Raw genomic sequence first — 50,566 nt, 5'->3', positions numbered from 1 at the left:
AAGTTTCTTGGTCAAATTCTAGGAAAGTGTGGTACATCAGTAAAGATGACTGCATATAGGACGTAGTACAATGTATTCTAGAATACTGCTCGACTGTTTGGGATCCCTACCACATCGAATTAAAGTAAGACATTGAAACATTTCGGTGGCGGGCTGCTAGACTCGTTACTGGTAGGTTCGAACAATGTGCAAGTGTTAGAGATGCTTCGGGAACTCGAATGAGAATCCCTGGAGGGAAGGAGACATTGTTTTCGAGAAACACTATTGAGAACATTTAGAGAATTTTCATTTGGAGCCGACTGCAGAAAAATTCTGTTGCCTCCAACATATACTGTGCATAAGGATCACAAAGATAAGATATGAGAAATTAGGGTTCATGTGGAAGCATGAAGACAGTTTTTACATTGTTCTATTGGAAAAAAAAAACGGAAATATCTAGTAGTGGAACAGGATACCCTCTGCCGTGCGTCGTAAGGGGATTGTGGAGTATCAGTGTAGATGGGATGTAGAAATGCATCAAACAGGAGCAATAATCTGGAGTGGGGCACGGAAGGTTTAGGGATAGCAGGGTGCAGCTGGGGACTCTGCACTGTCTGGTGGAGTGTTCTGGGAGTAGAGGAGGCTGCCACGAGCAGCGTCGGGAGACGGGGGAAGGGGTTGTGGGTGGGGGTGGAAGTATTCCAAAGAAGGCTACGCCCAATAGCTCTCGTGAACAGTATTTTCGTCACGCCTGTCTGCAACTCGATGTTTCTTCCTTACGGTGAGCAGTGATCTACCGTTTTCATAATACTTTCCTTGCGAGACTTTCCATTTTTTTCACATTTAAGTAATAAGAACTATAGCGTTTATACACAAGCATGGAATATTTTACATCCATAATCTATACAGTCAGATGGACAACAAGAAAAGCAGAAAAAACTAACACTTTACTTTATTTCCATGGCAACTAATTCCACAATTGCTTGCAGAGTAAAAGCCACAAGCAGCACGTGTACCATCTCCACCGAACTTTTTACTTTTTCTTACATTCTAAGACTAGTGATGAATGCTAACTTTAGTTGTTCTTAATAAACTACAATTATTACATCTATTAGTATTGGAAAATTATATGCAGTGTAAGACTACATTAATGTCCACAGCTTCCAGTAGAGGGGACCGAACTGCACATATAGCATTCAGATCGACATCATAAAAATTGATTACCACAACTAGGCCTACTATGAATCTATTTTAAAATATGGAATGCCTTTTGAGGGATTGAAGCAGCACAAATACTACTTTATAAATGTTGCAAAAAGCACCAACATCAATTTTGAGAGATCTAACATTGTAATCTTACACAGCAAAAGGGTCATCAAAAATTTGGAACAGTACGATGCTAAAAACGTATTCAATTAATTACTGTTAGCTACATTTTAGGAGCAGAGCTCCGAGGGAAGGAACGGGAGCACAGCGGGAAGTTGTCAACTAGACAAGAGTAGCTTTCGCCTGTCGAGCTTAAGTGTGCGAAGGTGGGGCAGGTCTGCCGTAAGGTCCCCCGTCACCGACTCCCGCAGCTGCCACTCGCCCAGACGGAGTGCCCACAGTGACGGTCCCGCACAGCTCCAGACCCGGCACTGCAGTCGGCCACGGCCGACTCCTCCGGTCGGGAGCCGGGGCCGCACGGCACCCGACGGTCGCGCAGCCCGCGGCTCTCTACGTGCGAGACACTCGGCGGGCCGTGCCGCACGGCTCGACCGACGACTGCCGCCGTAGCATCTCGCAGTGCACGTCCGGTGCCGAGCGCGCCGCGCCGCCGTCCGTGTCCTCCTCCGAGGCTCCCGACCTCTCCGTCTCCGAGACGCTCGCCCTCGAAACTCGAGCCGCCGTCACGGCGGCGCAGCACGGCCGTAGTTCGGTACCGGGAAGCTGCGGGGCGCGCCGCCGGGGTCGGCGGGAAACGGCCCCTGAAGGGACCGGCGGTACTCGAGGTGCCGCTCGGCGACGCGGATCTCGTTCGGGTACTCCGAACTACTCTCCGCGGTGATCCGACTCGCCGCTCACCACCAGACTTTCGGTGTCGAAGGAACGCAAGTATGGCTCCAGCAGGAAGGGAGTGGCGACACACAGGTGGAGCGTAACTTCGGGCCAGGCGACGCGGATCCTGTATTCGCTGTCGTAGAGTAGCCGGAGGGTCCGCAGGCGGGGAATGCCGCTGCCGGCCGCCAGGAACTCTTGCATCGCGTCCACGCTGTTGCTGCTCCACACCTTACGCCTCCACAGCTGCTCCTCCTGTTTCAGTATGCTGTGCCACTTCACGCACACCTGCGTGCTCCGCGCCATGTCGTCCGGCGACAGGTAAGAAAAGATTTCCAGTAAGATCTCGTCCGGCAGGTCGTAAATTCTGGCAGCTCTTTTCGTTACCGGTGCCGTGCCGCCTGAAAAAATAAACGAGCGATCGGTACCTCTACGTCGAACACGGCAGGTTACGCTCTGCACCACTCTGTCCTCTTCGATTCCGTTCGTACTTTTAGAAGTTGGAGGTGAGAGCCCGGATGTCAATTTTCTAAACCACTACTACACAATTCTCGTAACTTTCAGAAAAAAATTAGTTAAAAATGCCAGTGTGCTGAAGTGCATAAAATGTAAACCACTTCAAGTTTTTTTTTCTAAGAGATCTATCAGTGTCTGCGTGCATAGCATTCTAGCCTTAGACTCGTGCAACTGCATATTTGATCATAGCTGCTAAGGTTCAGTGACTGTTTCAGATCTTTGATTCAGATTTCCTCATGCAGTTTACCGAAATGTTTTCCTGTCACATATTTGCTGTTTTCTTGTATGTCATAACTAACGTTTTTACGTTACAAAATGTATCTCTATTTAAAGCAGATAAATATGTAACTTCATCCTGTTATTATTAAAGCTTACGTTATGCCTGAATCAGCTGCATCACAATTTCGTGTGTCTAATTTTGAATGTACAGTAGCCTAGTTGTTTCTGCGGCTACTAGATGGCGCTCGTAGCAACACCGTGTTTACTTGCCCACACTTTCTAACGTGGGCACCTTAGTCTTGTTGCAACCCTTGTTCACAGTACGAGCAGCCCTTAGCGGCTCGCCACCTCACAGGTGTTCATGACATCGCCTTTCCGGCTTAGGTCTTTTTTAATATGTGACTTTAAGTACTGCATCTTTTCAAGTCAGTACAAACTTTAATTTTATTAATGTACTATATACCTAATGTTTTAGTACAGAGTTAGTTAATTCTGAAGACGACCCTCATAGTAGCGTCGAAACCAGGACAATTTTGACTTAATATTTGTGACCGAGGGCTTATTTGTTACGATATGCATATTTGATCCTTTTTATGAGCAACTGTATTTAACCCCTATTTTAACTCTGTATTTCTAATCAGATGCAAATACCAATAACAAATACAGAATGACAAAATTAAATTTAGTGAGAGCAGGGGCAGGGGGGGAACAGCACTAACATTAGATCAAAAAAATTTCTGAACGTGCTCGCATACAATGAACGGGAATAGAAATTTTGAAGCTTAAACTCCTAAAATATGTCTGAATTTATCACACACAAATTTCTGCTTCCTTGAGAAAATATATTAATTAGTAAATGGGTAGAGTTATAGCATTATTTCTGGCACTGATTTATGTAATGTGATGTTATTCAGTGTATTCACATTTCACTTACGAATTGCAGATACTTGTGTCTGTTCACTTTTGACCACATTCTACCTTAGGTGTGCTTTGGGCTGGTGGTGGCGTAGGGGTGCAGAAGCCGATGTGATGTCGGAGCAAGTGCAGGGGTATCTCACCGTCAACTGCAGCCCCAAGGAATATGCCAGTCAGAAGATTCCTCAAACCCTAATCAACAATGCCGAAGAAGAAAACATCGAGCTGGGGTGTATTTTTTAAGCAGTCTCTTGTCTGAAGTCTCTGGCTAGAGTTCTCTAGTTCTCTGATAAGAGTATCACAAGGGCATTGTATGTTATGTGACAGTGTCTGTAAACAAAGATATTTGTTAATGAAAACTCCAGTCGATCTATTTAAATAGAATGGGTACATAACAGTGTCACATACTGTAGTTCTACAAGGTCACGGGAGCACTAGATGAGTGTCACAGTTTACTGGAATATCTCTAACAAATTCGTAAGACACCCCCTGCTATGACGAGCAAAACCAGTAATAAAGGAAAGTTATGACTTGTGGCTGCACGACAATTTCATTTATAAAATAAAACACCTCATTATCTTTAGTATTTATTCATACACACAGAGTATTAAAGGTAGTATTATTACAGACAGTTTTTTCATTTAATATCTAGCAAGTACCTCACTTGCATTTCAGTGCCACTTAAAGGAGAAAAAGTGTTTTTGTTTGAATTCAGTTTGTTGAAGTGCTTTTGGATATGCATTATTTTTTGTTTTTTCGTCTGGTGGATACAGGTTGTCCGAGCCATGAACTGACTCCGTCCAGCCAGCCGAGTGAGAAGCACTGATTTGCCACATGTACTCTACACATTTCTAGCAACTGGTGCTTTCTCGACAACCACTGGAAATGCGACTCCCTCCAGAATCGTCTGAATTCTGATAGCTTATCTGTTGGAATTGTTTGATTGTAACTGCACTCCGAGTCATTAAAGACTCTGGAGAAATCACCAGCACTGATAGATGAAAACTTAGGCAGAGAATTGTAGCTCGGACCACGTCCTATGGCCCATACGAAAAATACAACCAACGGCAAACATACTTTGTGTATTTCATGTAAAAATTAAACCAACTGGCAACTTCATTATCGAATATACTTATAATAAAACTGAAAAAGTGGTGTGTCTGTATACTGAAAATATTTCCCAAAACCTTTGCATTTGAGGTGTGGGGTTTAACAGAATACAATAAGACTATTTTTAAACATGCTAAACCCAAAAACTATGATACAAATTTTCACAGGTAACTTGAGCATAGGTTGGGGCAAAATTTTGGCTTTATTTCATCAAAATCCTACCACAGGAAAAAGAAAGGAGCCTGCTCAGTTTAGAAGTTCAGATGCTTACCTCAGTGACACGATCATCACGGCATAGTACACAAAATAACCATTTTTCAGAGGTTTACATCAGAGACAGAATTAAGATCTGCAATCTTATCTCTACAAATACACACTAACATTGAATTTACTTTGTTAGAATATACTAATCTTCTGATTTCACTTTGCATATTAAGAACTTAATGAAATATAGTTGATCTTTGCAACAGGTTTATTTATATTTGACTTCTTGACTAGGAAAATGAATTTATTGAGTTTGCTCCATCATTTGTGTGCCTACTTATTACGCTTTGACTGTTTTGTTTCCAAATAGAACATCCAGCAAACGATTGAATCTTTCTTAGTAACCTAGAATGGCTTGGAGATCGATTATGTGGCATGTCATGTTGCAGCTTGAGAACACCAGGCTTTAACTCATTCTTTGGAAACTCGTCCTGAAAGCGAAGAGTGTTGTAACTGATTGAGAGCATCATGCATTACCTCGCTCCTCTGTATAAGTTATCCAACAATAGATACTTATAGCTAACCGCACGAAGTGAGAGCGGGTACTTTCCGTATTTACTCGAATATAAGCCGCACTTTTTTTCCGGTTTTTCTAATCCAAAAAACCGCCTGCGGATTAGAATCGAGTGAGAAGGAAGCGGAAGTTCTGAAAAATGTTGGTAGGTGCCGCCACACTAACTTCTGCCGTCGAATATATGTAGCGCTACACAGGCATGCTTTGCAGGCACAAAGATAAATACTGGCAGCAAAACCTCTGTGTCAGCAAATAAATTAAAAGAAAAATGTAAACATTATGCCGTGTATTCTTTCGTGTTTGCTGCTATCTCATTTAAATCCTGTCTGCGTAATAAACTACGAAGCTAGAGTGAGACAACAGCAACCACAGAAGATATATCATGTCATGTTTATATTCGTATTATTCTTATGCTGAATAGTGATACAGTCAGAAATGAAGCACGGTAACTGACTAGATTTTTATATCTACGATGACAAATTTCTGTGCAGAATGTAATGTACTAAAGAGACGTCTGCAAAGATTTTCAAATGGAGAAAAATTTTCGCTAAACTCTCGTTCAGAACATCTTCTATCATATGCAATCTATTATTTGGTTCTTGTTGATCATTATCAAAGAAAGCAGCAGTGTAAGTAACAACAAATAGCAGTCACTTGCCATTGTTTCACTTGTAAGACAATTCCTCTCTTTTTTTTATATTGTAAGTGGCGGTAGCGCGCACAAAAGCGAGCTATGCCACGAGCGGCTACAGGTCGTAAACACTCATTATCAGAATGCAAAGGAAGGGTACCCACATAAATACGGATGGAGCACCTGACACATAGCAATGGCTACTTGGTAAATCTTAACTGTTAAGCTTACGACTCGAACCAAACTACTGTAGCTGTATCTTCATCCTTTTGACCTAAATTGTGTCTCATGTTACAATGGACATCTTTGTTCCGATTTGGAGGTGCGGTCTAAAACTTTTCTCTACCCTTGAATTTCGAGTCTCAAATTCCAGGTGCGGCTTAGAATCGAGAAAATTTTTTTCCCTGATTTCGACTCTCATTTTTCAGGTGCGGCTTAGATTCAAGTAAATACGGTAGTTACCGAACAGTGCCACTTCTGCAGAAACCAATTCATCTACCATACAATAGTAACCAGTGTTTTTTCAACATGAAAGTTGTTCATTTAGTCCACCATCCTTTTGTGGAAAATGCTTTTCCTGTAGAACTAAGAGCTGTGTAGTTCTTTCACTGCTAGGAATAAATTAATCCAATTTAACAACCAAAAACCATCAATCACATCCCTGAAAATGTTGCTGCACATTCAGAATCCTTTCTGCTTAACAGAAAAATAAAATATTGTCTGGGGTCACCATCTTACAAATAAAAATAGCACTACCTGTCTCCTTATTCGCAACTGAATCAGTAAAAGACACCTCCACAATTACAGAGAACACAAACTTCGACATGTTGTTGTCGTCTTCAGTCCTGAGACTGGTTTGATGCAGCTCTCCATGCTACTCTATCCTGTGCAAGTTTCTTCATCTCCCAGTACCTACTGCAGCCTACATCCTTCTGAACCTGCTTAGTGTATTCATCTCTTGGTCTCCCTCTATGATTTTTACCATCCACACTGCCCTCCAAGGCTAAATTTGTGATCCCCTGATGCCTCAGAACATGTCCTACCAACCGATCCCTTCTTGTCAAGTTGTGACACAAACTCCTATTCTCCCCAATTCTATTCAATACCTCCTCATTAGTTATTTGATCTACTCATCTAATCTTCAGCATTCTTCTGTAGCACCACATTTCGAAAGCTTCTATTCTCGTCTTGTCCAAACTATTTATTGTCCATGTTTCACATCCATACATGGCTACACTTCATACAAATACTTTCAGAAACGACTTCCTGACACTTAAATCTATACAAATTTCTCTTCTTCAGAAACGCTTTCCTTGACATTGCCAGTCTACATGTTATACCCTCTCTACTTCGACCATCATCAGTTATTTTGCTCCCCAAATAGCAAAACTCTGTTACTACTTTAAGTGTCTCAGTTCCTAATCTAATTCCCTCAGCATCACCCAACTTAATTCGACTAAATTCCATTATCCTCGTTTTGCCTTTGTTGATGTTCATCTTATGCCCTCCTTTCAAGACACTGTCCATTCCATTCAACTGCTCTTCCAAGTCCTTTGCTGTCTCTGACAGAATTACAATGTCATCGGCAAACCTCAAAGTTTTTATTTTTTTCTCCGTGGATTTTAATACCTACTCCGAATTTTTCTCTTGTTTCCTTTACTGCTTGCTCAATATACAGATTGAAGAACATTGGGGATAGGCTACAACCCAGTCTCACTCCCTTCCCAACCACTGCTTCCCTTTCATGTCCCTCGACTCTTATAACTGCCATCTGGTTTCTGTACAAATTGTAAACAGCCTTTTGCTCCCTGTATTTTACCCCTGCCACCTTTAGAATTTGAAAGAGAGTGTTCCAGTCAACATTGTCAAAAGCTTTCTCTAAGTCTACAAATGCTAGGAACGTAGGTTTGCCTTTCCTTAATCTTTCTTCTAGCCACAGAAAACATTTGCTCGTGTAGCATTGTAACAGAGGAGAATTAAAACATCCTTTCATATTCTCGTAGCAACCTAGCTGTCACTTACATCATCATTTGAGTAGCTGACAATTCTCACTATTACACAGCATATCTTCTCTGTTACACATTGTACATACAGAGGTCTGTGTTGTGATCTACGGTGGCAAGACAATGAAGCTTGCACACTACTGTACTTCTCATCTAAGCAATTACAGGTGACAGGAGTTAATAGTAACGCAATAGACACTGATGGAAAAAAAAATCTCAACACCAAGGAGTTGTGCAACATAAATGGAAGATCACAGGTGTGTTTCAGCATCTGAAAGACAATGCCAGTTCAAAAGTTCGCACCTGTCACATAAGGCAGTATCCTATGTAGCGGTCAGAAGTGTCTGACAGTGAGTGACTTCCGGATATGCGACATTCAGGCAACAAGCAGCAGCATCAGGCAATCCACTCTGGTCTCCTGCGTGCGGGCGACAACCTCCCATAACAAGACGGCCACTAGAGCTGATCAGCTGTTTCTATAAAAAGGCACCACAGAATGTTGTAGCACAAGAGTAAGGCAACTAAATTAGCTTCACTTAGGAAAATAAGGTGATAAAGGAGAACTGTTCATGAAATTTATGAAGGAAGAAATGTTCATGGAGAATTTCGTATTTATATCACCAACTACAAATATCACCAGACAAATTCTTCGAATATAGCAGAGAGATGTTTGACTATCTCAAAATAAAGACAAATGCTTCACACATGACAGATAACTTTAAACAGCTGATAAGTGCGGAAGAATGACTCACAACGTAAGTACAAAATTATGAGTGATGTTCCACAGGTGGTGTCTATTGCATAACAGTAGTGTATGAATATCAAGAGCTCAGATGGAAACCCAGTTCTAAGCAAAGAAGGGAAAACAAAGGTGGAAGGAGTATATAGAGGGTCTATACAAGGGCGATGTACTTGAGGGCAATGTTATAGAAATGGAAAAGGATGTAGATGAAGATGAAATGGGAGATATCATACTGTGTGAAGAGTTTGACAGAGCACTGAAAGACCTAAGCTGAAACAAGGCCCCGGGAGTAGACAACATTCCATTAGAACTACTGACAGCCTTGGGAGAGCCAGTCCTGACAAAACTCTACCATCTGGTAAGCAAGATGTACGAGACAGGCGAAATATGTGAAAATTACCAAACTATCAGTTTAATAATTCACAGCTGCAAAATACTAACGCAAATTCTTTACAGACGAATGGAAAAACTGGTAGAAGCAGACCTCGGGGAAGATCAGTTTGAATTCCGTAGAAATATTGGAACATGTGAGGCAATACTGACCCTACGACTTATTTTAGAAGCTAGATTAAGCAAAGGCAAACCTACGTTTCTAGCATTTCTAGACTTAGAGAAAGCTTTTGACAATGTTGACTGGAATGCTCTCTTTCAAATTCTGAAGGTGGAGGTGTAAAATACAGGGACTGAAAGGCTATTTACAGTTTGTACAGAAACCAGACGGCAGATATAAGAGTCGAGGGACATGAAAGGGAAGCAGTGGTTGGGAAGGGAGTGAGACAGGGTTGTAGCCTCTCCCCAATATTGTTCAATCTGTATATTGAGCAAAAAGTAAAGGAAACAAAAGAAAAATTCAGAGTAGGTATTAAAATCCATGGAGAAGAAATAAAAACTTTGAGGTGCGCCGATGACATTGTAATTCTGTCAGAGACAGCAAAGGACTTGGAAGAGCAGTTGAACGGAATGGACAGTGTCTTGAGAGGAGGATATAAGATGAACATCAACAGAAGCAAAACGAGGATAATGGAATGTAGTCGAATTAAATCGAATGATGCTGAGGGAATTAGATTAGGAAATGAGACACTTAAAGTAGTAAAGGAGTTTCTGAAGAAGAGAAGTTTGTTAACATCGAGTATAGATTTAAGTGTCAGGAAGCCGTTTCTGAAAGTATTTGTATGGAGTGTAGCCATGTATGGAAGTGAAACATTGGCAATAAATAGTTTGGACAAGAAGGGAATAGAAGCTTTCGAAATGTGGTGCTATGGAAGAATGCTGAAGATTAGATGGATAGAGCACATAACTAATGAGGAGGTATTGAATAGAATTGGGGAGAAGAGGAGTTTGTGGCACAACTTGACAAGAAGAAGGGACCGGTTGGTAGGACATGTTCTGAGGCATCAAGGGATCATCAATTTAGTATTGGAGGGCAGAGTGGAGGGTAAAAATTGTAGAGGGAGACCAAGAGATGAATACACTAAGCAGATTCAGAAGGATGTAGGCTGCAGTAGGTACTGGGAGATGAAGAAGCTTGCACAGGATAGAGTAGCATGGAGAGCTGCATCAAACCAGTCTCAGGACTGAAGACCACAACAACAACGACAACAACAGTGTCTTAAGCCAGCAATTGGGATCATAATGTGGTCCTGCATTAGGCCCCAACACACTCACTGCAAGAAGAAAGTTTGCAGTGAAAGTGAAAAAGGGCAACAGAAAAGAAAAAACTCCAGCTGCATCCACAAACAGCATTAACCGTCCCTGTATTGACCGATCGAGTGCAACAGTCACGGACCGCCATCCCACAAACTGATATCCGGTAACTGTACACCACAATTAATGCATGTCTGCATTCAACAGTCTTGTATAACACAAGTGTTCACAGAGAGTATTTTGGAAGTCACAAAGAGGATGTCATTTGTGTTCGACCAAGTTTACGAGTGCAGTACGAAAAACTGGAGTAATCAGATATATGTTCCTGGGTACAGGTATCCTGTTTTTTTTCAGTGAGTGTTCAGTATTGGGGAGTGTGGATTCACTGGCAAAAATAAAGACCTTGGAGAATAGCATGCAGCCAGTAACTAGCTGGGTAGTACTATTTCAGAGGACAATATGGTCTCGGCTAGTGTTAATTCATTCCAATAAATTTCACTGCCTTCCCTATATATTTGAGAGCAGGGTCTTTGTGTGACTCTTTCCCTATTGACTCTTTGGAGTGAATTCCTTTTTGGTCGTTGTGGGGGTTAATGGTGGGAGTTTGCTAGTATCCAGTTGGAGGTGATGTGTTGAACTGTAACAGTGTACGTATTCCACTACATTGATGGGACCTGAGTATCTTTCTTGAAAGTAGTCAGACAGCTACAGGGCTTTTAATTATTGACTTTTGAGTTGCCGGAATTTTAATCCCGTATTGTTGGGCAAATCTTTATTTTTACACGTGTAGCAATGCAGAGAATTAATTGGGTGTTACTACGAATGTTTCTGACTAAGTCCACATAGTAGCACTACACATATTTTGCTCTCACAAAGCACATCGCATGTGGATTTCAGCCTCCACAACTAATGTGTTTTTTGTGCAGCAGCGTGCAAACTCCGAAGAATGAATGAAAGGAATGTTTCAAACCTTAGGAGAAACAATAGAGTGATGGTAAATTACATTAAAAAGAAAACCTTCAGAACCAGTGCATAAAAGTCTCAAGGACAATCCCTGCAAAATTGTAAAAACATATTATCAAAGAGTAAAATAAAATCAATAAGACAGAACTGGATCCTCTTTATTCTGCAAATTATGTAATGATACTGCAAAAATAGTTGATTTAATATATTTTTTTAATTATTCCAAACCAAGAGAATTAGTGCAACCTGCATTCCGTAGGAATGTTACTGTTCCAAGCACGGCCATAGTACACAAATAAAATTTCTGGAGATCCAAGCACAGCACGGCATTTTACTGCATGTATACATGCAGTTTTGTTTGTGTTTGTGATGGAGAGGCACGGGGGGGGGGGCATTTTTTTTTCCATGTCTCCGTTTATCCATCAGAAGCTGCTATATTGTAGGCCAGTTTTTAAAAGTTTTCACAGAAAAAAATCAAAAAAATTTTATGCATATCATCATTTCTCAAAATATTTGCTTTTCAAAGTTACACACTTCTGTATGCGTCCACATTAGCACAGGAAATGTTTTGTTCACTCTGATGCTGATACCTCAAAAATGTGCTTTCAGAAGGGTGCAACAGTGTTCTTTTGATGACGAAAATCTCCATCCGTGCATTCCTCATTTGGTTGGAGGGCAACACAAAGCCGTTAGGTGATAGTAATTCGATATTTCCCTCTGCCATATATTCAGCCGTTTGACATGCTGTGGGACAGCTGGCACTCTCATTATCAAGAATGATGCAACCGTGTCAGTTGTTTCACCTGATTTCATTGCTGACCTGTGGCAAACAAACTGTTGTGTACCTTTTGGCACTGTTCTTCAATCACAATTGGTGCTCAATCTCTGACTCACATTTTGTCTCCCATTTAGCAGTTCCGTATCGAGTTTGCATTTTCTCCGCCACACGTTTGGAGCATTTTCTTACTCCAAGTTTTTGAGTATCTTGCAATATGGAACAAATCTTTTTCTCACCTAATTGTCCACGCAAAAGGTATTTCAGTCTCTGATACGCTTAAGGATGCTTACCACTCGGCAATTCTCGTAAATTTTTTTATCGACAGCATCCACCCTTTTGTAGCAACTACCAATTTTCACTGACATTCAAAATATTATTATTGGCGGAAGCACGACTGTGAAGAAAACTCTACAAACCAACTGCAAACAGTCATTTTTGAAGGTGATCTACTACAATTGCAGTACAGGAGACATTGTTCCCATCTTCAAGAAAAGCAAAAAAAGACTTTGTAAAAACTACAGAGCAATAACCCTTATGAGTCACACAGCCAAGATTTTTGAAAGAATTTTACTGAATCGAATAAGTGAAAAGATAGAAAAGGAGTGGAGTGAAGAACAGCACGGGTTTAGGAAAGGAAGAAGCACAATCGACCTGATATTTTCTATCTGTCAACTGATGGAAAAAAGTTGGGAGTGTAACAAAAGGGTGATAATGGTTTTTATAGACATACAAAAGGCATATGACTCAGTTAACAGGGAAAGACTCGGGGAAGAAATGAAGAAGATAGATATATAAGATGGTTACATTAATGTAATAAAGACAATGTATGGAGGACATAATTCTAGAATTAGGACACTACTGGGGAACTCTGAATGCTTTGAAATAAGACAAGGACTTAAGCAATGAAGTATTCTATCACCTGCATTTTTTAATGTTGTGATGGAGGGAATGAACAGGGCAGTTAAAGACATAGTAAAAGAAAAAGACAAAAAGATGATTTTTGCAGGTGATATGGTAATATGGGGTGATAAAGAGGTAGATGTACAGTTACAGCTTGATGCGTGGAAGGAAATAATGAAAAGGTATGGATTAAAAATAAATAAAGATAAGAGTGAAATAATGGTATTTGGAAGAGAGAAAGGGGGTCAACGGAAATATTACCCTGAATGGAGAACCCCTCAAAGTGGTAGAAAGTTTCACTTATCTAGGGAGTGAAATATCCAGGGATGGAAGAATAACTAACAAAATTAATAGGAGGTTACAGAAGGGAGGCAATTTCCAGCAAACAATAAAACACCTGATTTGGAATACGGAAGTTTCAGAAAAAGCAAAACTCCTTATGTATAAGAATTATTACTTCCCTATTGTCACCTATGGTGGGGAAACATGGACAATGACAGAAACGGACTGGAGCAGACAGCAGGCAGGGGAAATGAAATTTCTCAGAGCAGTTAAGGGAAAAACAAAAATGGACAGAGTAAGGAATGCAGAGATTAGAAAGGACCTTAAACAAGAAAGTATGAGAGAAGAAATTGAAAAAAAGAGATTAAGATGGTATGGGCATGTTAAAAGGATGCATGGGCAGACTCTCCCCAAAATTATGGAAGAACTAAAGATGGATGGGAAAAGACCTAGAGGGCGCCCAAGAACATGGTGGAAAACGGGAGTGAGAATATCTGTGGAAAGGAGAGGTGTGACCTGGCAGCAAGTGGAGGAAGAAAAGTGGTGGGAGGACCGAGCCAGATGGAGAGGACTCATCAGCACCTAGACCCGGCAGTAGCTGGAGCGGGATTCGGATATAGACGGATAGATAGATCTACTACTGGCAGTTGAGAAAAGCATTTTGAGGTCTGTTGTTCTGCTTGCCACAATCATGTCAACTATCAATCCGTAACACTGCAAAGGGACACGAAGTGGAATGGGCACATAAGCTCGGTTGTGGTTCTGGTGTATGGTCGACTTGGATTTATGGAGATAATTCTAGGAAAGTGTAGCTCGTGTATAAAAGAGACCGTGTAGAGAACAATTGTGGGACTCATTCTCCAGTACTGCTCAAGTGTTTGGGATCAGCAGCAGTTCATATTAATGCCTTACCATAAAATTCCGAGTTATCTTATTTTGACAGAAACTTACAACTCTTACTCGGGAAACTTAAGAAGAGACCTCTGAAAACATAAAAGCCTGCTTGTATCCATTTCAGCACTGATAGGTGTTTGGCCACTAGAGAGCATGTGGTCCTGCATTTGTAGCCCGGCCGTTGCATTTCAGTTGAGGTGCTCGCCACTAGATGCCGTCTTTATTGTGTGCAGCTGTGGATACTCGAAAACAAAACATATGCTTTCAACCTCTCTCCTGTATTATTGTTTACACAGTGCTTTCAGAAAAGGATTACAATAGTGATCCTGAGTTGACAATGAATTTAACAGCTCAGAAAACGAATAAGAATGTCATGTTACTTCATCGGAGACTGTAACTGACGACAGTTCGTCAGTCGAGTGATAAGTACTCGCCAGCTGTATGAGATAAATACTTCCACTGCACTACAGCTATCTCTTCCGAGATTTATGTTCGTAGGAAACAATTTTGAAATACATGATTGGACTTCATAGCTAAACAGAAACTAAAAAAATGACCAAGTTACCTGATATTTTACTCAAAGTCCAGTGCACGAGTACACTTGGGATTTTATTATTGGTGATGTTCAAAATTTTGTAACTCAATATTCTGAGCTTTAAAACCTGTCTTTAAATGTTTATATGCAATATCATTCATTATAGGAGGTTTTTCGTTAATTAAAAAATATCATTTTCTGGAACATGATTTGAGAAAACAATTGTTAAGTTAACGGGTTAAAAGAAGATGTGGATGCGTACTGCTATATTCTTGGCTGGTAGGTTCAATCCACACACGAGTATTACGGAAACGCAGTGCACCGTACAATGGCTAGTGGAAAATGTCTGTAGATACAGATGAAAGAGTGAATGAAAGGGTCAATTAGTGATGACCCTCCAGAAATAAATCATAAGTAATTAATATTTGCGATTAAACTTACCTGATGCCATGTTTCCAGAAAGTATTAAGAGACACAGTTAAATTCCGCAAGAATTCTGACTTGACGTGCTCACATTTCGCACTTTTCTGTCGACTTTTTATTCCAAATTGCTAGTGCCATATGTATCGAGACATTCATCCTCGTAGTGCCTTCACTGAAAAATTTATGTTTTCAAATTAATTTCACAAATAGATTTGGGTCAAATAACTTTCATTAATAACTTGAAAATAAAGGATTTTTGGACATATGTTTATACAAAAAATTTTGTCTTGGTGTAAGGAACCACTCCCCAAACTCTGTAAAAGTATATCCTAATCTTGCCAGGTAAAATAAATTCATAAAGAAAATACACTATCAATGGAGTATCTAATATTTCAGCAAAGTGTTTTAGTGTTGGGAGCAGCATAAAATTCCTGGTTGTTCATATTCAAACCATATACTGTAATGTGGCAGACCAAGAAACACCACATTGATGCGATCGACATCAGGAACGATGGCTTTCCACAGGCAGTGAAACAACAAATGTTTTTTAAATTACTATTAACTTTACCATTCTTAACTGTAATAAAACACAAGTCTACTAGTGTCATTATACTTTAAAAGCACACACGTGGGTAGCATAATATCATTATTTTATAGCTGGGATGTTTGAGAACACAACACGAGAACAGCTTAGAAATTTGTATGAGGTATTTATCAAATGTTTAACTGTAAGGAATTGTTCAGCTTTGATCCTTATTATGCAAAACAGTCATACAAGCAATAATTTAATTTAAATGTAAATTAATCACATTTAGATTTAGTCTCACAGTTCATCACTGTAGCATATCAGTGTCTGTATGATTATGTATATAAGGAAAATGTTCCCCCCACCCCAAAAAAAATTATTAAAGTGATTAACTTATTAAAAAACTTCATCCGGGGCACAGAACATTTTGGGTGTGAAACATGGAGCCTAGGGAAGAAGTAAATGAAATCGAGATAAAAAGAATACGCAGGCCTACCAATTGTGAAATCTCCCAAAGAAGTGGCGATAAGACAACACTGTGGAAAACAACAGAGAAAAAAATGACATATGGGTAGCTGTCACATAACGTGTCACAAACAATTACTTGCAAACATTCTAAAAGGAGCCAAAAAAAGACAGAAATGGCAAGCAAGACTCCAATCAGCATTTTTAAAATAGATCATAAATAAAAGAATAGAAACTCTCTGTAGGATTATTAACAACGTAGGGAAATATACACTGTTACTTACTGTAAATATGGCATGATAAGTTTCAGACAGGCAGAAATATAAGACACTTAGAAAAGCTCATGGCCACAGTGTTCATAAGCAAAATAGAAACACACACCACTCATTTACATAAGCAAGCACACGTCATGCACCCACGACTGCCAATTCTGTCAGCTCGGACCTGAATGCAACTATCACGTGGGGTGGAAACAGCAGCCTGGAGGGGGCGGAGAAGGTGAAGTTATAGTTCTGTACGGGTGGGAGGACAGAGGAACAGGTGCAGTGTCAGGAAGTTCTGAAGCAGGAATATGGGGAAAAAAGGAATGAAAGAGGAGAGGAGTGGCAGAAGATGGGTGGGTGTATTCACAGAGGGCAGCACACCGACAGGGTGAGAGACAAGAATGGGGAGGAGATGAGAGATTAGAGGGGATGGAAACTGTTGGACGGAGTGTGTGGAGACAGTACGTTACTGTAGGTTGAGGCCGGGATAATTACGGGAGCGGCGAATGTGCTGCAAGGGTAACTTCCATCTGCGCAGTTCAGGTGAGCTGATGTCTGAAGGGAGAATCCACAAGGCTCGGGTAATGAAGCAGCCACTGAAATTGAGGATGTTATGTGCAGATGCTTGTTGTCCACAGGGTGTCAGCTTTCCTCTCTGCCACAGTTTGGCAGTGTCTGTTCATCACGGTGAACAGCTGGTCGTAGCCGTACCGATATAAAAAGCACAGCTGGCAAATGAGGTGGCTGCTTTCATAGGTGGCACAGCCCCTGATGGGGTACAATAAACCTGTGACAGGATTGGAGTAGGAAGTGACATGTGGAGTGGCAAAGTGATGAACTAGGATGTTGTGGAGGTCAGGTGGGTGACAGAACATCATTTTAGGAGGGTGGGAAGAATTTGGCCCGGTTGTTCCTCAGTGAGGTCACAATGACAGGTATTTGAAGCCCTGGCGAAGGATGTGGTCGATTTGTTCCGGTCCAGGGTGGTACTGGGATATGATACAGGAGTCAATAAGTATGCTGAAATGGAGTTGGCTTGTAACAAGTCTAGATTGAGATCTGCTAACACAATTGAAAGCTGCCAACCAGCCTAGAAACTGGAAGAACGGAAGTAGCAATACCACTTACCTTCATACATATACGAGGGCAGTTCAATAAGTAATGCAACACCTTTTTTTTCTGAAACAGGGGTTGTTTTATTCAGCATTGAAATACACCAGGTTATTCCCCAATCTTTTAGCTACACAACACTATTTTTCAACGTAATCTCCATTCAATGCTACGGCCTTACGCCACCTTGAAATGAGGGCCTGTATGCCTGCACGGTACCATTCCACTGGTCGATGTCGGAGCCAACGTCGTACTGCATCAATAACTTCTTCATCATCTGCGTAGTGCCTCCCACGGATTGCGTCCTTCATTGGGCCAAACATATGGACATCCGACGGTGCGAGATCGGGGCTGTAGGGTGCATGAGGAAGAACAGTCCACTGAAGTTTTGTGAGCTCCTCTCGGGTGCGAAGACTTGTGTGAGGTCTTGCGTTGTCATGAAGAAGGAGAAATTCGTTCAGATTTTTGTGCCTACAAACACGCTGAAGTCATTTCTTCAATTTCTGAAGAGTAGCACAATACACTTCAGAGTTGATCGTTTGACCATGGGGAAGGACATCGAACGAGTGTGTTCGCACGCTCCGCCATTGCAGGAGTCACAGATGTGCACGGCCGGCCCGCACGCGGGAGATCAGACAGTCTTGCTTGACCTTGCGGCGATGATGACACACGCTTTGCCCAACGACTCACCGTGCTTTTGTCCACTGCCAGATCACCGTAGACATTCTGCAAGCGCCTATGAATATCTGAGATGCCCTGGTTTTCCGCCAAAAGAAACTCGATCACTGCCCGTTGTTTGCAACGCACATCCGTTACAGACGCCATTTTAACAGCTCCGTACAGCGCTGCCACCTGTCGGAAGTCAATGAAACTATACGAGACGAAGCGGGAATGTTTGAAAATATTCCACAAGAAATTTCCGGTTTTTTCAACCAAAATTGGCCGAGAAAAAAAATGTGTTGCATTACTTATTGAACTGCCCTCGTATTAAAAGAGGAAGAAGGTATTGTCCCGAATAAATCTCTCAGTACAGCAAAGAGTGAGTTCCAATTTGAAACTTCCTGGAGGATTAAAACAGCCGGCCATTGTGGCCGAGCGGTTCTAGGCGCTTCAGTCGGGAACCGCGCTGCTGCTGCGGTTGCAGGTTCGAATCCTGCCTCAGGTGTGGATTTGTGTGATGTCCTTAGATTAAGTTAGGTTCAAGTAGTTCTAAGTCTATGGGGCTGATGACCTCAGATGTTAAGTCCCATAGTGCTTAGAGCCATTTGAACCATTTTGATTAAAACTGTGTGCCGGACATGGACTCGAACCCAGAGCTTTTGCCTTTTGTGCCACCGACTAAGCTATCTGAGCACGACTCACGATCTGCCCTCACAGCTGTTTTCCTGACAGTACCTTATCTCCTACCTCCAAAATGTGACAGAAGTTCAGCATACCTTGGGCATTAGCACTCCTGGCAGAAGGGATATTGCAGTTAATTAGCTCAGCCACAAGCAAGGAGAGTGGTGGAAACGACATCTGCCCCCTGGTGGGTGTGTCCCTGTCCGAGTGCAGTGCAAGCACAGCTTCTCTACGGGAAAAGTTTCCTGGCATTTGCAGCCATACTGTTCATCACAAATTGAAAAAGTGCACATACTTTGGCACGCACATTTAGTACAGTGAGTTTCAAAAGATTGTAATATGTTTTTAATTTTGAGGTTACAAATAGAAAATACACAAATTACCAAGCAAAGACTTTCTGCTATTTATTAATAATCTACATCTCCATCTATACTCTGCAAACCACAGAGAGGTGCATGGCAGGGGTAAGTACATCACCATTGTGCCAGTTTTAGTGTTTCTTGCTGTTCCATTCACATACAGAGGGCAGGAAGAAAGAATGATTGAATGCCTCTGTGCATGCAGTAATCATTCTAATCTTATCTTCCCGATCACAATGTGAGTGATACGTAGGAAAGTTTGTTAATGGACTTTCTCGGGATAGTTTATGTCTGCCTTCAAGAGCCTTCGAGTTCAGTTCCTACAGTATCTCTGCGACACTCTTCCATGGATTGAACAAACCTGTGACCATTCGTGTTGCCTTTCTCTGCATATGTTCAATATCCCCAGTTAGTCCTATCTGGTATGGATCCTATACACTTGAGCAGTATTCTAGAACTGGTCACACAAGTTATCTTTTAAGCAAACTCCTTTGCAGACTGATTACATTTACCCATATTTTACCAATAAACCAAAGTCTCCCACCTGCTTTGCCCACAACTGAGCCTATGTGATCATTCCATTTCATATCCCTACAAAGTGTTGCACGCAGGTGTTTTGTACGAGTTGGCCAATTCCACTCACTTATACTATAGTTTTTGTTTTGTAAAGTACACAATTTTATATTTTTGATCATAAAAGAAAACTGCCAAATCTTTGCACCACTTTGAAATCTTACCAATATCTGACTGAACATTTATGCAGCTTCTTTCGGACAGTACTTCATTATACACAAGTGCATCGTCTGCAAGCAAATCTGAGGTTACTAATAGTATCATCTGCGAGGTCATTAATATACAATGTGAACGGCAAGGGTCCTAACACACTTGCCTGGGGCACACCAAAAGTTACTTCTACATCTGATGATTACTCTCCATCCAAGATAACATGCTGTGTTCTCTCTACCAAAAGTCCTCAATCCAGTCACAAATGTCACTTGGTACCTCATACGATTGTACTTTTGACAATAAGTGTAGGTTCGGCACTGAATCAAATGCTTTTTGGAAATCAAGCAGCATTTCATCTGCCTGGTTGCTTTGATCTAAGGCTTTCAATATGTCGTGTGAGAAAGTGTGAACTGGCTTTCATGTGGTCAATATTTTCAAAATCCATACTGGTTAGCATGAGGTGGTCATTCAAGATACCTCATTATGTTTGAGCTCATAATATGTTCTGAGATTCTGTAACAAATCGATGTCAAGGACATTTGACAGTAGTTTTGTGTGTCACTTCTACCACCCTTCTTGTAGACAGGTTCGATCTGAGCTTTTTTCCAGTTTTTTATTCGAGAGATTGACGATAGATTATAGTTAGACGAGGGGCTTACTCAGCCCCAAATTCTGTGTAGAATCAGACAGCGATTCCATTGGGGCCTGCACCTTTGTTCAATTTTAACAATATCAGCTATTTCTCACCATCCCTGACACTAATACTTATTTCATTCATGTTTTCAGTGGTATGAGGATTAAATTCAGGGAAATTCACTTGCGTTTCTTTTGAAAAGGAACATTTGAAAATGTAGTTAAGCGATTCAGCTTTTGTTTTGTTATCCTCAATTTCAGTTTCTGTCTCATTCACTATGGACTGAACACTAACTTTGGTGCCACTAACAGCAGTTACATATGGCCAGAATTGGTTCAGAATATGGGTTCTGTGAAAGATCATTTGACAATATTCTGCTACAGTAATCACTGAAAGCAACATGTAACATCCATTACATTATCAAAAGGAGTCAAACACAAAAAACCTTTATTGCTATCTCAATTGTGTTACCACATCAATCACCATTTCTTCAATACGTCCACAAAGTTTTCTCCCCAAAATAAGAGCTGTTTCAAAAAGAGGAAATTCTAGAGTTGTATTGAAGACTAATATGCTAAATGACAGTTAAGAACTATTCTCCATGCCCAAGGAGGAATGAAATGAAATTTCTCCTTCAGTGCATCGAACTTTGTCAAAAGCCACCCCTGAAAATTATACACTGCAGTTTTAAAGATTACTCACTGATGACCTAGTGTGAAAAGTTACTTGTGCAAATACTCCTTTCTGAATTCATTCTTCAAATTGGACTGTACAGAAGTACATTCCTCAAGTCTTTCAAGCAGAAGCTGCAATTACTCACCCAAAAGCCCATTCTGTACACAGAATTTACACAAGCTGCATGGAGAAATTCTCCCAATTGTCTTTCTGTCACCTTACAAGAATCAAATTAATGCGTGAGATGTGCACATCGGGTGTCACTGAAATGGTGTAAATTTGTTGCACTTGTTACAGTTACAGTGCACAACACTGAAATTTTCAAAGAATACATATAAAATTAATGAAAATGTTTACAACAAACAATGGAAAATCCAACATGGAATAATGACAATATTATGAAATGAATAGATTGCTACTAACCATACAGCAGAGATGATGAATTGCAGACAGTCACAACAAAACGACTGTCAGAAAGTAAGCTTTCGACCAAAAAGGCCATCGTAAAGGTTCCGTAATGTGAGGTACAACAGCCGTAAGTGTTTTATACCGTGGATTTTAACCATCAACTGTTTATTAGGAAAAACCCTGTGATGCCTGTCTGTCTGACATGAGATATGACTGTCAGTATTGTAGGACAAATTATGTCAGGTGTTTGTACAATTTCACTTGATAATGTTGATACCGTTTAACTTGAAAGAAATATGGGATGCTTTCAACTAGTCTGTTAACCAGGATGATGGTTAATAACCGAAACCGATGAAAGCTTTTTTGAAAAAAAGCTTACTTGTTTGACAGTCTACTTCTTGTGCCAGTCTGCGAATCAGCATCTTCGCTATATGGAGAGTAGCAATCCATCCTTTTCGTAACATTTCCGTGAAAGACAATGTTTCTAATAAGAAACCACATGCAGATACAAACACAATCAAGTGACAGAAGTACTCTGTTTCCGACAGCCTTCACATTCCATTCATACTGCTCTGCCCCTTTCCATTTGTCCTAGGGTCCTGATTGACTTTCCTTCCTTATCCTTGACCAGATCTTTTTCCTTCCCTCTCTTTTCCCATCCAAAGTTCTGTGCAGTGAAAATACTAAATGGGCAGTGCATAATTATTTTTCTCACTCTCCTTGATCAGGTATGTGTAAACATGGACAAGTGTACATCAGAAAACTTTGATGCCGGCTATAGTGACCACCTTTCGCAATTACTGACGGTACCTGCAAAAAACATTTCGACCGGTATAGAAAACGTCACCCATAAAAGAATTTACAGTAGGGAAAATATTGAATACTTCCAGTACCTAATCAGCGAACAATCTTGGAGAGAAGTATATGATACCTATAGTACCAACGAAAAGATGGAAAATTTTTTGAACATTGTCAAGTATAACTTTGACATAGCCTTTCTACAAAGGAAAGTCATTTCCAAAAGCACAGATAGATTCAAAAACTGGATTACATCAGGCATTAGAGCACCTTGTAAAAGGAAGCGGGAACTACTTCTGCAGTCAAAAACTCACAGCAATCCAGAATTTATTAATTATTTCAAAATATACACGTTAGTTTTTAAACGGGTCATAAAAAAGGCAAAAATTAAGGAAAATGACAAATATATTATGAAGTCATCCAATAAAACTAAGTCCATGTGGAAAGCTGTGCAGGATCTTACGGGGAAGAAGACAACTCACGAAAATATTGTGATATAGCATGATGGCAAGAATGTCACTGACCCTAGGGCAGTTGCAAACAGTTTCAATTATTATTATGCAACTGTTGCTGGAAAATTAGTGAAGGAAAAATTTGGAAATCCACCTAATACAACATGTAAAGAACTTTCATCTATACAAATAAATAATATATCCATGTTCCTCAGTCCAGTAAGCCCAACAGAGCTCATAAATACCATTAATTCGCAGAAGAGTAAGTATTCAGCTGGTATTGATGATATTCCAGATTATATTATAAAAATAACAGCCCGACAAATACATTCGCCTTTATTGGACATATGCAATTCATCCTTATCATGTGGTGTCTTCCCTCAGCAACTGAAAATGGCAAAAGTAATACCCCTATATAAAAAGGTGGTCATCAATGTATGGGTAACTATAGGCCTGTGTCTCTATTGTCAGGGTTTTCGAAAATTATTGAAACAGTGTTCCTTTCAAAACAAATTACACTCTTCGACAAGAATAATATTATTTCTGGATGTCAACATGGCTTCTGACCACAGCAATCAATTGAAACAGCCACTTTTAATCTGATAAACCATGCCTTAAATGCAGTGGACAACCACAGAAATATCTCAGGTTTATTCTTGGACATAACAAAAGCTTTTGATGTGATTGATCATTCTATACTCCTGAGGAAACTTGAATGGTATGGTGTAAGAGGTGTGCCGAATCATATTTGGAATATCACTCTCAGGTAACTGAAATTAAGTATATGGAAGGAAATGAACTCCAGGTACACCTTTCAGAACCATGTGGACTAAGTCATGGTGTTCCACAGGGCTCCATTTTAGGTCCCTTTCTTTTTTTGGTCTACATTAATGATTTCCCATCACACGTTAGGGATTCTGAACCAGTACTGTTTGCAGATGACACCATTCTATTGACTGAAGGGAATAAAGAAGAAAATCTTACTGCATCTGCAAAAGATATTACAAAAAGTGTGTCTGAATGGTTTACCAGAAACAGGCTAATAGTTAATCCCCAAAAAACGGTACTCATGAATTCCGTACTGATCAAAATAAAAATCCTGCACAACCTGAAATATGTATAGATAACCAAAACATTAGTGCTGTCAATGAAACTAAATTTCTTGGGATTCATATCCAAGAGAATCTTAAATGGAGCACTCATATCACATCCCTAGATTCAAAACTAGCAAAAATGAGCTATGTAGTAAGAATTCTCTGCAAAAAATACTGAAGTAGGGTATCATTTTCTGGGGAAATGTACACCAGGCCATAACAGCTTTCAGGAAACAAAAGGCTATTATAAGAATAATAAAACGAGTGAGCAGCAGAAAACCATGCAAACCTTTCTTTAAAGATCCTACCCCTTCCCTCCATTTATATACTGGAAGTAGTCACGCATGTCAAAAAAAGCATACTGAGAAAAGAAACCCTTTTCCTCAAAACAAAAGTGTCCATGATTACAGTACCAGGTCAGACAGTGACATACATGTTAATCATTGTAACACCACATTATGGCAAAAAGGTGTATATCATGGTGGAACAAAACTTTACAACAGATTACCAAGACATATAAAATCTCTTCCTAAACTACACAGCTTTCGAAAGTCTGTGACAGCCTGCCTTCTGAAAAACTGCTACTATTCAATCTCACAGTATCTTATGCAAGAAAAAATGTAATTTGTATCTTTAATTGTAGGAATAAGTTATAAATGTACAGTATTTCAGAAATTTGTAATTATTAACTATAGATCCAATTTGGCGTAAAAATTTAAATAATGTATGTTTGACGTTTGAAAAACGAATAGCTAAAAAAGGTTTTCTGTCCAATATCCTGTGTACAATATATGTACTGAAAAAGAGATTTATATGGACAAATAAATAAATAAAGTATTGCATGAGGATTCTTAAAGCAAATGTGAATGTGTTTAAATTTTTATTTACATTATTTAGGTTCTGCCATTTCAGGTTTTCCTGAATATGTATGTGCCTAAAAAGTTTTCTCCTTACCAATGGCAGTTTTTCTATTAATGCGAGGAGGATTTTCCATGCAGTGAACTTATTGCAAGCCTGTTAGTTCTCAAACATTATTTAATCGTCCGTTACGACGACTCCGCCATCTAATTTGGTCGGAACGGACACTTCAACAAGGTCACATACCTATACTATCTTCTTATTAAAAACGCGTTGGATTAACTGTAAAGTTACCGCAGGCGTTAGAGAACTTTACAGTTCTCTCTCTCTCTCTCTCTCTCTCTATATATATATATATATATATATATATATATATGGTTGACTTTATTGTATTAATCTCACGTATCCTGTAGTATTGTAAAATGATCCTTGGACAAAATAATTCCTGGCACTGAACGTACTCTATATTTGCAAAAGGTAATTTACACAATTTTTATTTCTGTATACATTTGCTCCGCGCAATAGAGTTTTTTACTGTCTCTCTCTACTTTTGCAATATTATTCTTTAAAGTTAGTTTACAGACAAATTCTGACTAAGAAGTTAAATTTCAACCCGAGCATGTTATAACAATTTGGCATACGATGGTAAACGATAATTTGAAACCAACAGAAAGGAAATTCGTAAATTATAGAAAACTTGTATCTGTGTGGGAGATTCGAACGTATATGCTCCTGGGAAGAAAACCAGTCTCGACCAAACTGCTACATGCAATAAACAGATACTTTCATCTTATTAAGGAAACAAATGTTTCTCAAGAGACAGCCAAAGATTAATTTCCATATCGTATCCCATGAACATATGTACGATTTCTGGATGAATCATTCGTAAAAGGTGAAAGTAATTACAGATTGCATTAGGCTCTATAGGGAATATGGATTTTATTTAATCATAGGATGGAACGGAAACACAGAAACATCACAATGAAGGACTACCTCTGCTGTAAGGTCCACGGAAATCTGGAGTATCAGCATTTAGAACCCAAACAATCTTAAAATGTTTGTATCACAAGCCTCTTACAAATGATACGACAAACATTATTAGCAGAGTATATTTGAAATGTACATTGCTTACCGTACCTTTACTTTATCAACCACAAGACGATTGCAAAACATTTCTGTTTCGAATGCTTCACTTCATAAACATTAGATTACGTCTAATTAACGAGTGATGCCTTCCGATAAACACTTAATGACAGTGCCAATTTACAGAAAATCATGCACTTTAGGGTACATAGAGAAACTTATGTCTACAGACAGCAAATCTTCCTCCCGGTATGTTGCGCTCTGCCTGTCTCGGGTTTGCAGGTCCTAGCGCTTCCCGGCGGCAGACATCGAAAGCTTCAGCTGCCCTTAGACGATCAATAATACAGGACGGTCTCCCTAGACCGCCCAATAATATTGTGGTTCAACGAAAAAAGAAAAGAAATATATGATGGGATACTGAATAATGGGATGCGAACCCTCAGCTTTGCGAAATGACATCAAAGCTGCAACAGATTATGCATTTCAAAGTCGTGGACGAAAGTTGAGAAACAAAAGTGATGTAGTACAGAGAAAACAGATCGTGGACATACACGACCTATATCTATATTTCGAATGCTTTTTTCGCAGTAGAAAGTCCTAGTACCCTAGCTTTCAGTTGGTCAAAGTAGGTCAACTGATGGATGGGACACTAGTGTAGCAAAAAAACATACGTAAAATTGGCATGGAATACTTCAGGTGATGTACTGGGTGATTCACGAAGAAATGCAAATATTTCAATATGTTATTCTACAAGTAAAACTGAGCAGAACAGCTCATATAAACATAGGTCCGCAAATGTTTAGAGACGTAGTTACAGCTAATAAAAGATTTTGCCAGAAATTTAGCAACTTAGCTAATGTGAAGCCATCGTAAAACTATACGAGGTTAAAGCAAAGCACGATTTCCATTTATTTTGTTGTTATTGATCTAGTGAATCTAATAAAACATGTCCCAGACATGTACATGCAGTAGTTTTCCAGATAAGCAAAGAAATAATTTCGTAAAATTTTTAATTTATTAACTATTTGGCCCAATTTGTTTTTTAAATTCCAGCCAATTGCACAAAGTTCTCGGATCTAGTGATACAGGGGATACAACCCGTCGGCTTTGACCAATGACGTCAGAATTGGCCAGAGAGAATTTATTACACAGATTACACAGCTGACGAGAATCTTCAGAAACAAAGGAATACAAGAGACGAAAAATATAGTTGACATACATAAAGGCCAGTAGTATTTTCACGTTAAGGATATCGCGTGGTTGTATCGTATTATTTCTCTGGAAAATGAAAGGGAAAAAATGGATGGAAAATATTGGTAGCATAGAATACATCACGTCACACACACACACACACACACATATATATATATATATATATATATATATATATGAGTTGCATCTCGAACCTCATTCGAACCGTATTACTTAAGTGCAGTCCGCCCCAGTAGCTGAGTGGTCAGCGTGACGGATTGCCGTCCTCCGGGCCCGGGTTCGATTCCCGGCTGGGTCGGAGATTTTCTCCGCTCAGGGACTGGGTGTTGTGTTGTGTTCATCATCATTTCATCCCCATCCGGCGTGCAGGTCGCCCAATGTGGCGCCGAATGTAATAAGACCTGCGCCAAGGCGGCCGGACCTGCCCCGCGAGGGGCCTCCCGGCCAATGACGCCAAACGCTCATTTCCATTTCCACTTAAGTGCAGTACGGGATACAAGTTTCGCGAACGTCGATTTCTTCGTTTTCACTAGCATTGGGGTCCTGTTGTTCAGTTGCACTATGTATCCCGTGCTTCACTAAACCCTGTTCTTACGTAGATATTTGTACTATCGATGGACGAACGAGTTACGTACATAATATTTGTATCCCATACTTCCGCTGACCTCTATATTTGTACACTGCTAACGAAAACGTGGAAATGGTACGTACGTTACACTTGCAACCTGTACCTCAGTTGAACTACGCGAAGAGGCAATAAGACAACACATATACAATTTGTATCCCGTACTTCGCTATGGGGTACAATTTTTTTTGTCTTCGATGCTAATAGTATCCCATTCTGTACCTGAGCTATATAGCCATACACAACATTTGTATCCTGCTCTCCAGTTGACATATATTGGTAAATCTCATCAATATTACATATGTCGTTCTTTTCGAATACGTAGTGTCAGTGTGAAGGTCAGCTGAAGGACGGGATACAAATTTCAGTTGAGTCGGCCGTTTGGCCTTCAATATTGGTAGTACAGATACGAAAAAAATCGTAGTGATACTAGTGTTGGGAAACGAAAGAAGAACGACAGCTGAGAAATTTCTATTACGTACTGGACTACACGAAAACATACGTATTGATGTAACACAACAATGAAATACGTCAAAATAGTCAAATGCAGTAAAAGAAGAAAATGGAAAAGTGAACTTACCAGACGGGAACTTCCTAAAAGAACCAAAGCTCGCCTAGAAAGACATCAACAAAACTCACATACCCACATAGACAACAAACACAACATTACGAAAATACACACACACACACACACACACACACACACACACACACACACACCAACACATTCACTCCCACCCGCCATCCTAATGTGAAATTAGCTAACATATTTCAGACGGTACATTTGTCCAGCATGTCTAATAACTCATTTATACGGGCAATATGTTTGGGGAATACTATGTCTCCATGAATATTCGACTAGGTGACTTCGAAGTGTGAAATCTGGCGTTTCCCCTCCCTACAAAAGATTTCACAGCTGACCAATAACCCTCTATGCTATTTGTGCAAGCCCCTATGCTTGTGGATAATGATCTGAACTCAATATTGTGATTTACTATGAGATGCTGATAACCCCTTCCCCCTAAATCCCTATATGAAGAAAACCCGTCTGAAATTACAATGGAACCCTCTGCAACGCGATCTTCAGTTAAGCTGACCAAAACTCCCTTCCTTCGATTGGGAACTACTTCGAACACTACATCATCACGCTCCTGACCGGAAACTACAGCCCCCCAAACCTATAATCCCACCGGAGGTTCCTCCCTGTTGTACTTCCTTTTGCCAAAATGTGCTTCGTCAATTTCGACCATAACACCAGCCCCCCTCCCAACGTCCCCTATACGAGGTGCATTCAAGTTCTAAGGCCTCCGATTTTTTTTCTAATTAACTACTCACCTGAAATCGATGAAACTGGCGTTACTTCTCGACGTAATCGCCCTGCAGACGTACACATTTTTCACAACGCTGACGCCACGATTCCATGGCAGCGGCGAAGGCTTCTTTAGGAGTCTGTTTTGACCACTGGAAAATCGCTGAGGCAATAGCAGCACGGCTAGTGAATGTGCGGCCACAGAGAGTGTCTTTCATTGTTGGAAAAATCCAAAAGTCACTAGGAGCCAGGTCAGGTGAGTAGGGAGCATGAGGAATCACTTCAAAGTTCTTATCACGAAGAAACTGTTGCGTAACGTTAGCTCGATGTGCGGGTGCGTTGACTCGGTGAAACAGCACACGCGCAGCCCTTCCCGGACGTTTTTGTTGCAGTGCAGGAAGGAATTTGTTCTTCAAAACATTTTCGTAGGATGCACCTGTTACCGTAGTGCCCTTTGGAACGCAATGGGTAAGGATTACGCTGTCCCAGAACACGGACACCATCATTTTTTCAGCACTGGCAGTTACCCGAAATTTTTTTGGTGGCGGTGAATGTGTGTGTTTCCATTAAGCTGACTGGCGCTTTGTTTCTGGATTGAAAAATGGCATCCACGTCTCATCCATTGTCACAACCGATGAAAAGGAAGCCCCATTCGTGCTGTCATTGCGCGTCAACATTGCTCGGCAACATGCCACACAGGCAGCCGTGTGGTCGTCCGTCAGCATTCGTGGCACCCACCTGGATGACACTTTTCGCATTTTCAGGTCGTCATGCAGGATTGTGTGCACAGAACCCACAGAAATGCCAACTCTGGAGGCGATCTGTTCAACAGTCATTCGGCAATCCCCCAAAACAATTCTCTCCACTTTCTCGATCATGTCGTCAGACCGGCTTGTGCGAGCCCGAGGTTGTTTCGGTTTGCTGTCACACGATGTTCTGCCTTCATTAAACGGTCGCACCCACGAACGCACTTTCGACACATCCATAACTCCATCACCACATGTCTCCTTGAACTGTCGATGAATTTCAATTGGTTTCACACCATGCAAAGTCAGAAAACGAATGATTGCACGCTGTTTGAGTAAGGAAAACGTCACCATTTTAAGTATTTAAAACAGTTCTCATTCTCGCTGCTGGCGGTAAAATTCCATCTGCCGTACGGTGCTGCCATCTCTGGGACGTATTGACAATGAACGCGTCCTCATTTTAAAACAATGTGCATGTTTCTATCTCTTTCCAGTCCAGAGAAAAAAAATCGGAGGCCTTAGAACTTGAATGCACCTCGTATTTCATGTACTCCTCACACACTTCCCTACAAAAAGAATAGCAATCCACAACTGTACGCTTACTCACAGCCAGACGGGATATCTCAAGCACCAACAGTAAGTGATTTTTAAATGTCTCTCAAGGCGAGCTTAGATTTTTCGAACCACGTCCCTCTTCTAATGGATCACCACAACCTATCTCTGCTGCAGCACCATAAGAATAAGTCGTGAGTACGGCGACGAGATACACTTGTGAGGCTCATATCTTCGCCGCACTCACGACATCGAACATAGTTAGCAATGAGACCACACATTTGCAAAAAACAAATCGTGTCTTCGCCCACAGCCTGTCGTAAATCATCAAGGTTCATCGGAACAGATAAATCCATACCTACAAACGAAAATGAGGTACTAACAGTTGTTCTAAAATAAGAAACTAATAGTCCAGATTACCTCAATATCATTAAGAATGTTATTAAGTACCGAATGAATTAGAAACAACCAATTAATTTAATAACTGCTCACGAAGAATATTTTCAGCAATATGTAGCGATCTCTTTTAAAATCACATTCAATTATTTTAATGTACAATGATAGTGCTTATCCGGAACACAGAACTGTTTTATTATCTATGACGTAATTGGTCAAAGCCAACGGGTTGTATCCCCTGCTTCACTAGACGAACGTTTTCAATAGAAGTTGTAGTGAATTTAATTTTAGAAAAATTATGGTAATAACGTTAACTGAAACTGCACTATTGTGTCAGATAATCTGCTTTTATTAATACCATAACTCACGTGAATACATGTTAAACTGAAAAAACAAAGTTTAATGTTAAGGAAGTTGTACAGTGTACATACAATTTCACAATATATTCACAATAAATGTTCAAAAATGTCTAAACCGAGTTCAATGCATTTAGCTGCACGTGTATGAACAGATTTAATGACATAAACTTTCTATGTTCTTAATAGAAAGTATCCCCCCCCCCCCCCATGAACCATGGACCTTGCCGTTGGTGGGGAGGCTTGCGTGCCTCAGCAATACAGATAGCCATACCGTAGGTGCAATCACAATGGAGGGGTATCTGTTGAGAGGCCAGACAAATGTGTGGTTACTGAAGAAGGGCAGCAGCCTTTTCAGTAGTTGCAAGGGCAACAGTCTGGATGACTGACTGATCTGGCCTTGTAACAATGACCAAAACGGCCTTGCTGTGCTGGTACTGCGAACGGTTGAAAGCAAGGGGAAACTACGTAAGTAATTTTTCCCGAGGGCATGCAGCTTTACTGTATGATTAAATGATGATGGCGTCCTCTTGGGTAAAATATTCCGGAGGTAAAATAGTCCCTCATTCGGATCTCTGGGCGTGGACTACTCAAGAGGATGTCGTTATCAGGAGAAAGAAAACTGGCGTTCTACAGATCGGAGCGTGGAATGTCTGATCCCTTAATCGGGCAGGTAGGTTAGAAAATTTTAAAAGGGAAATGGATAGGTTAAAGTTAGATATAGTGGGAATTAGTGAAGTTCAGTGGCAGGAGGAACAAGACTTCTGGTCAGGTGACTACAGGGTTATAAACACAAAATCAAATAGGGGTAATGCAGGAGTAGGTTTAATAATGAATAGGAAAATAGGAATGCGGGTAGGCTACTACAAACAGCATAGTGAACGCATTATTGTGGCCAAGATAGATATGAAGCCCACGCCTACTATAGTAGTACAAGTTTATATGCCAACTACCTCTGCAGATGACGAAGAAATTGAAGAAATGTATGATGAAATAAAAGAAATTATTCAGATAGTGAAGGGAGACGAAAATTTAATAGTCCTGGGTGACTGGAATTAGAATGTAGGAAAAGGGAGAGAAGGAGACGTAGTAGGTGAATATGGATTGGGGCTAAGAAATGAAAGAGGAAGCCGCCTGGTAGAATTTTGCACAGAGCAAAACTTAATCATAGCTAACACTTGGTTTAAGAATCATGAAAGAAGGTTGTATACATGGAAGAACCCTGGAGATACTAAAAGGTATCAGATAGATCATATAATGGTAAGACAGAGATTTAGGAACCAGGTTTTAAATTGTAAGACATTTCCAAGGGCAGATGTGGACTCTGACCACAATCTGTTGGTTATGACCTGTAGATTAAAACTGAAGAAACTGCAAAAAGGTGGGAATTTAAGGAGATGGGACCTGGATAAACTGAAAGAACCAGAGGTTGTACACAGTTTCAGGGAGAGCATAAAGGAACAATTGACAGGAATGGGGGAAAGAAATACAGTAGAAGAAGAATGGGTAGCTTTGAGGGATGAAGTAGTGAAGGCAGCAGAGGATCAAGTAGGTAAAAAGACGAGGGCTAGTAGAAATCCTTGGGTAACAGAAGAAATATTGAATTTAATTGATGAAAGGAGAAAATATAAAAATGCAGTAAATGAATCAGGCAAACAGGAATACAAACGTCTCAAAAATGAGATCGACAGGAAGTGCAAAATGGCTAAGCAGGGATGGCTGGAGGACAAATGTAAGGATGTAGAGGCTTATCTCACTAGGTGTAAGATAGATACTGCCTACAGGAAAATTAAAGAGACCTCTGGAGATAAGAGAACCACTTGTATGAACATCAAGAGCTCAGATGGAAACCCAGTTCTAAGCAAAGAAGGGAAAGCAGAAAGGTGGAAGGAGTATATAGAGGGTTTATACAAGGGCGATGTATTTGAGGACAATATTATGAAAATGGAAGAGGATGTAGATGAAGATGAAATGGGAGATACGATACTGCGTGAAGAGTTTGACAGAGCACTGAAAGACCTGAGTCGAAACAAGGCCCACGGAGTAGACAACATTCCATTGGAACTACTGACGGCCTTGGGAGAGCCAGTCCTGACAAAACTCTACCATCTGGCGACCAAGATGTATGAAACAGGCGAAATACCCTCAGACTTCAAGAAGAATATAATAATTCCAATCCCAAAGAAAGCAGGTGTTGACAGATGTGAAAATTACCGAACAATTTATTTTATTTATTTATTTATGTATTTATTTATTCATCCATGGAACAATAAATATTGTATGGATGTCGTCAGTTTACAACACATGAGCAAATACACTCCTGGAAATTGAAATAAGAACACCGTGAATTCATTGTCCCAGGAAGGGGAAACTTTATTGACACATTCCTGGGGTCAGATACATCACATGATCACACTGACAGAACCACAGGCACATAGACACAGGCAACAGAGCATGCACAATGTCGGCACTAGTACAGTGTATATCCACCTTTCGCAGCAATGCAGGCTGCTATTCTCCCATGGAGACGATCGTGGAGATGCTGGATGTAGTCCTGTGGAACGGCTTGCCATGCCATTTCCACCTGGCGCCTCAGTTGGACCAGTGTTCGTGCTGGACGTGCAGACCGCGTGAGACGACGCTTCATCCAGTCTCAAACATGCTCAATGGGGGACAGATCCGGAGATCTTGCTGGCCAGGGTAGTTGACTTACACCTTCTAGAGCACGTTGGGTGGCACGGGATACATGCGGACGTGCATTGTCCTGTTGGAACAGCAAGTTCCCTTGCCGGTCTAGGAATGGTAGAACGATGGGTTCGATGACGGTTTGGATGTACCGTGCACTATTCAGTGTCCCCTCGACGATCACCAGTGGTGTACGGCCAGTGTAGGAGATCGCTCCCCACACCATGATGCCGGGTGTTGGCCCTGTGTGCCTCGGTCGTATGCAGTCCTGATTGTGGCGCTCACCTGCACGGCGCCAAACACGCATACGACCATCATTGGCACCAAGGCAGAAGCGACTCTCATCGCTGAAGACGACACGTCTCCATTCGTCCCTCCATTCACGCCTGTCGCGACACCACTGGAGGCGGGCTGCACGATGTTGGGGCGTGAGCGGAAGACGGCCTAACGGTGTGCGGGACCGTAGCCCAGCTTCATGGAGACGGTTGCGAATGGTCCTCGCCGATACCCCAGGAGCAACATTGTCCCTAATTTGCTGGGAAGTGGCGGTGCGGTCCCCTACGGCACTGCGTAGGATCCTACAGTCTTGGCGTGCATCCGTGCGTCGCTGCGGTCCGGTCCCAGGTCGACGGGCACGTGCACCTTCCGCCGACCACTGGCGACAACATCGATGTACTGTGGAGACCTCACGCCCCACGTGTTGAGCAATTCGGCGGTACGTCCACCCGGCCTCCTGCATGCCCACTATACGCCCTCGCTCAAAGTCCGTCAACTGCACATACGGTTCACGTCCACGCTGTCGCGGCATGCTACCAGTGTTAAAGACTGCGATGGAGCTCCGTATGCCACGGCAAACTGGCTGACACTGACGGCGGCGGTGCACAAATGCTGCGCAGCTAGCGCCATTCGACGGCCAACACCGCGGTTCCTGGTGTGTCCGCTGTGCCGTGCGAGTGATCATTGCTTGTACAGCCCTCTCGCAGTGTCCGGAGCAAGTATGGTGGGTCTGACACACCGGTGTCAATGTGTTCTTTTTTCCATTTCCAGGAGTGTAGTTATGTCCACAGCCCACAATAGGCGAGAGACTGGCAAGGATAAATTGTCAATACATCTACATCTACGGAAGTGTCTCGCGCCAATAATACGAGTGGCTGCAATTACGTTTCAGACCGGAAACCGGCATCCTGTGACTAGCTGCTGTATACGCATGGTTGCAAAGACAGATGAATGGCTGATGCGGAACTGTATGCTTGAGTGGAATATGATTGTATACTCGTGGCTACTTTTCCTCATTTTGATCCCTCAATTATCTATATGCACTAAACCAATTAGCAAGTATACTAAAATCGCTGACTGCTTTTGAAGGGAAAATATGATGCCAATTACTAGAGACCGGATTATATGTGTCATAAAAACCTTAAAATATGCATGAAAAATGGGTGAAAAGTGACGAAATATGCAAGCTCAAATAATAAAAAACCATGGTGGTTAATGTGTGCATTAGATCTCAAAGTCGAACCTGTGCATTTCAGTTACGACCGCTGGTCAGGCGAAAAATCAGTACATTTAGAACGCTGATATCATTTTCTGAATAGTTTCTGGTAGAGGTTAGGAAGGTGGCCTTTATGGGATTCTTTTCTAAAAATTTTAAAGATGGAGACGCATACCGTGTATCAAGCAGTGTTGCCAACTCCAACTCTAAAAATCCCGAGTCGCTAGATTCAATATCAAAAGTCGCTAAAATTGATTTTACTAGGGGTGTACTGAAAATTTCGTGCTGTGAATGGTGCAATAAGCCAGTTGGGGGGGGGGGGTAATAAAATATTAATAAAAATTGTCTGATACATAATTAAAATAGTGTCTTAATTAAATGGCGCATCGCTTGCAACAACATACATATGAAATACTCTTCTGTTTCATGCTCTGACAGAACTGTAGCTGATGTAGAGGGTTGAACGTCGCTCAAAAGATGATGTTGCAGTTCGACTGGTCTTGTCGCAAAAGAGTAACTTCTGTTCGTTCCAATAGGCTCCAATACGTCTGACGGTATGTCAAAAGATGCACAATCTTTATTTTGTTTCTTCAGCTGGTCTCTCAATATGATCAAAGCATTAATTGTCTTTAACGATAATCTGTTACGTTGTTTAGTTTTTATAATGTTCATAGAACTGCATATTCTTTTCACTTCTGCATTTGAATGCGGTACGCATAGAACAGTCATTGCTATATGTGAAATCAAAGAAAAAGGATTCTCCCCTGCGGCATTTTTATACTGAAAAACCTCACTCCAAAATCGAACAGAGTTAGTAGTGTTATTCCACCTAATGAAGTTGATATTATGCCATTCTTGCAGCATACCATCTATGAAATCGCCACTAAAACCCAATTCTTTGGCTACATCCGCTACAGCATTATTTTTATTCACATTTAGTGTTCCTTCAACATTCAGCATTGACATTTTTTTCAGGATCGTAACATTACTTGGCAGTCTTTGTTGAATTTCTTTTATGAGTTTCACACTAAACTGAATGCATCTCTTCTTCAAATAAACTTTATTTTCTTCAGACAAACTTGACTCAGACAATTTCTGTTCAGACATTAAGCCAAGGTTCGGATTTGCGTACATACATTCGCTTGGAACTGGTGTTGTCAACAAATCAACAGTTGGGAAAACTATGTTTTGTTCTAGTGACTGCATGATAAATACAATTGTGTCTAGTAATTTAGTGGGGTCATTGTCTTCTCCTTCAAAAGCTTTTATTGCTATTTGTACGTCTTTTAAAGCATGTTTAAGGTAAAACATGTAAAGATGATTTGAGTCGTTACAATACATCTTGTACAAAAGATCGGCAGTGTAACAATTGTCTTGAACCATGGCAAGTGAAAAATGTAGCTTTAGTTCTTCCCACTGGTCCAGAATTCTTCGTATTGCTGGTTCAATTGAAAGCCAACGTGTTGCACAGACTTTCAAAAATTATTGTGGCTGTTTTCCACAATTTGTTGTCTCATAAACCTTTTTATATTCCTTTTGTCTTTTGGGTGAAGTGGAGAAACGATTGTAGGTTTCCCGTACAAGAAACTCTATGTTTCTAGGTATGTTATTCACTGAGGCGTGCGAAACTGTAAGCTGAAGAGAGTGACAAATGCAACGGATCAATACCAAATGCTTCAAACCATATTCTCTCTTGAGTTGTTCGAAAAGCCCATTATTTATTCCAACCATTGGAGAAGCATTATCTGTGCCAATTCCTACCATATTAGCGACTGGAAGTTTGAGATCTTTGAAAGAATTTACAAGAACAGCAGCCAGATTTCTTGCATCTGCAGTTTCTACTACAGCGAGTTTGAGAAATGCTGATCTAATGGTTTGGTTGTTTACACTATAGTACCGTATAATGATACCTAGCATTTTAGTTATTGATACATCTGTGGATTCATTTATTAGTGCACTGTATTTTTGGTTACCTATATCTTCAACCAATGATTGTGTAAAATATGGAGCCAAAACTTCTGTTATAATGTTAGTGCACTTTGTCCGATGTAATTGCATGTTTTTAGCGCCCTCATCACCGGAAAACGCCTTCTTGCACAGTATTTCTAAATGATCTACAGCTAAACCAGAACAATGTTCAGCAATAAATAGAGAAACGGCGCCTTCCGCTCTGCTTGCTATTCTAACTGTAGTTTTCGGAACAATTTTCACAGGTAAGGTGGTTTGTGTTTTTTTAAATCAATTTTTTGTTTATGATTAATAGTTTTCGAATGCTTTCTAATATCACACAATTTAGCATAAAGCTCTGTTGCACATACTTGACTTCTTGCCTTGGATAAGTCTGGTTTCAGCCACCCATTGAATTCAGGTTCTGCTTCGCACGCATCCCGATATTTTTGAGCGTACTGCTTCTTCTTCTGCAGTAAATCCATTATGTAAGCCACCACAACATAAGTTTCACCAATTTATAATCCCTGAAAATACATTAAAACTGAGGCGAACTAGACGTCATGACACAATCTACTCACTCGATAACTCGCTATCAGTCCTATTGTTCATTGTTTAAAACGTATTAATGTCTGAGATACCCCCAGCGAATCGTTCTTGCGTTACCGCTGTGCATGTGGTAATAATTTGACTGCGAGTTAACATTTCGAAAAATTAGAGGTTGCTGGACAGAAATGTATTTTATTATACTTATTATTACGTATGTTTTTTGTCAATTCGAAAAATAAAGAGAGTTCAAAAGTTGAAGAATTATATATCGATACGCTATCGACGATAACAGGCTAGTGGGCAATGAACAATGAATTGCTCTATAGTCAAAGCTTACTTACTCTGTAGGCAATTCCAACAATCAGGTTTACTAAATGCTGAACAGTGCTACATGATCTGCTAAGAACTTAATTCAACTTAGAAATCTAGAACAAATTCAGTGTAATACCCACTCTATAGTTAAAATCTTAGTTTTGTTAATGAAAATACTGGCCCAAAATAGTTTTGATTTGTACTTCAAAAGTCGTCAGTTCTCCAAAAGTTGCCAGATAAGTCGCTAAATAATTTTTGTCGCTAAAAAGTTTTTTTTTGTAGCTAAGACGAAGGGAAAAGTCGCCATTTCTAGCGACAAAGTCGCTAAATTGGCAACACTGGTCTCAAGAATTGTTCCTTCTGTGCTATTGTTGTCGGTAACAAGCGGATGCGATGAGAGTGAGTCGCAGCAAAACAATCGATATGTACAAGAACAACTTCGAGATATATCGCATGCAGAGAGGCACATTCAAAAACTCCGCAATATTTTCTTAAAACACACAACCTTGAATTTTTTTAACAGTATTCATATTTAATTTATACTATTGGACCAAATCATCATTTACAATTTATTTTACGTTTTTCTATTATTCTAAACATAAACGACCAAGTACTGTTCCAAACATTTGGTTGTACGATTGTGGCTTCGATCACTCAAAACATTTTTATAAGCAGAAAAGCACTGTTTTACATCAACTGAGGTAACTGGACAGTATTTGAATTTGGGTGGGTGCTATGTTGGCACTTATTGTTTCTCGTAAATGTTCACCCACCCCATTAATAAAACTACCAATTTGGCACAAGGGTTCAAAGCATGAGTTATTGTTTAAAATTTTTTCAAGCTTTTCTTTAAGTTTTCTTGCGAAACCTCTGACAATGAGGAGGTCACTAGAATAATTTTATTGATTAAATGAACAAATTTATTCAACTTCAAACCTTGAGTTTCAAGCTTTTTAAATACTTGCAGGTATATGGGACAAATTAGTGCTAATCACAGCAATGTTTTTTTTAATATCGGACTCATTAAAAGCTTCCTTGCATTGGCAAACAATCCAAGCCTCTGTACTATCGAAGTCGTTTAGGCTACTACCCCTCTAATGGCCTCGGAATGTTCATTGTAAAACAACGCAGCTTCGACCCACGTACCCCCATGAGTTCCCATTGGTTCAGGAGGTAAAGGCACGTTTGGTAGTTCTTCTTTGTACGTCTTGTTGCGAGCAGGAGCCTTTAGAAACACTTTCTGGATGCAATCAGTACTTCATCAGCAAGGTTATGTACTCCATGAGCAAAGCACGTCACATGAATCAAATTGGGATAAAATACTCTGAGGGTTTTTCCTGCTTTGATCATATAGGGAGCAGCATCTGAAATAAACACAAACATCCTTTCATCTGCAGAAGATTCTTGAAATATTTTTCTAATACGATATTCACAAATCTGGCGATCCTAGAATGATTTACTTTTTCAAGTTCTTTGCAGGCATCTAAATAGGAAGAAGAAGGCTTTTCTTTTAAAGCACCAACAATTAAATTTGCAATGTAACGGCCGCAAGTTCCTGTAGTTTCGTCAACTGAATTTCAAATAATGCTGTCCTTGAGTTCATTGCGTATTCTTCCAAAACATTTACGTAAATTGTCAATATGTGATTTTAACGCAATGTTGATGCATCTGGTATATTTCGATTTAAGTAACATTTGCGCAGGAAGCCTTTGAGGATGAGGTTTGTAAGTTTGTGAAGAGGAATATCGCTTGCAATGAATCCTTCACATAGATCCACGTTAAATCGACCTTGTTGGTTACCTTTGGACGAATCGCTGCAGCTTGTAACGATATGTTTACGTAATGTGTATACATAAACATACAGTTATAAATGTCCCCGTTCGTAGTCTCTAATTATAACAATATGTTACTTTTGTGCTGTAACATATAGCTATAATCAGCGGTGGAAACATATTTGCGAACGCCGACCGTGTGCGGCTGTTTCTTGTTGGATCGACTGATCAGTCGGAAGTTGCATTGCATAGGAGAGTAAATACCTATTCAAAATATAATTATTTTGGATAGCTCAACATGAATTTCCTAAGGGACCGTAGTTTATCATGCATTCACCAGTAGAATATGGCGCGGAGAAAATATTTCGCCGCATGCAACTTCCGTCCGAACTCGACGAAAGAATTCGTGACTGTGAACTCTATATTTGGCAGAAACATATAGAAAATTAAATAATTTCATGAAGAAGTGAGACATAGATTCTATAGTAAATGAATAGTCCATACACCAGTTCCATTTAACTCTGAATTTATGGCAATTAGTAGACGAACTTACACTGCAATGAAGGATTTAACATGGATGCCGTTTTGACTGGCACTTCTCTTAATGAAAACAATTCCTTTGACGTTTTCACATACACGTCGCACAATAAATCTACTGCTAGGCACTTTTAGTATTACACATTTACTTTACACTAGAGCAATATTAGTTTTAACAATAATTATACGGCGGCAAGACATGCGCGTCCGACACAAGTTACAGGAGACAAGAGAAGAATGAGTAACTGTTCATCGAGAATATCTCGTACCTCAAAAAAAAAAAAAATGTGTAAAAGTGTTATTCTTCTGTCTGTTTTTCGCGCCGCGGTTTTCAAAGTCAATAACTCACTGCATCTCTGACGGCGCTTCGACAATAAACAAGTTACGTCACAGGTCGTTCACCTTTTACATTCTCGCAACATTATTTGCTAACTGTAGCTGTTGCCGAGCGACTGCTCGATTAGTGAATGATTTAAAATGATAAGACAATCACATGATGTTACAAGCTGCAACTTGCTGTTGTCAGAAGTCCTTGACATGTTGGTCTATCTGAAACTTATTTTTTGCACGAAGCGTTTTTCTCGCAAACTCTACAATAAAAAACAATTTAGTCTTGTGTAAATGTTCCAGATGGTCAGCCATCCACGAAACTACGTTTCTTTTTTCGGGCGGCATGTTGCACAACACGTAACACACTATACATCGTAAACACGTTCAACTGTGAACAAGTAAACAGAAAGCTAATCTGAAATGATGGACATGCGACTAAAGGCTTGCGTAGTTTAATCGTTGCCGACGCGTACGGTATGACAGCAGAGAGGATTAACCGGGGTCGCGGGCTCAGGAGCATTCACTCTGTCTGCCTGTTCCTCTTCTGTAATGATTTCGCTAGGCAGGGTCCTCTCGGTTAGCGATTGTACGCAGTTCTAGGTCGTGGTCAATCTGAGAGACATCAAAACTAGATCGAGCTAGAAACTGCCCATCTAAATTTTTAAAACATTGTAAACATAGAGCGAAAATATGCACCATTACTAGTTTTTAGTTAAAATATGCAATAACCGGTGAAAAAGCATACAATCCGGTCTCTACTAATTAGATTTCAGTAATGACTAAGAAATTTCCCTTACAGAAAGAAAGAACATGATTGCTATTTTTGTAACACGTGTTTGACTCAATTGTAGAAGTAGACTAAACGTTAAACAGTAGGCAACATCTGTTGCAAACTAAATGGTTAAGTTAACTATCGTTGTGCATTAAATACTAAGAGGTGTATTGCGGTATTGAAGCTTTTCTCCCAAAATTAATACAAGATAATAACGTACATTACGGGCACATTAGAGATTACTTTAAACAGAGTTATGCAGATATTTTATATGTAATTATCACCTATACCAATAAATTACTTAACACTGTATAACTGTTTGTCTGTTGTTGTTGTGGTCTTCAGTCCAGAGACTGGTTTGATGCAGCTCTCCATGCTACTCTATCCTGTGCAAGCTTCTTCATCTCCCAGTACCTACTGCAACCTACATCCTTTTGAATCTGCTTAGTGTATTCATCTCTTGGTCTCCCTCTACGATTTTTACCCTCCACGCTACGCCTCCAATACTAAATTGGTGATCCCTTGATGCCTCAGAACATGTCCTACCAACCGATCCCTTCTTCTGGTCAAGTTGTGCCACAAACTTCTCTTCTCCCCAGTCCTATTCAATACTTCCTCATTAGTTATGTGATCTACCCATCTAATCTTCAGCATTCTTCTGTAGCACCACATTTCGAAAGCTTCTATTCTCTTCTTGTCCAAACTATTTACCGTCCATGTTTCACTTCCATACATGGCTACACTCCATACAAATACTTTCAGAAATGACTTCCTGACACTTAAATCTATACTCGATGTTAACAAATTTCTCTTCTTCAGAAACGCTTTCCTTGCCATTGCCAGTCTACATTTTATATCCTCTCTACTTCGACCATCGTCAGTTATTTTTCTCCCCAAATAGCAAAACTCCTTTACTACTTTAAGTGTCTCATTTCCTAATCTAATACCCTCAACATCGCCCGACTTAATTCGACTACATTCCATTATCCTCGTTTTGCTTTTGTTGATGTTCATCTTATATCCTTCCTTCAAGACACCATCCATTCCGTTCAACTGCTCTTCCAAGTCCTTTGCTGTCTCTGACAGAATTACAATGTCATCGGCGAACCTCAAAGTTTTTATTTTTTCTCCATGGATTTTAATACCCATCTAATCTTCAGCATTCTTCTGTAGCACCACATTTCGAAAGCTTCTATTCTCTTCTTGTCCAAACTATTTACCATCCATGTTTCACTTCCATACATGGCTACACTCCATACAAATACTTTCAGAAATGAGTTCCTGACACTTAAATCTACACTCGATGTTAACAAATTTCTCTTCTTCAGAAACGCTTTCCTTGCCATTGCCAGTCTACATTTTATATCCTCTCTACTTCGACCATCATCAGTTATTTTGCTCCCCAAATAGCAAAACTCCTTTACTACTTTAAGTGTCTCATTTCCTAATCTAATACCCTCAACATCTCCCGACTTAATTCGACTACATTCCATTATCCTCGTTTTGCTTTTGTTGATGTTCATCTTATATGCTTCCTTCAAGACACCATCCATTCCGTTCAACTGCTCTTCCAAGTCCTTTGCTGTCTCTGACAGAATTACAATGTCATCGGCGAACCTCAAAGTTTTTATTTTTTCTCCATGGATTTTAATACCTAATCCGAATTTTTCTAGTGTTTCCTTTACTGCTTGCTCAATATACAGATTGAATAACATCGGGGAGAGGCTACAACCCTGTCTCACTCCCTTCCCAACCACTGCTTCCTTTTCGTGTCCCTCGACTCTTATAACTGCCATCTGGTTTCTGTATAAATTGTAAATAGCCTTTCGCTCCCTGTATTTTACCCCTGCCACCTTCAGAATTTGAAATAGAGCATTCAAGTCAAGATTGTCAAAAGCTTTCTCTAAGTCTACAAATGCTAGAAACGTAGGTTTGCCTTTCCTTAATCTTTCTTCTAAGATAAGTCGTAAGGTCAGTATTGCCTCACGTGTTCCACTATTTCTACGGAATCCAAACTGATCTTCCCCGAGGTCGGCTTCTACTAGTTTTTCCATTCGTCTGTAAAGAATTCGTGTTAGTATTTTGCAGCTGTGGCTTATTAAACTGATTGTTCGGTAATTTTCACATCTGTCAACACCTGCTTTCTTTGGGATTGGAATTATTATATTCTTCTTGAAGTCTGGGGGTATTTCACCTGTCTCGTACATCTTGCTCACCAGATGGTAGAGTTTTGTCAGGACTGGCTCTCCCAAGGCCGTCAGTAGTTAAACTATCGATTAACCGATAGTTTTGCATTATATCGTCACTATCGGTAGTCTGGTTTAACTATCGAGTGTTCTATCGTTTATAATGTAATTATTTTTGAACTGGCCCCTGAAAAATTGTCGATTCCTATAAACTCAATGGCATTTGGAGCGCAGAGGGAAAGTAGATCGTATGAAGGTATTTAATCAACAACAAATATGGTGGTGCCTTAGCCAGTCTAAGTTGTTCTTAAACTATGTTTTTTAATAGAATGGTCGCTGTGAGGGAAGGGTTGTGAAAGAGGGAATTTTCTTGTTTGTCTTCCAGTGATGATAAGTCACGGTCGTGCGCATCTCGTACCGAACAGATGCTTATCGTAAAAGCTACACACGTAAATAACATGGATTTGTGAACGTGCATTATACAGGGTGTTTCAAAAATGACCGGTATATTTGAAACGGCAATAAAAACTAAACGAGCAGCGATAGAAATACACCGTTTGTTGCAATATGCTTGGGACAACAGTACATTTTCAGGCGGACAAACTTTCGAAATTACAGTAGTTACAATTTTCAACAACAGATGGCGCTGCAAGTGATGTGAAAGATATAGACGACATCGCAGTCTGTGGGTGCGCCATTCTGTACGTCGTCTTTCTGCTGTAAGCGTGTGCTGTTCACAACGTGCAAGTGTGCTGTGGACAACATGGTTTATTCCTTAGAACAGAGGATTTTTCTGGTGTTGGAATTCCACCGCCTAGAACACAGTGTTGTTGCAACAAGACGAAGTTTTCAACGGAGGTTTAATGTAACCAAAGGACCGAAAAGCGATACAATAAAGGATCTGTTTGAAAAATTTCAACGGACTGGGAACGTGACGGATGAACGTGCTGGAAAGGTAGGGCGACCACGTGCGGCAACCACAGAGGGCAACACGCAGCTAGTGCAGCAGGTGATCCGACAGCGGCCTCGGGTTTCCGTTCGCCGTGTTGCAGCTGCGGTCCAAATGACGCCAACGTCCACGTATCGTCTCGTGCGCCAGAGTTTACACCTCTATCCGTACAAAATTCAAACGCGGCAACCCCTCAGCGCCGCTACCATTGCTGCACGAGAGACATTCGCTAACGATATAGTGCACAGGATTGATGACGGCGATATGCATGTGGGCAGCATTTGGTTTACTGACGAAGCTTATTTTTACCTGGACGGCTTCGTCAATAAACAGAACTGGCGCATATGGGGAACCGAAAAGCCCCATGTTGCAGTCCCATCGTCCCTGCATCCTCAAAAAGTACTGGTCTGGGCCGCCATTTCTTCCAAAGGAATCATTGGCCCATTTTTCAGATCCGAAACGATTACTGCATCACGCTATCTGGACATTCTTCGTGAATTTGTGACGGTACAAACTGCCTTAGACGACACTGCGAACACCTCGTGGTTTATGCAAGATGGTGCCCGGTCACATCGCACGGCCGACGTCTTTAATTTCCTGAATAAATATTTCGATGATCGTGTGATTGCTTTGGGCTATCCGAAACATACAGGAGGCGGCGTGGATTGGCCTCCCTGTTCGCCAGACATGAACCCCTGTGACTTCTTTCTGTGGGGACACTTGAAAGACCAGGTGTACCGCCAGAATCCAGAAACAATTGAACAGCTGAAGCAGTACATCTCATCTGCATGTGAAGCCATTCCGCCAGACACGTTGTCAAAGGTTTCGGGTAATTTCATTCAGAGACTACGCCATATTATTGCTACGCATGGTGGATATGTGGAAAATATCGTACTATAGAGTTTCCCAGACCGCAGCGCCATCTGTTGTTGAAAATTGTAACTACTGTAATTTCGAAAGTTTGTCTGCCTGAAAATGTACTGTTGTCCCAAGCATATTGCAACAAACGGTGTATTTCTATCGCTGCTCGTTTAGTTTTTATTGCCGTTTCAAATATACCGGTCATTTTTGAAACACCCTGTACTTACTTGTAGCAAGGAATACAGATGTAAACAAGGCTGTTGTAATACAACGCAGTTAGTGGAGAAAAAAACAACATTTTAAAGATTTGTTAAGAGTTACTGATTGTGCTGTATATCGCATTTTAAAATAAATACAATTATTGTCGTTATTAATTAAACACACCTGCTACTGTCCTCTTCTGTTTCTGAGTCCTGATTGTACTTGCAAGTGTTTTCAGTTGTACGTGTTAATGTGTAAAGAGATTTGTGTTTTCCAATCACTGACGCAATACTAATGCTCCTGCATCACTTCTGCTTTTGCAGAAACACAAATATCATGAATATGTTGGTTGCCTGTGTTGTGGTCGATTAGTGGAATTTGTTCCTTCAGGGACACGCCAGCTCCCGCAAAACTGAATATAGTAAAAGCACAACTCGTTTTTTTTTTACTTGTGTGGTGGGTGGAGATAATCATTAAAATATACAGCTGTACTTACATGCCATCTGCTTTCACAGCATTGCAGTGTATATTCATTAGTAATTCGGGCGAAATATGAATGCTTCAGTGGATGTGAGACAAAACTAATCTCTTCTTGCCAAGATTTGACTGTGAATGTCCGGGAATGTTTTTGCAAAACTCCAAGTCCTGTAGATATTTCTTAAGCTCTTGCCTGTTAATGCTGAAACCCCTTGTCTGAAATATGTGCAGCGGGTGAATAAGCTCACCATTATTTTTATTTTTTTTTTCATTTTTTCGAGTTGACATCATTCTGCAAACTGATTAATAATTTTTCGAGCGTCACGGGAAAGAATTCTGCCTGTAAGGCTTCTAGCTCTACGGCGTATCGCAAGAGTTGACCTCAATGTGCCAACTACGGCTTCTTTGTCACTCATTTCGTTATTTAAATGCCAAACAACAACAGGATTATTCTTCATCACGCAACTATAGTGCCACAACTGTTGAATCACTGTTGTTGGCAGCAGTGAGACAAAGAGCATAAGAGAGCAGAAGTGTTCCAAATGGTGCCGACATGAAATGATCAGTACTTTTCGCGCGCCACCGACAGTCTCTGTTGGCTGAGGAAATTTCGCGCTTCCAAGATTATTTTTGTTTGTGTAAGAGGTGCGTAAAGAGAGTTTTTTGTTATTGTTTTGAAAATAATCCGTAAAAATCAATCATCTGTGTAGAATTTTTTTCAACAAAGTGGGGGATTTGTAAAGTGTTCCATCTGCATTAAAGATTATAAACATCATCAGGGAATTGGACTAATTTAAGAGACCACTAAAAAGGTGAAAAACTAGGAACCATGAATTAGTAATGGAACTGAAAGGTGAGGGATCAACTTGAGAGCTACATCAAGTGCAAGAGGCGCAACCATAGAATCGAGAAGTTCAAAAAAATATTATTTTAACTGAAGTCAATTGTACGAAGCCAGTTCAAAAGTAAAAAAAGACCTTGATTCTCTCTATGCATAAATGATTGCTATCGACATGCTGCCGTACAGAATTTCCGACCATCAAGACTTGAAAAAATTTGTTTGTGCCTTAGACAGCAGATATCTGTTGCCAGATAAAAACCACACTGAAATGTTTACTGATCTCAAAACTATAGGAAGAGATAAAAAAAATAACTTAGAGAAAGCCCTTACAAAATGTTATATTTCTAGTTCTGCAACAGACATGTGGAGAAGCAACGCGAATGAAGAGATACTGCCAATGATTTGCCACTTTATTATAGACGAAAAATTAGTTTCACCCATATTAAAAGAAACAAAAACTGCAGATCATCACAATGCAAAATCTATGCACTTGTAACTACCATTTTTTGAAATGTTTATTTCTTTAACATGTCAATGCCATGCTGAGTTTCGTTTCATTATTGTGATCGGTACATGTCGATGTAAGTCAAATAGGCGTAACTTGTAAGGTATTTCTTGGCAGTTTCACCACTCCCCTCCCCTCCCCCCCCCCCCCTCACTCCACCGAAACACTCATGTCGATAGAAATCTGAAGGCGTCGTGTCATTTGTGTTCTGTTTACGTACGCTGCCAGCGTTACAACAGGCTTAACATAGAATGAGATTTTCACTCTGCAGCGGAGTGTGCGCTGATATGAAACTTCCTGGTAGGTTAAAACTGTGTGCCCGACCGAGACTCGAACTCGGGACCTTTGCCTTTTGCGGGCAAGTGCTCTACCATCTGAGCTACCGAAGCACGACTCACGTCCGGTAGATAGTTCTCTCTAGCGGGACATACAGAACTAGATGTCACTATCGTTTGCTGTATTCGTAAACACTTCAAATAAATTTATCACTCCACTCCTAACTACGTTGTGGGATAGCACTTTCTTCCGCCGAACCTTTCATATGATACAGCAAAATTGAAATGGAATAAATTATTTGACTTCCGTTTGACGCACAAAGAGGCCACAAATGGTAAAACGTACCTCAAACAAATGGTTAGCCGGTGCCTTGTATCAATTGGCTCTCTCCAGTTCGTTGTGCACTTCTCGGTGCTATCTTTTTATCAGGCGATGCAGTTCCTCGAAACATTCTCGCGACATACGAAAATATTTGAAGAACCTATCTTCGTCAGACTCTAGATCAATACACAGACGATGGTATTCTCCTAAGCTTTCTCTCTTGCTAGTAATGTCGTGCACCCAACATTTCCTCTTCTTGGTGCCATTTCGTATCGCTAGTGCGAGCTACTCATTTCTGCACTTAAACAAAAACTCGCACAAAGATAACGTGTCCCGCGTGAAGCTTCCAAATCGTCTAACGCCAAGACAATCACGCTACGCATGCAAGCTTAATAGTGGGGTTCGGCCCGTTCCACAGTGTAACAGGTGACGCATAAAGAGTCGCTGCGGCCGGCCGTTGCCTGTGTGGTAGAGATGGGCAAACTGAAACACGTAACTGTTTCGAAACAAATGAAATAGTGCAATGTAATGTTTCGATACGCTGTTTCGAAACAGTGAAACAGTTTGTGTTCAGTAATATATTTTTTTTTCTTTATTGTGATTTTAAACGCCTTACACAAAGGCGGGCTGTCAGCAGCACAATACGCCGTTCTTCAGCCTCGAGGTTGACAACAAGTAGTACATAAAGGTGGCGCAGAGAAGACAGCAAAACGGTGGACAAAAAATGTAGACACTAAAAATCGAAAAAACATGGAGCCGTTCACGCTGGACGAGATACAGCACTAACACTAGGCGACACGGTGCACATAACATGGATGATGGCGATGGCACGTGAACGGTAGTGGCGTGACGGCGAACAACACTACACACAAACGAAGGCACACACACGAAACACTGACGGCGACGATCTCCGGCGCGCGAATGTTCACTGAGCGTGTACGAGTCTGCGGACCTGCCAAGAGAGGAGGAGGAGGAAGGGGAGTGGGAGAGCGAGAGGGGAGAGCAGAGATGCCACGGGCAGGGGAGATAGGGGGGAGGGAGGAAGGGGGATGGGAAGCCCGGGGGAAGAGGGGTGGAGGGAGGGGACGGGGGAAAAGGAAAGAGAAGGGAAGAGAAGAGAAGAGAAGGGAGGGAGGGCGCCGAAAGGAAAGGACACCGGAAGTGGGGGGTGGGGCAGGGTCAAAGTTGATAGGAGGGGTAGATGGAGGGGAGGAGGAAATCATCAGGGAGGGGGAGCTGGCGGAAGCCATCTTGGGAGAGGGTAAGGAGAGTGGAGAGATGGAGACGGGGTGGGACGTGGGAATACAGTCGCGACAGCGGGTGGGGGTGGGAGAGGATCGGGGAGACTAGCGGGTGAGGAGGATCGAGTTTACGCGAGGTGTACAGGATCCGTATCCTTTTAGTAATCTAATAAACCTACACATTTTATCATCTTGAATGTCTACTGTATAAGTATGTCGATATAAACACAAATGAGGAGCGAGAGCGCTTATCATATTGCAGAAAGTATGAAACTAACACTTACGCGTATAGGTATTTCCTGCAGCAAATGCACTGCTTTCGTGTCGTGTGACTTTCACACTTTTCAATTGGCTGAGGACAGCCATAGCTGAAGACAGAAGAACCACCACGAACGGAACTGGATGTGGGAGCAAACTGCAGAAACAACGGATATGCTACTGGGATTCCCACATTCCGTTAGTACGGGTAATATACCCATCCTGCTAATTTCCATGCACACAAAGGGAATCATTGTGGATAATAGGCACAGTGACTCACAGATAATTCGAATAAATAACAAAATAGAGACTGATGACCTTAGCTGTTTAGTACCCCTTAAACATCCCAACAACAACAACAAAACACAACAGAAAAAAATTTTGTCTTTCAAGGTGTTTCGAACCGTTACTATACATTCACCATGCTCCCCAGCTCACCATTACACTATAAGTGATATGTCAAACAGATTGCTTGCAATTATACCTACGTCAGATTTATGTATGTGTCTAATAACTGTCACTCTACGCCTTCTTTATTCAAAATGTTGTAGGTTTACTTGTGTTTCTTAATATGATTACTGTACATGAACAGAGAAGCGTATGTTATAAAAAAAAGTGTAATTTAACTGAATGATATTTATTATTTTGAATGTGAATAGTATGCGTTGTTTTATTGTTCGGTTAGTGTTTATAAAGCAGATGTTACGCCATTTCGGA

General features: G+C 40.7%; 1 protein-coding gene across 2 annotated transcripts; it reads right to left on the bottom strand.

Moving 5' to 3' along the window:
• Positions 1-296: 296 nt before the first annotated feature.
• LOC126108525 (uncharacterized) lies at positions 297-26,432 on the bottom strand. 2 transcript variants are annotated; one of them, XM_049913800.1, is made up of 4 exons: positions 26,196-26,432; positions 21,594-21,760; positions 15,368-15,521; positions 297-2,417 (listed from the first exon to the last, which is right to left on the bottom strand). In XM_049913800.1, the coding sequence occupies exons 3-4, from the start codon at positions 15,375-15,377 to the stop codon at positions 2,011-2,013; spliced, it is 417 nt and encodes a 138-aa protein (XP_049769757.1). In that variant the 5' UTR covers positions 15,378-15,521; positions 21,594-21,760; positions 26,196-26,432; the 3' UTR covers positions 297-2,010. The 2 variants fall into 2 exon arrangements, with proteins under 2 accessions (XP_049769757.1, XP_049769758.1); XM_049913801.1 differs by lacking the exon at positions 21,594-21,760.
• Between the last annotated feature and the right edge of the window lie 24,134 nt (positions 26,433-50,566).

This window comes from Schistocerca cancellata, chromosome 11 (assembly GCF_023864275.1).
Source record: "Schistocerca cancellata isolate TAMUIC-IGC-003103 chromosome 11, iqSchCanc2.1, whole genome shotgun sequence".
NCBI classification, from domain to species: Eukaryota; Metazoa; Arthropoda; class Insecta; order Orthoptera; family Acrididae; genus Schistocerca; species Schistocerca cancellata.
This window is presented reverse-complemented; position numbering and strand designations above follow the sequence as displayed.